Source organism: Helianthus annuus, chromosome 8 (genome assembly GCF_002127325.2).
Source record: "Helianthus annuus cultivar XRQ/B chromosome 8, HanXRQr2.0-SUNRISE, whole genome shotgun sequence".
In the NCBI taxonomy this organism is placed as follows: domain Eukaryota; kingdom Viridiplantae; phylum Streptophyta; class Magnoliopsida; order Asterales; family Asteraceae; genus Helianthus; species Helianthus annuus.
The window spans coordinates 29433291-29505379 of record NC_035440.2 but is presented as its reverse complement, the minus strand read 5'-3'; the positions used below and the strand labels follow the sequence as shown (position 1 = coordinate 29505379).

Sequence of the window (72089 nt, the reverse complement as noted above, 5' to 3'; positions counted from 1 at the left end):
ACTTTCAAGCGAAATTACTTCCTACACACGAAATTGGAATTTCGAACTAAATCACAAACAATATGGACTTTCACAACAATCAGATTTCTCACACGAAATCAGTTTTTCACACGAAATCAGACTTCTCACACGAAATTAAGTTTCAAACGAAAATAGCTTTTCACACGAAATAACACTTTCAAGCGAAATTAAGTGTCATTTCATACGAAATACTTAATTTCGTGCGAAATTAGCCAAACGGAATTACCTTTCAAACGAAATCAGATGTAATTCAAACGAAATCAGTAATTTCGTGTGAAATTACGTCAATTTTTCAAACGAAATAAGATGCTCGTTCAAATGAAATTACCCTTTTGGCCCATTTTTGTCACTTTTAGTCTGAATTTAGGTGTAATTCTTTCAAGGGTTTGTTAAAACTGTATTTTACACACAATATCAAAAGATCAGTCCATTTTTTCCATGAATTTGTCCAGAAGTCCAAAAATGAGAATTCTAAGCACTGATTCAAGTGTATTGACTCATCCTGAGCTCTGATACCACTTGTAGGATCGTTTTGCGACCTAATGAGTCGTTCAGAGTCAACACATAACTGTTTGAGAGGCGGAAACAAACAAACAGCCTAGAATCAGTGTAAAAAATGTGTAGAAACAGAGTATGATACTTAAAACAAGCTTCTCATTGATAATTGACTTGAATACACGGTGAAAATCCGACAGCACTTCGTTACACCACAGCTAATTTCGTACCAAATGAGAAGCATGACCTGCCTATTTATAGGCAGCTAATTTCGCATGGAATTACCCCTTGACAGTTCATGCGAAATTATACTTAGTAATTTCGTGCGAAATAGCAGCAAGCTATTTCGTGCGAAATTACCAAAAACAAACATAAACTTTACATAATTGACACTTTTGACCCCTATACAAGCTACCGACATGACCTAGACTTTAGACGTAGGCTATAGACATTATGCACTAACACTAAGCATAACCACGAACCCTTTTCTATATCCAGAGGGTCATCCATCCCCAATGAGGCTGACTCCAGTGGAAGAGAGGACATTGGAGCAACTGACGTATCTCAACATGAAACCACGCGACATTCTTACTATCATTAAAGAACAGAACCCCGAAAATGTCTCAATAAGAAATACAATATACAATGCACGGGCCAAATTGGGTCGAATAGAGCAAGTCGCGAGACTCCAATGCGGATACTTTTCCAGCGGTTGAAGATAGCTGGGTTTGTTTTCTTCCACATAACATCTGAAAATGACGAAAGGGTACAAGATGTTTTCTTTATCCACTCGTAGTCGAACAGGTTGTGGCGCACCTTCCCGCATGTGTTGCTTATAGACTCCACCTACAAGACGAACCGGTACAAAATGCCGCTAGTTCAGATTATTGGTGTCACATCCACATACTTATCGTTTTGCACTGCACATGCGTTCATAACCAATGAGAAAGAGGGAAACTTCACGTGGGTGCTACAGAGGTCGAAAGACTCATTGGACAGTGTCATAGAGCCCCGTGTAATAGTAACGGATAAAGATCTCTCCCTCATGAATGCATGTACAAGCGTGTTTCCGAACGATAGACATTCACTGTGTAGGTGGCACGTACAACAAAATATCGCCAAATATTGCAAGCCAACCTTTAAAACGGAAGAAGACTGGGAAAAGTTTGTATAAAAGTGGGGCAGACTGATTAACTCAATGACCGATGTTGACTACACCTACTGGTACGAGCGAATACGAGCAAGACTGCCAAGCAAAAAACACAACGGTAAGTTTCCTAATAATTTTCTTGTTAATCGTACTTATTTGACTTGTCTTGTCTTGACTGCACTTCATTTTGTTTTCAGAGATTATAGATTACTTGTGTTCAAACTGGTTAGAACCATTTAGAGACTGGTTTGTTTCTTTCTAGACCGACCAACATTTGAACTTCAGACAGCGTACAACCACAGGTTTTTGGGTAGATTACACGAGAGGGAACTGGATGCACCCGGACCATTAATATTGGTTTTTTGATTGAGATTGGATCGATCGGTCGAGTTCGGGAGTTCATGCCAGCTACCTCCACGTGGGCCCATTTATTTGAGGCCGCCCGTGAGCGGGCCCACAAGGTGACTTTTTATGTACGTTTGCATTTACGGACACCCGGGGTAAGGGTTTACAACATTTATTAGAGACCACTGCGGTTTCGTTTACTCTTTGTGGGGAGGCTCGCCGGTTGACGCTCCCCCAGTTTGTTGTTGTCTCGGGTTTGTACTCACAGGAGGAGTCGGTATCCCAGACATTTTTGGATGCGCCGACCACCACGTCCTCCGACGTGTTGTAGCCCTTGTGGTGCACTATTGGGACCGGTGAGTTCGCAACACCGTGTTCACGATCCCCGAGAGCACGGTATCACACATTTATGAACCGTTGCACCGATACCTACATCGGTGTATCGCCGTGACGATTGTGGGTCGACACGATAGCATGGAGTGGGTCACCCAAAATGACTTGTTCTTCTTGCACGACTTACTTACCGGCGCGAGGGGGGACTTGGCATACAAGTTGGCCACATAATTCGCCGAGTACGCTTTTAAGCGTACCTCTAGCCACATTAGTTGTGGCAGCTTCTTCACCCGTCTGGCGAAGCACTGGCCGCGCTGCTTGTCCCCGCAGGTGGATCCGGAACGTCACACACCAGGTTGATCCGGTAGGTAGGGCCACAGCAGTCTCGATGAAGATTGCTCACAAGGTGTTACCGGACAAGGTCCGGGTGATTTGGTCGCTTGAGGAGGGCCGTACCGAGTGGTACCCCGGGCAGCCACTGTCAGGTGAGGCGGGCCAGGAGGCGAGGGTGATGGTGAGGGTGACAGGGGAGAGGGAGGCGGGGTACATGGGGCAGTTCGTGCTACGGTCGATAGATCGTAGATGGGTGTGGAGGACGTACAGCTTGATTGCTCGTACAAGCGATGGAGCGTGAGACCACGTGTGATACCTCCATTCGGGGGTGGAGGAGAGACTGGCTCAGTTCGAGTCGGATGTAGCTGTTGTACAGGTGCACGTATCCCGTATACAGAGCGACGTACATGTAACACCCCGAAAACGGGTTTGGGTAATCAAACTCCGTTAATACTAAAAGACGGGTAAAGTACCGTTAGTGGTAAAATTTACCCGGTAAATATTATGATTTAAATAATTAATCCTAATATTAAACAAAAAGTCAATAAAAGCTTTTAAAGAAATAAGATGGATAAAAGGCCTGATTTAACGGGACTTAAAGTAAACGGGTTACGACTTCCCCAACCTACTAAACTAACTAGGAATGACACTAACTAAGTTAGTTAGTCACTTATGAGTAGTTAGGAGTTCAAAAGAATTAAGAGTGAAAAATGAGGGACCATATGTGTCTAAATGAAAACTATTGTATAGAAATAACAAAATAAAACACAAAACACAATTGTCTGTGTTTTTGTGGAAATCGATCACCATCAGGGGCGACCCCCAGGCTCCATCTAAACCTTAAACATTCACAAAACAACCAGATTGAAGGTCAATTCTTGTCCCAAATCAAAATCTGAACATAGATTCGTGATCCTCATCACAAGGGGGTTACAAGGTATGTAAAATTTGGTGTTAATTCTCTGTTTGAATTTCTCATGAAATTGGGAAATCTGAAAAATTATGTTGCATGTTAGCTATTTGGGTAGAATAGGGTTGATATGGTGTCTAGGAGTAAAACCTAGACAAAAACATGTGAAATCATGGCTAAATTCTGAAAAATTTCATGAACACATTGAAGGCGATTCATGGGTTTTATGAGAAAATGATAAACACTAGGATGTAGGATGCTAATCTAGTGTAAATTGGTGCCTAGAAACTGATTTCTGAAAATACGATGTGTAGTTCATGAACACTAAACCTAGAGGTTTGAATTGTGGTGTAAATCTTGGTAAATATAACTAGTTATGAATTAGTTAGTAAATAAGTAATATTATGCACATTAGGTGTTTGTTAAAATGCCCGAATGAATGTTGACATAATGAAATTATGAAAGAAACGTGTAATTGGCTAACTCGACTAACTACGTGTAATACGAAATAATATGGGTTCTAAACGTGATGTTGATTGAACTTATTGTGCGTGTAATATGATTGAAGTTAGTTGACTATCGAAAGTCAAATAAACCAATATTGAAGTCGGATAGTAGTTCCGACATAGAGTTTGTAAGGTGGAATAGTCGTATGTGATAATGACTAAACTAACTGTCTTACGAATTATGATGATAGTTTGACGCTTGACAAGCTAGGTGGAGGCTTGGAAAGGAAGCGGGTCAAACGAAGCAAATAAGAAGTAAAAGCATGTTTCGGACGCAAGGTAAGTAAAACTTACGCCTACTTGTAGTATACGTGTTTATTTTATAGGCGATAAATACAACAAAGGATTTGGTTCGAATTATGGGTTCCAACACGAAACGAATTGGGTTGGAACGAATAGAAACGTTTTAAACCATGATTAATGGTGAAAGAGGCAAAATGGTAAACTAGTCATGAATTGGTTAATAGTTTAAGAGTTTTCTTAAAGTTACCTTATAGCGTAACTAGTAATGGAAAATGGGTAAAAATGGAAATTTAGTCAAGTATTGACTAAAGTAAAATAAGTTTCAAAGGACACCCATAGCATAAGCCGAATGGGTTAAAAATATAGGAAATTGACTTTAGAAAGAAAGGGATCTAGTGAGAAAACCCGAAATGGTTCGGATGTGTGATTGGTAATTAAAAACCATGTTTTTGTTACATATGAAAATGTTGGGTTATATAGACCGAACGGGTCAAATGGTGGGAATAACGTCATTTGACAAAATCAACTAATGTGGTGGTCAAGTCATGTGTTACAGGAGCGAATAGTAATTGGGATAATTGCGTCGCCATAGAATATCGGTAATAAAAGCAAGGTGTTGAAACGGGTCACTAGGTTGACTCGAGCCAGGTACGTATAAATACGATTGTGGTTAAACATACATTTTTGGGGTCAATTAAGTAGCAAATGCCCTTTGTCGTAAATGAGGGGCTAAAGTTGACTAAAATGCCCTTGTTGGTAAACCGGGCAAACGACCTTTAAAGGTTGTTGGAAATAAGTGATTTGGTAGATTAAATCCTTAAGATAAGTATAAAAGGGATGTTATGAGACCTTAGTGCATAAATACCCTTAACGGGTCAAAATAAGCATACAAACGAAAACGGGTTTAATTTGTGTAATAAACCGGGGATTATAATCTAGTATGGTAGATAACATTAAGTTGAAGAAGTATATGAAATATAAAGGTCAAATACACAAGTTTGATGATGAAATCACGAACGGGTCAAAAGTTGGCAAAAAGGGTAGTAAGCCAAAGACTTAAAAGTCTGAAATTTTGTTAAACCGGATGTTAGATTTTAACTCCATATGATGGAGAATCAAATTACAAACACGTAGGAAGAAACGGTAGGTTAAACGGACGAGCAGATTGAAAGATACGAAGTTTTCGTGTCAAAAACGGCAAAATAGAAAGATGGAATGCAGGGGCCACCGTAACTTACGGTGCCACCGTAAGTTACGGTGGACATAATTTGGTTACGGTAAATGCCTACTGTTGTACGGTTGAATAATTGAAACACAGAGGCCACCGTAACTTACGGTGCCACCGTAAGCTACGGTGGAGGTCAGAAATGAGTTTTTGTTTTGGGTTTAAGATATCCATGTTGGATTTTCCTAATTTCCCCGTTGTATTAGTTAATTAATTATCAAAACTGACCTTTAAGTTGGTTTTGATCACAGGTGAATGTCGAGAGTCACGGATGAAGATCGAGCATCGAGCAAGAACCGAACACACATTAAACAAAGCTTCCGCAACGTTGTTTTGTCGTTATTCTAAACGGCGAATTAAATCACATTATGTTTATCACTTAAATTGTAAAAGTTTTTAACAAACCCGTATTTCCGATGTATATGTAATCTTAAATTACATGATTATTTTCGCAAAATATACGTTAAACCTTGATTTATAAGAACGGGTGTTACAAGTTGGTATCAGAGCCTTGGTTTAAGAGATTCGAGTATGGTGGGGAGGAACCATGCTTGGACTTAAACCTTATGCTCTTGACAAAGAATAGTGTTCGGTTCGAGGCTTGATCGCAAATCCGGTAAGTACATGTACGTTAATAGTTTAGATGCTAAAGTGTTGTAAACAACACATAGGGCTATCGTGTGATACACGTTACCCCAATTGAAATGATTGATATAGTTGACGAAAATACGCGCGTTGACGCGTATAGTAGAAAAAGCCTTGTATTATAATACGAGCTATTATTGAAGTTAATGTTACTAACTTTTGTGAATGTTTTAATTGAAGGACACTCGCGTTTGAAGACGACGAGAGTCAAACCAATTGTGGATATGATGATGGAACGGTCCGAGATATGACAAGAAGAGCATGCTTATCAAGGACCTAAATCGCGTAATGGTCGCGAACAAGACTAATGGCAAGAAAAGCCCGTTAGGGCAAGCATTTACCAGGTGCACGTTTAAATTATTGCATGAATATAAACATGCAACCAATAAGTAGAAACTGATAGTTTCAGATGTAGATTGAAAACTTGGACAAACCTGAATAGAATACCTATCCAGGATATTGTTTCCAAGATTAATAATCAGAGGTATTACTTACATAGGGCGTGATGTGAAAACTATAAAAAGGTCATGCGTGTCATGTGTTAATCGCTTACTCTGGCCAAGTAAGTAGTGGCATATGATACCATGAACTTCTTATAGCGGACACATTCACACCCGGTGTAGTAAGGACGGGGTGAGTGGGACAAATTAAAAAGTACCCAAATGAATCAGATAAGCAAAATATTTGATCATAATATAAACGCACAGTCGAGTGACGGAAGCGTATTATATTAGTATAATGAGCCGAGAGAAGGGACAAAGAAACATGTAAAATGATGTAGACATGTATTGGGAGGGGGTGTACTTACACTCGAACCCGAGGAATATATACATGTAGGACGTGGAAACATGTCAAATGATGTAGATATGCATTGGGAGGGGGTGTACTTACACTCGAACCCGGAAAATGCGAATATGTCTCTAAATGGGTCATTTTAGTAAAACGCCAAACTCGAGGACAAAGTCGGAATGTAAATATGAAGCGAGATCTTAGTGCATACCGGGAGGGTTGCAATTATAACGACTTCGGTAAAACCACCCAGTTGATGGGTAGGAATTAAACACATGCGTAGACCGAGAAACGGGAACTCGGACGGAAAGTTAAAAGACTCGGGTTAAAACATAACTAAAAGATGACAAGATAATGTAAATAGAGTTGTGAATAAATTATGTTCAACTATTTTAAAGTTGAACGGGTTGAATATAATATCATGCCGGACGACATGAGTAAACACAAACGGGACAATAGTAACGCTAAAAGCAAAAGAATAATGAGCCCGGCAAAGGGACATAATTAAACACGAATGTATGTAAACTGGATAATGGTGAGCATAAGATAAACCGACGCATAAATGACGTGAGAGGTCATAAAGTCGGAAAATGTGTCCGAAAAGAAACGAATGTAGCCTTAGACTACGGTCAAGGTCAAAGATAATATCAAGACGAAAACAAATGATGTTAAACAAAAACATGGTTCCTTAACGCCATATGCATATATAAATGTATACACATTGAATGAAGACTCGAATAAAAGATGATCTACGGGATCATCATAACCTACGGGATATTAATTAGAGCAAAAGGTTTACGGGGCCAAAATGACCCACGGGTCATGAATTGAAGCAAAAGGATCATAAGGGCCTCGCCTCAAAGAGGTGAAAGCCTAAGGAAATAGCCTACGAGGCTAAGTAAAGGGACCTACGGGTCAATAGTGTGATGTAAGGGAACTTGTTACGATTCCCCGTATAAAACTAAGATTTTAAAAAGAATAAATTATGGACTGACAATATCAATGTATGGATAATTGACAAAAGTTAAAGAAAGGATCCTAAAACTAAAACTTCGATTTTAGTAAGAAATAACGTTGTCACCAATATGAATTCTGATAGGAAATTGAATATTAAGCATGAAAGGTTCAAGTCTTGACACTGATAGGCGCAAGACGTTACATTTGAAAAGCGATATTTTCAAAAATGAAATTTTGATATAAATTAAACATGACGTGACGTGACGCGATCACGGTCAGGAAAGTTATGTGAAATAAAATCACATAGTAGCCCGAAAGATGGGTATAAAGTAACTAGACTAATAAGTCTAGTCAGTGAGGCCGGTTAATGTCAATATTTAAATTAAGAAAGTGTTCAACACGCTATCTATATTAAGATTAGCGTGAAATAATCATAGTTGATAAGCGTGTATGACCAAGTGGCCAAATAGCTACTCAGTCAAGCCAAACAATAAAGGTAAGTGAGTAGAAGACGACAGTGATGGTCCATGAGGTCATAATGACGAAAAGTATTGATCGCCTATATTGAGCGATCACAAGACAACACAAGCAAAGTGTTGGGAAGTCAGTTCGAGTAAAGGCACGATAAAAAGGATAAAGCCGAAAGGTATGTGGTAATATGCCTTGTAGAATTCCGTTAATAGCACACCTAGATAGTGCTAAATAAAAAAAGATAAAATCAGGAAATTCATTTTAGCGGCGAATTCTGTATGAATGAACCAAATGAATAAGTTCGTAAAGGAAAGGGTCTGTTTGTAAAAAAAATAAATAAATAAAAAACAGTGAAAGATCTCACTAGAAACATCCAAATGGGTGAAAATAACGGATTCACAAAGAATCCGAAAGTATAAAGGCGATGGATTTCGCTAAGTTAATCAAACATGTCGAAATAACGAGATGGTGTTATTCTGAGTTGCGTAAATTCGCATGAAAGAATACATAAGTTGTGTAATTAAAAGATGTTACCATATTTGTCTAATGACACTAACAAATGGTCAAAGTGTGAGTAATTCTTAGAAGGTTACTCAGTTTATGTACATTGGGTTGAAACTCAATAAATTATGTAAGAAAAGGTTTCGAGGACGAAACCTCTTTAAGGGGGGTAGACTTGTAACACCCCGAAAACGGGTTTGGGTAATCAAACTTCGTTAATACTAAAAGATGAGTAAAGTACCGTTAGTGGTAAAATTTACCCGGTAAATATTATGATTTAAATAATTAATCCTAATATTAAACAAAAAGTCAATAAAAGCTTTTAAAGAAATAAGATGGATAAAAGGCCTGATTTAACGGGACTTAAAGTAAACGGGTTACGACTTCCCGAACCTACTAAACTAACTAGGAATGACACTAACTAAGTTAGTTAGTCACTTATGAGTAGTTAGGAGTTCAAAAGAATTAAGAGTGAAAAATGAGGGACCATATGTGTCTAAATGAAAACTATTGTATAGAAATAACAAAATAAAACACAAAACACAATTGTCTGTGTTTTTGTGGAAATCGACCAACATCAGGGGCGACCCACAGGCTCCATCTAAACCTTAAACATTCACAAAACAACCAGATTGAAGGTCAATTCTTGTCCCAAATCAAAATCTGAACATAGATTCGTGATCCTCATCACAAGGGGGTTACAAGGTATGTAAAATTTGGTGTTAATTCTCTGTTTGAATTTCTCATGAAATTGGGAAATCTGAAAAATTATGTTGCATGTTAGCTATTTGGGTAGAATAGGGTTGATATGGTGTCTAGGAGTAAAACCTAGACAAAAACATGTGAAATCATGGCTAAATTCTGAAAAATTTCATGAACACATTGAAGGTGATTCATGGGTTTTATGAGAAAATGATAAACACTAGGATGTAGGATGCTAATCTAGTGTAAATTGGTGCCTAGAAACTGATTTCTGAAAATACGATGTGTAGTTCATGAACACTAAACCTAGAGGTTTGAATTGTGGTGTAAATCTTGGTAAATATAACTAGTTATGAATTAGTTAGTAAATAAGTAATATTATGCACATTAGGTGTTTGTTAAAATGCCCGAATGAATGTTGACATAATGAAATTATGAAAGAAACGTGTAATTGGCTAACTCGACTAACTACGTGTAATACGAAATAATATGGGTTCTAAACGTGATGTTGATTGAACTTATTGTGCGTGTAATATGATTGAAGTTAGTTGACTATCGAAAGTCAAATAAACCAATATTGAAGTCGGATAGTAGTTCCGACATAGAGTTTGTAAGGTGGAATAGTCGTATGTGATAATGACTAAACTAACTGTCTTAAGAATTATGATGATAGTTTGACGCTTGACAAGCTAGGTGGAGGCTTGGAAAGGAAGCGGGTCAAACGAAGCAAATAAGAAGTAAAAGCATGTTTCGGACGCAAGGTAAGTAAAACTTACGCCTACTTGTAGTATACGTGTTTATTTTATAGGCGATAAATACAACAAAGGATTTGGTTCGAATTATGGGTTCCAACACGAAACGAATTGGGTTGGAACGAATAGAAACGTTTTAAACCATGATTAATGGTGAAAGAGGGAAAATGGTAAACTAGTCATGAATTGGTTAATAGTTTAAGAGTTTTCTTAAAGTTACCTTATAGCGTAACTAGTAATGGAAAATGGGTAAAAATGGAAATTTAGTCAAGTATTGACTAAAGTAAAATAAGTTTCAAAGGACACCCATAGCATAAGCCGAATGGGTTAAAAATATAGGAAATTGACTTTAGAAAGAAAGGGATCTAGTGAGAAAACCCGAAATGGTTCGGATGTGTGATTGGTAATTAAAAACCATGTTTTTGTTACATATGAAAATGTTGGGTTATATAGACCGAACGGGTCAAATGGTGGGAATAACGTCATTTGACAAAATCAACTAATGTGGTGGTCAAGTCATGTGTTACATGAGCGAATAGTAATTGGGATAATTGCGTCGCCATAGAATATCGGTAATAAAAGCAAGGTGTTGAAACGGGTCACTAGGTTGACTCGAGCCAGGTACGTATAAATACGATTGTGGTTAAACATACATTTTTGGGGTCAATTAAGTAGCAAATGCCCTTCGTCGTAAATGAGGGGCTAAAGTTGACTAAAATGCCCTTGTTGGGTAAACCGGGCAAACGACCTTTTAAGGTTGTTGGAAATAAGTGATTTGGTAGATTAAATCCTTAAGATAAGTATAAAAGGGATGTTATGGGACCTTAGTGCATAAATACCCTTAACGGGTCAAAATAAGCATACAAACGAAAACAGGTTTAATTTGTGTAATAAACCGGGGATTATAATCTAGTATGGTAGATAACATTAAGTTGAAGAAGTATATGAAATATAAAGGTCAAATACACAAGTTTGATGATGAAATCACGAACGGGTCAAAAGTTGGCAAAAAGGGTACTGAGTCAAAGACTTAAAAGTCTGAAATTTTGTTAAACCGGATGTTAGATTTTAACTCCATATGATGGAGAATCAAATTACAAACACGTAGGAAGAAACGGTAGGTTAAACGGACGAGCAGATTGAAAGATACGAAGTTTTCGTGTCAAAAACGACAAAATAGAAAGATGTTATGCAGGGGCCACCGTAACTTACGGTGCCACCGTAACTTACGGTGCCACCGTAAGTTACGGTGCCACCGTAAGTTACGGTGGACATAATTTGGTTACGGTAAATGCCTACTGTTGTACGGTTGAATAATTGAAACACAGAGGCCACCGTAACTTACGGTGCCACCGTAAGCTACGGTGGAGGTCAGAAATGAGTTTTTGTTTTGGGTTTAAGATATCCATGTTGGATTTTCCTAATTTCCCCGTTGTATTAGTTAATTAATTATCAAAACTGACCTTTAAGTTGGTTTTGATCACAGGTGAATGTCGAGAGTCCCGGATGAAGATCGAGCATCGAGCAAGAACCGAACACATATTAAACAAAGCTTCCGCAATGTTGTTTTGTCGTTATTCTAAACGGCGAGTTAAATCACATTATGTTTATCACTTAAGTTGTAAAAGTTTTTAACAAACCCGTATTTCCGATGTATATGTAATCTTAAATTACATGATTATTTTCGCAAAATATACGTTAAACCTTGATTTATAAGAACGGGTGTTACAGTACAGTGGCATGGTCGATGTGATTATTGCTATGCATTCTGGCGCGCCCCTACCTCTACGAGCTGACGCTGCACTACCACCATCGTCGTAGCTACTTATTGTATTTTGTTTTTGTTGTTTTACATTTGAAACATTGTAAATATTTCTCTTTTGTTATTTTAGATATAAACATTGTAAATATTGATCATTTTATCGTGTTTGTTTAATAATTGTTTTAGTATTGTTTATCAGATGCACATATTTTTCTTATCCGATGTATATAAAAAATACGGCAAATACTATTGTAACGTAGAGGTTTCACATAATAAAGTGGAAAATTATTCAACGTTATTAGTGCGTTTAATTACAAACTCATAACATAATCTGATATATCTAAATAATACGACAAACGCTATTTAAACAATTACTAAAATTTATTAAACGGTTGTTCGGTTTCAAAAAAAAAAAATTATATACGGGTCGTATAACATTATACGGCCCGTATACATTTGTTAAAAACCCAAAAAAACAAGATAAAACCTCAAAAAAATAAACACATTAAGTCGTATAACATTCTATTGCTCGTATACAATTGTATATGACTCGTATAATGTTATACGGCCCATATATATGTAAAACAAAAAAAAAACATTTCACGGCATTTTTTTATGTGCAACAACATTCTATACGGGTCGTATAATCCTATTTTTATATTAAATATAAACTATTTCTAGTCCAACTCAAACTCTAATTTAAATAAACCTATCTAATAAACAAATAATTCAAACTAATTTTATATCTAACTTGAATTATCTTTTACCTATCATATAATGTTATACAGCTCGTATACATGTAAGATGTTAAAAATAAGAAAATATGGGTGTGTGAATATTACATGCCTTACTTTATACATGAACGTTCCCAGAAATGTATCGGCTGACTTCAAAAAGAGGTCACAATTTCCGTAAAAAGAGAGCGGTTACAATTGCTTAGGATATGTTCCTTTTTTGTTTGCAAGAAAAAAGTTTTGGCTCATAAAAAAAGTGATAAAGTGATGAAGTCTCCGCCACATAAAAAACCACCTTAAAAAGCATAAGATGCACATAAGAATCAATTAAAATATTATAAATAGCTTTATTATGACTTATAATAATAATAATAATAATAATAATAATAATAATAATAATAATAAAAAATAAATAATTTAATAAGTCAATTAGGATATTAGAAGCATCAGAATATGCTTTGGTGTAGTTTTAAAATGTACGATCTAATTTTTTTTTAATGTGTTTAATATATTTAGCAAAAGGTATGATCTAATTTTTTTCAAATGTGTTTAATATGTTTAGCAAAAGGTAAATGTTTGGAGTTGGTGTGTAAGCTTTCATGACTTTGTTGTTTAAAAAATTGCAAATAGTTTCGTTGAAGATATATTCACACGTCTTTCATTTTTCTCCATAATAAAAGATATTATATTATACCTTCAAAAAGGATATGATTTTTATATTTTCCAAAAACAATTATCCAAACTATATAGCTAGTTATATATATAGGATTAGGATCAAGAGTGAACAACTTTTTGAGAGTAAACTGAGTGAACTAATCTTGGCCCTTGATCGTTTTTTAGATTAAAAGGGTAAGATTGACATTACACAAGTATGTTTAATTAAAATCTCTTAATTTTCTCATCTCCTAACTCTCTTTCTCTCTCTCTCTCTCTCTCTCTCTCTCTCTCTCTCTCTCTCTCTCTCTCATTTTAATTATTTCTCCATTATTTCTTTATGCATAGATTTTGTTTTAATTTTAACTTGAATATTGTTTTTCTTTTATTTTCCAACATAGAGTAGGAGTTGAGTGGAAAGTCTATTTTTCTTAGAAAGTCTAGGAAGCAATGAGAATTGGACATGTGACATTGAGTTATTTTAACTAAAAAGGAAACTATGTAATTTCACATTTTAATTTTATTTTTGGAATTTATTTTTCATTAACTAACATTCCATGATTTTCGGAACTTTTGTTGTTTTCGAATTCAAATCTGGAGGTCAATGTGTTTATCTGGAAAACTATCAGCTCGTCTTGGTGATGTGTTTTACCAGTCAGAGAGGTTGAAGTCAGTGTGTTTTCACTACTACAGAAATAGGCATTTGCTACGGCCAAATCCGTAGCAAATCCGTAGCAAACACCCTTTTTGCTACGAATTTGCTACGGATTTGGTTCGTAGCTACAAGTCCCGTCGCAAATTAGTTTGCTACGAATTTTAGCTACGGGAATCATGTTTGCGACGAACTTAGCTACAAAAAGGAACGTAGCTGTTTTAGTTACGATTTTTGCTACGAAAATGTTAGCTACGGCTTTTGCTACTAATTTTTAGCCACGGAATATTAGCTACAAAATTTTGCTATGGATTTTTTGCTACGAAAATGTTAGCTACAGAATTTGCTACTAATTTTTAGCTATAGAATATTTAGCTACAAAATTTTGCTATGGACTTTAGCTACGAAGTTTGCTATAGATTTTAGCTTAAAAAACTACCAATTCCACTATGAAATATGGCTACAAACTTTTCTACCAATTTTGTTTGATTTTTGCTATAATTTTTTTTCTTTTTTGCTACGATATAGCTATGGGTTTAGGAAGCTTTTTGCTATTGATTTTGTTTAGAATTTACATATTATTTTATTTTCTGTGAGCATTATATTCAAATCAAATAAATATAAATATTTCCAACTTATTCATACCAAATGTAGCCAAATAAAAGAAAATTTCCTAACTTATCCAAATGTAGCACAATGAAGATTCAAATTATCCAAAAACAATACAATAGAGTTTCAACATATAATCTTGCATTTATATTTTCTTCATTTTCTCCGTTGTAGAATGTTTCTTTCTTCTTCTCCAACTCCGTTGCATCATAAAGTTTCAGCGTATAATCTTGCATTTATATTTTCTTCATTTTCTCCGTTATAGAATGTTTCTTTCTTCTTCCAACTCTGTTGCGTCTTCCTCAACCGTTGCTCCTATAATTAATAAAATACCAAAATTACGTTAGTAAAACATTATTACTTTTTACAAGTTATAAGAAATTACAAGAAAATATAACTCCATGTAAGTTAATACATCAAAAATATAAGTTTAACATTACTTGGCACCTGACACATTCTCCGTTTCAAACGCGTGAGGCGCTCTTAAGCGCTTAAGACCAAAAGCCAAGACGTGAGATGTGAATACACATATGAGCCCCAATATGTGAATGAAAAAATGTCTAAAAAACATGCTCGTTCCATTATTTCTAAAACAAATTACTCATAACCATTATGAAGATGAAAAAAATATAGATGAATAAATTCCAATCTCAAGATGTTGTGCAGCATATAAAATCAACCCAACACTAACTAATCCAATTCACATACCTCACATAGAAATATACCTGAAATTCTTAATTTCATCATACCAAATTAGGATAAAAACTATCGTTTCAATTTCCTAATTTATTGTGCAAATCATTAATACTAACAACAATGAACCATACCTTTCCAATCCCTCGAGATGTTATCAATTTTAACTTCCAAAGCCCTCACAAAATCTTCCTCCTCAAACACAAATCTTGCAACTACGATTTCAACTGTTAGGGAACACAAAGTTAAATGACTGAGAATATATGGCATCAAGTAAATAGAGACGCATGTGTATGTCATCTATCTAATAAATTCCAAATTAAAAAAATAAGAAAACAAGGTACGTGTGTCTTAATAAACCATATCTTCAGGTCAAATCAACCATCCAACATAACTTTAAATATGTTTTATGTAACTGTTACCATTACCTTATGCTATAATCAATTAGCAAATAAATGTTGTATATCTTTTTATCACATGTGATGCCTGTTTACTTTTCATAATATGTTAATATACAACCAAGAACATGGAAACATAAATACATATATGCTAATAACCTATATTGAGAGCTCAAGTCAAACATGACCAATGAATGACAAATACCATTAGATTTTTTTTTACGAAAGTACCACTTACATGGATTTGGAAACAGAGTAAACCAGTCGATACAATTGATACGACAAATAGAAAAAAAAGTATAACAATATTATACAAATACATAAATTAAAAAAAAACTTACATTGGATGAGTTACTAAAGAGCTCACGTAAAAAAGATCCACTTATTAACGTAAACGGTTTTGGTTATGAGAATCGATTGCTGTTTGATCTCCACTTGAAATGCAAACGTCTCTGTGTCTGCCATTGATAATTCGCTCAACAAAATCGAAAACTTAGAGAAGATCAAAGTAAGAGATGACTACCAAGTGAGAAGGGAGCAACATGGTATAAAACTAACCATGATATACTAATTCCCGCCTGCGATGTGATGTGAGATTGAGAAGTTTTCTAAATGCTGATTCAAGGTCTCCTTGTTATTGCAAAAGCACACAGCAAAACAGAGATCAAGACTCAACATATAGTTAACTTCCATCACCGGTTTCCACTCCCGTTCTTTTCGACGCTTCCCGCATTTGCAGCTTTCCACGTTGGGAAATGAGAGAATTTTGGAGGGAAGACCAAAATTTTGAATGGAAACTACAGAGGGAAAAGATGAAATTAGAGGGAAATTAAAAGTTTTGGTGGAAAGAAATGAAAATTAATAACTATTTTGTATTTTAATAAAATTAAAATAACAAATTTTTAGGTATAAAATAAAACTACAAATTGTATAATAATATAATATTATTATAACTTTTTTTACAAAAATATAAAAAAAACTTATATGAATTATAAGAAAATCACTAGCAATGGGGAGCGAGGGCTTGGATGCCATCGAAACAAACGTTGTATAAATAATTAATAGAGTAAACTGTCAAAATAGTCCTTAAGGTTTGGTCATTTTTGGCACTTTAATCCAAAACTCAAATCTTTTGAATCTGGGTCCCATTGGTTTCAATTTTGTTGTTATTTTCATTCAAAAGCAAAATCTGGTCAGATTTTTCAGTTAACATATAGTTCTTTTTTTTTTCTTTTTTCTCCCTTTTTAATAAAGGAAAAAATGGTCAGATTTTTATAATTTGTTATAAACTTATAATAAAACGTTAAAAGACCATTTTCCCTTCATTAAAAGGGAGGAAAAGTACAAAAAAAAAGTTGTATGTTAACTGAAAAATCTGACAAAATTTTGATTTTGGATGAAAATGGCAACAAAATTGAAACCACAAGGACCCAAATTCAAAAGGTTTAAGTTTTGTACTAAAGTGACAAAAGTGATCAAATCTCAAGGACCATTTTGGCAGTTTACTCTAATTAATATAACCATATAAGAGCATTCACATCCAACCCGTCATATAATGTGAGGGTGTTTTCATTTTTTGAAAAGTGGTTGTAGGTGATTGTGAGTAGTTGTGAGTAGATGAGAGAAAAAATATTAATATTCATCTCTAAATTTTGGAAACATTGTTCACCCTCTATAATTTTTTAATTTATTTTGAATGTGGTTATGAGTGAAAGAGAGAGAAAATTTAATGATAAATATATTAAAAAATATTATTTAATTGAAAAGGAGAGAGGAAATATGGTGACTTTTAGTGTAATATAGGCTAAAAAATGGGGGGTTCGATGTGAATGCTCTAAGCATACATTCGAAAGATGAATTAAATATTAAACATAGTTAGATACTAGGATATTATTACTTTACTTGGTAGAGGTTCTTTCCTCTTAGTGGTAGTTCTTTGGTTTAGTTCCAACAAGTAGTAGATTAAGATTGATTTTGTATTACTTAGGAGGGGTATGTAAATGTTGTCATTCATACTGATTTACAACCATATTATTTGTGGTAGTGTCTAGAGTTGTAAACGAACCAAATGTTCAGCGAACAATTTGTACGTTCGTTTGTTTAGTAAATGAGCGAATATGAACAAGGAATTTCATTCGATTAGCTAAGTAAACAAACACGAACAGAGATCTTGTTCGTTCAATTGTGTTCGTGAACGTTTGTTCATGTTCGTTTATTTGTGTTGTTCACTAAATATTTATGTACATTTACTTATTTTATCTAAACTTTTCATATTTTTAATTCTTATTTATATTTATTGGCCTATCAAGGAGAATAAGAAACTCCATTCCCACTTTGTTTATGCACCGTTCCCGTCTTCCTCTCATTATTCACATCAATGAATACTGCCGACATCCGTTCCACGATTAGGGCTTCAAGTTCTAGCTCTTCTACCTCTGTCATCCACCTCTACCCTTCATCAATTTAATTTGTGTTTGTTTGTGTTCATGAAGACGTTCATTTTCTTAACGAACGAACACGAACATGATGTCTCGTTCGGTAAGTGTTCATGAACAGTTCACGAACACATTATTTCCTTAACGACGTGTTCTTTCAGTTCATTTACAACACGAACATGATCTACCAGGTATGACTCAACAATAGAGCCTTCGACCCTTGCTTTGTTTCGAATCATATTTTTCAATCGACCCAACTTCCTAAAAGTTGAAGTGAAAAAAATGTTAGCAATTATAAAACAGTTTACATGTCAAAAAAATAATACATTAAGTTAAAATGGCTACCTCTCATACGGATACATCCAAACTGCACTGGACCACCAAGAATAGCTTCATTGGTCAAATGTATGACAAGGTGTTCCATTGAGTCAAAGTAGCTAGGAGGGAAGACTTTTTCTAACTTACAAATGGTTACAACGATACTTTTTTCCAATTTTTGTAAGTCTTCAATGTGTAAAACCTTTGAACATATTACACGAAAAAATGTGCACAACTATGTTATTGGTTCCAATATTTGTTTCGGTAGCATACCTCTTAATACAATAGGCAACAACCATTGGATAAACACATGACAATCATAATTTGTTCGGGTCAATAGAGAAGTGTCAGGCAGCTGCCTGGCACTATTCCCCTCCATGGATTTTGTATATTTATAAAATGAGTGCAAATAGTATGAAAACGTTATAGAAATCAATTACTAGAATGATCTAATATGTTTAACTATGGATGAGTTTGGTGTCAACTGGTGCTGAAAATCCCAAGAATGTGCACCGGTACCGAAATACCTGGTACGATACTAGTATTTGAGTGGTAAAACCGATAAATACCGGTACCGTACCAAACTGGTACCAAAAACGTCAAAAGTCGGTACCAAATATATTCGGTACCGGTACCCAGCACCATTTGCTCATCCCTATGCTTAATTTAGTACGTATTATTTGTATGATATAGCTATATTAAATGTATTTATGTTTACATCAGTCCGTGTAAAATTGACTTTTTTTTAACTATTTTTAAGTAATTAATATTTTTGCTTTTGATTTTTCTATTGTATATATTATTGTATATATTATTAATTATTTTTTAATATTTCTTTTGTTCATTTTTGTTATGGATTTCGCGTCTTTTTTATTGTTTTTTGAATATTTATTTTGTTAGTTTTGCTATGGATTTTGCTATCACTATTATTAATTAATTTTATTTTTTTTCGCAACGTATTTTGCTATGGATTTTGCGATGGATATTAGTAAATGATTTTTTGAATAGTTTCTTTTTCTTATTTTGCATTGAATTTTTCTATGGATTTGCTACAGATTTTGCTAAGTTAGTTTTTAAGAATTTTTCTAGATTTTGCTAACAATTTCTCTACGGACTCTATTTACTTACCGATTTTGCTACCGTTTTTTTATACCTCAGCTAGTTAGTTTTTAAATATTTATTTATATGATTTAGCTAAGGACTTTGCTACCAATTTTACTAAGTTTTTTTATTTGTATTTATTTTCACAGTTTTGCTGTCGATTTTGCTACAGATTTTATTTTACTTTTTTTAGTTTATTTCTAAATACTTATTTTCATGGGTTTGCTACGGATTTTGCTACCGGTTTTGCTACACTATATGTTTTATATTAATTTCGTCAACTTTGCTACGGATTTGCTATGAGTTTTGCTACGAAATTCATTTGCGACGGAAGTTTGTAGCTAAACCGTAGCTAATTCGTAGCAAAATGTGTTCGTAGCTAATCTGTAGCTAACTCGTAGCAAAATTTGCCACCATTTTTTCCCGTATCAAAATTTTATAGCAAATGCCTCTTTTTGTAGTAGTGTTTAACACTCTGAAGTCAATATATAATCAGGTTGTGTTTTAACAGTTCTTTTGCATTTTTAACACTCTGAATGTGTTTTATGTTGTTGTCTATGTCATATTACATCACATTGTGTTTTTTGATGATTAAATTACATCATAATGTGTTTTACAACAGGTTGTTTTATACTGAAGTTTAACAAATTTGATTGTGTTTTAAGTCAACAGATTTGCTGGAGGATTCTTGATATTGTGTTTTAAAAGCAAGCAGATTTCTTGACATTGTGTTTTAACATCAAGCAGATTTCTTGACGTTGTGTTTTAACAGCAAGCAGATTTCTTGACGCTGTGTTTTAACAGCAAGCAAATTTCTTGACGCTGTATTTTAACAGCAAGCAGATTAGTGGAGGATTCTTGACATTGTGTTTTAACAGCAAGCAGATTTCTTGACATTGTGTTTTAACAGCAAGTAGATTTCCTTGACGTTGTGTTTTAACAACAAGCAGATTGCTGGACATTGTGTTTTAACAGCAAGCAGATTTCTTGACGCTGTGTTTTAACAGCAAGCAGATTTCTTGACGCCGTGTTTTACCATCCATGCTGGTAATCCTTCCATTTATCAAGAACGACTCAGAAACCACGGTACAAGCCTCTCTACAATCATCAATTAAAACAGCAAAAACGCAGCCAAGTTACAAGCAGATTATGACCAAAAACGTATATGCACTTCAAGAACTTTAATCACAACACAAGATACGAATACCTAGTGAAGAAAAGGGGTATGAACAAGCTTTGGAACCGAAATCTGAATGCTTTTTGGGGTCCTGTTTTGCGTCGCCAGCAGCAAGGGGAAAGAGATCGGTTTAGAGAGGGAGAGAGAGAGAGAAAGAAGGGGAAATCGCATGATTTTAGGGATTTGGTTATTGATATGGCAGTTTCTTGACTTATTTAAAACACTTCCAATTACCAAAATACCCTCACTATATTAAAAGTCTATAATTATATAACTCAGATATTACGAAAATGCCATCCATTTGATCTAAGCCATTAAACACACCAATCGGATGACCCAGATCGCTTCCTAGACTTTCTAGGAAAAACACACTTTCCGCAGGAACCCTACTCTAGATATCATAATACATTGTTTTTAACTTCTTATAATTTTCAACAAACATTAAAAATTTCTTTGAGGTTGAAATTGTAGTTATTTTTGGGCATTAATTTTTTTAATATGTGATGAAGTTATTTATTTTTGCATACATGTGATATGTTTCATTTTCATTAATTTCATAATTTTTATATGAATCTACTTGTGTGCATGCCTAAAAAAATGATAGTTAGCGAGACTGTACACATGTGTATAAACTAACAGCTGTGTATCTTGTATGAACTGATAGTTAGCGAGACTATACACATGTGTATAAACTAACAGCTGTGTATATTGTATAAACTGATACGGCGAGACTGTACACATGTGTATACACTAACAACTATGTATCTTGTATATACGGAAACTAGCGAGATTTTAGGGATTTTGATTATATTGTTTAATAAATGCAATTTACAAAAGACACAAATACCCTTCTGTCATTTATTTTAAAGGGGAGTTACAACATTATAATTACAATCTTGCCATTGTTTAAAAATCTCTATATGATGTAATCCAACGGCCCAGATTAGTTCACACACTCAACCTAGTGTTCACTCTAGAACCCTACCCTATATAAATATATATATATACACATATATATATAGGTGTATATGTCTGTCGACTTCGTCTTGTATCGAGTCTTGTATCTAGATAGGATAAACCGAAGTTTAGCTATCAAGAAAATAGGGTTTTAGAGTAAACATTCCAGTTCATACGAACTGGCAGAGCTAGTTCGTATGAAGTGACCACTTCGCACGAAGTGGATTGTGCTGGTTCGTGAGGACTGGATCTCCTATAAATAGCTAAGTTGTGATTTCATTTGTAACTTCTGATTCCGGTAGCGAAGCTCTGCCGAACTGTCTCCAGCCCGTGTATCTTTGTCAAATCAATACAGGAGACATTATAAGTGTATATCAAGCTGAATGAAGATCAAATCAATGAATTCCGCCTCTGATTTGGTCAAGAACTCTTCTGATCGACTCGTTTAGATCGATTCAGCGATCCTACAAGTGGTATCAGAGCTCAGGAGGAAGAGTTCTTACCGATTCAGCTTGTTTTCATCCGAAAATCTCATTTCTACTTACTTTCTACACAGTTTTTCAAAATCAACCAAGATTTCACGGTTACAATGGCCTGATTTTCACATATAACACGCGAAACACTGTTTTAATCAATCCTTGAAAGAATCAGAACTAAAATCGACCTAAAACGTGATCAATTTTGACAAAAATCAACCGAAAACATGTCAGTTCGTTCAAAGATCACATCAGTTCGCACAAGTTGATCAGCCAGCTCGCACGAACTACATCAGGTCGTGTGAAAGATACACCAGGTCGTGCGAAGTGATTGATAGTGTTCCAGGTCGTTTGACATCTTTTCAGTTCGCACGGTTTGGTTTTATTACCAATTCGTACGGTGTGATAAATTCTCCAAACAATTGTCAGTCAACAAGTATTGGAGTCATTAATAAATTACAACAGGAGGTCACGTGATTTGATCATTGTTTGTATTAAAGATTCCCGGCCCAATAATCTTTTTACATTTAAATCTGTGGTCCAATTGAAATCAATTGATATATACCGCTCGTGATTTGATTCAAGGTTTGCATGTGAAGTATTAAATTTGTCGGCCATTAATTTTGTATGCATGTGAATGTTGACTAAATGAAGTGCCATAGTTTTGATATAATCACAACAATTCAAATGGTCAAACAAGCATTTAGAATTCAAAGTTGATTGTCGGCCACTTTAATTGAATATATTAGATTTTCACGTGAATCAAAGGATAATTGTCTGTTTGCATGTGATATCATATTGAAACTTACAATTTATCCTTTGAGGTGGTCAGGTCGTGTGGAAATTCACTCAGTTCGCACGGTTTGGTGTATTTCAGCTCGCACGAGGTGGTGTGATCCAATTCGCACCAAAGTTTCAACTCGTTTGAAAGCAGGTTCAGTTCGTTTGGGGTTGTGTGAAACATCACAAGGTTATTTGAAACTCATTCCAGGTCGTGCGAGGTCATTTGGTTGTGACTCAGTTCGCACGAAGTGTCCAGGCCATCTGAAAGTTTACCAAATCGTTTGGAGTTTGTCAGCTCGTTTGAAAAACAAAGTCAGATCGTTTCAAAATCAGTTCGTTTGAACAATCAGGCTTAGTGAATCTCTCAAAACCGAAATGTGGATTATGAAGAAGAAATGGCATATGTTTATTATTACGAATCTCAGCAATTCATTCCTAAAAAGGAAGAAGAAGAACTAGTTAAAACAGAAGTTGCTTCAGAAAAAGCACCAATCTTTGATCACTCATCAGATGAAGAGAGTGATGATGACAGTGAAGAAATTCAAAAACTTGAATATTATAAAAGAGAATTTTCACCTGATTTGTATAATTTGTTTTTTGCAGATAAAATGGAAAAGATCAAAAAAAGACAAGCTGCGAAAAAGAAGAATCATAAAGCAGCAACTGTTGAACAAAAAGTCAAACCTGAGGAAAATGTTCGAGTGTTAAAAAAACAGGTTAAAGAAATTCCAGCTATCAATGTTGAGAAGAAAGCTGATGCTAAAGAAATGTCTGAGAAGTGCTCAAAATGTGATAAATCTAGATCAGACAATGTCAAACTTCTGAAAAATGTGGAGAGTTTGACATTTTTAAACAAAATTTTAAAAGAAAATGAAAAAGAATTTCAAAATAAAATAACAATTTTAGAAAATAAAAATTAAAAATTGAAAAAGATTTTGAAAATCAAATAAACATTTTAGAAAATGAAAAATCTGTTTTGAACAAAAATAAAATTGAAAATCAAAAGGCAATAAATTCTCATCTTGAGAAAATCACTCAACTTGAAAATGAAGTTGAGAGTGCTAAAAATAAGATTGATGATTTAGAAAAGAAATTGAAAGGTTTTGTGACCTCGTCATTAATACTAGATCATATATGTCCAAAACCGATCAATGAAATTCCAATAAGTGACAATGTCACAAATTATGATGAAGTCGTAATTGAAGATTGTGATGATAAATCTGATGATGAAAATGATAAAAAGAAAATAGTTTTGAAATTAAAAGAAAATTTTCAAGAAACTGTTTTACAATCTATTGAAAAAGGTGAATGCTCAACGCAAAAACCTTTTAAAAAGAATGTAGAACAAAAATAAAATGTTAAAAATTCTAAAAATTTTCAAAGTAACAATAAAAGATCATCAGTTCAATCATCCAATTTTTATAAAAAATCACAAAAATTTGAAAATCTAAACTCACAAAAAAATTGATAATAAGTGGTGCAGGTTTGACCACGGTGCTCAAAAGTCAAATCAAGCTTACAGGAGAAGATGGAATGAAGATTCTTCGAAGACAAATCATTACAATGATAGAAAACTGAGAAATGATGAGTACTACAAATCAAATCAGTGTTATGATTTAAGTGTTTGGTTTGAAAGAGGAGAATGGTATGATAACAGGGTGTGTTACAAATGTGGTTTTGAAGGACACATTGCTGTTAAATGCCAGAGTCAGAGATTTGAGACAAGAAGATGCTATGAATGTCAAATCAGAGGTCATATTGCCAGAGATTGCCCAATGAGATCAAAAAGGAAATCGAGGGCTGAATCTCATAGAATGGTGAAGAAAACAGTCAAAATTGAAGAAAAGCCCAAAGAACAGAAAGTGAAATTATCACAAGGGCAGAAAGATAGATTGAGAAAGAAAAGAAAGAAAACGAGAGAGTATCTTGAAAAGATTTTGTCCTCGGATACAACCGATGAGACAGATAACAATTCTGGTGAATCGTTTTGCTCTCCAAAGAATGATCAGTCAAGTAAAACGAATTCATCAGATATAAATCTGAGGACAAAAGAAAGAATAAAGAAGGAAAAATTGGTTAATCAAACAGTTAAAAATCAAAGAAAGTTAAATTTTTAGATAAATTTTATAAAATGCTTGAATATAAAAGAAATTATGAAAGGTCGTTCATGACAAATGTTGATGAATTTGGTAAACCTAAATCCAGTATGGATTGGGTTCCACTTTCTGGCGATGAATTTGTTTCTTCGGAAGCAAAGGAGCCACTTTCGGGCGACGAATCTGACTCGTCAAAGTCAAAGGAGCCACAAGTTGAGCTAAAAAGAGAAAAGTCAGTATCGCCAATGGATGATGTCAACTTTCCACCATTGCGGGCTGCAAATTTAGAATAAAAAAGGAATGTTCAAACACCGAGTGAAAATAACTCGGATGGATCCAAGGCTGGTCAGGCTTGGATGTCAGCATTGTTTGCTTGAAAATCCTGACTTGCCGGAGCTCCCAAGTTGGTAATCGTGGAGCATGAATCGGCATCTTTCTTGAGAAATTCACGACAGTGATATTTCGCCTTACAAGTGGTATTATTCTTGAAAAATGTCAAATGATAATTTTTACAAGTTGCTTAAAGAAAAGGAAAAGTGAACTTACAAGTGGTTAATCAAGGTCATTAGTTTGAACTTGATTTAACTTTCATATAAGTGGTTGAAAAAACAATGTGATGAATTAAACCCCATGTTTGTGAAATTAACAAAACTAACTTTCCGAAAAAACCATTTTGATTAAAACAAACTTAAGTGTTTTGAAATCATAATGGAAAAATAGTTTGTTGTCAGGGGGAGTTCTGATTGTTTAAGCCAAGTGGATGGAGAATTGAAGCAATTCACATCAGTTTGTCAGTTTATTTGTACAGTTTGTTTTCAAAATTTCCTTGAAAATAAAAAATTGAAACATATTTTTGATTTTAGGGGGAGTAAAAAATTTGAAAAATCCAAAAACATGATAAAATCTGAAAAGCCAAAAACATTGAAAAATTTAAAATGAGTTTTGTTATGAAAAAGAGGAAATGATAGTACATCAGTGGACTTTCACAACATGCTAAAGATTTGGAAAGTCAATGTGATAAACGGTCTATCCGATGATATGTCAGTAGGTTTTTATACATTCAGTAGATTGTTTTAGAGATATAAACCTAAATATTAATAGCTTACTTATCTCGTGGGGAACATCTCTCGGATATATGGGTAACCCCCGAAATCTTGTTTGGAAGATTTTCTATTTCTGACGTACTAGGTCTTTGTACGTGGTGATATCTGGGATATTATACCGGGACTTCTGATTTTGCGGAAGCAATAGCCTAGTCCTCTTATAATATTCTGCACTGCTTTAATCGTAAAGCTCACCCGCAGCATAAAAAATGATGAAATATTGAAAAATGCTAATCATGTGCTGTTGAAGAAAAGATCCCCAAACGGGACACACCTAAAGTCGAGCCATCATCTCTTTGTCTGAACGGAAGTTCTAACCTGAGCTCTTATGGCCTCGTATTACCCGTTTACAGATATCATTAGTGTACATTCACCTGTAAGACTGAATATAGAAATCTGGATAGGGGAGTATATTCTGAGGCGGGACACGCTAATAAGTTAATTGCTTAAAACACTAATCTCGTATCTCGAAACAATTGAAATTTGTGTGAAAATTTTAACGGATCAGTATACTGACAATCTACGTGAATCGTTTAAAACTTAAAGTCTAAAAAGGTCAACGGTGTTAGTGATAAGTCTCAAAAACTGATATGATCCTCTTACACAAACTCACAAAATATTGTCTGTAAATATTTCTTTATTGCTTTCCATTAAAGAAAAAACCCAAAAAGAATGTGTTTTAGCATAAAATTTTGAAAAATCAAAAAGATTTTATTTCAACTTATTTTCGGCATGTTGAAAAGCTGATTTTCAAAATTCCGAGTGCTAAACATGATGGACAACAGTGGTTTGGGAGAGTTTGTTTGAAAAAAGAAATGATTTTGAAATGTTTAAATGGTTCATTAATTTGAATTAAAATTTGTGTATTACGAATACAAGTGGTTTATTTGATAATTGATAAACGATATCTACAAGTAGTTTCTACCCAAAAGCTAGATTTCGACTTTAATTTTCAGGTAGAGTTTTGTGCAGATCCCCGTGTCTAAGCCTGAGCAGAGTTTGAGCCAGGTTATGATCCTAGAACGAGAGCTATTCCAGACTGCGATCCCAGCTTATCGAAAGAGGGTGTCTGAAGACATAAGAGCCAGATACATATTTTGGATCAACATCCGAGGAGGAGTAAAGCTGCAGAACTTAAAGAATCAAGAGATCTGATCAAGAGAATTTGAAGAGTCAGATTGCGATTCTGGGAAAGTAAGAGAGAGATAGAAGAGAAGATAGAAAGAGTAAGATTGGGGATACTTACAGAGAAAGACATTTTGGAGAGAGCGTGAAGACTGATCAAGACTGAAGACTCGTCATACTGAAGACTCGTCAACATCCAAGGGGGAGTTTGTTGGTGCATATGTTTGTCGACTTCGTCTTGTATCGAGTCTTGTATCTAGATAGGATAAACCGAAGTTTAGCTGTCAAGAAAATAGGGTTTTAGAGTAAACAGTCCAGTTCATACGAACTGGCAGAGCCAGTTCGTACGAAGTGACCACTTCGCACGAAGTGGATTGTGTTGGTTCATGAGGACTGGATCTCCTATAAATAGTTGAGTTGTGATTTCATTTGTGTTGGTTCATAAACGTAGATGCGTGTATTATAAACACATTTGTAAAAAATTCAAAAAAAAATGTCGTGTGTGTAGTTTTGAGCACCACAAGGTTGTGTTTACGGGTATCGTAAATTTTAAATACGGTACCCGTAAACACAAACTTGTGGTGCTCAAAACTACACACACGAAATTTTTTTGAATTTTTTTTACAAATGTGTTTATTATACACGCATCTACGTTTATGAAAAAACATTTTGGTCCAACTCGCCCGTACGGTGTAATTCTCATGGTTCTTACAACTGGAGGTGATTTTCATTTTAGCAGTCCTCTATATATATATATATATATATATATATATATATATATATATATATATATATATTGGATGGGGTAAAATAGGAACCACCTTTAGATGCGAGAACTGTAGGAACAATAATATACCTTAGATCTCTCATGTATCAGTGGTTGATATTGAATTGTTTAAGTTTGATTTGTATTGTAGTGATTTTATTGATTAAAAAGAATAAATAGTACAAAAAGTGTATTTTGGAAATTATGTTTATCTATTTAAAAAAGGAATTAATTATAACACATTATTTTTATACAAAAAAATTATACTGCATGTATAAAATGAAAATGTCTTCAATCACTGATCTTGATTTTCATTTTCTGTTTGTTATCCTCGTCATTTGAAAGTAAAAGCCCCAACACCTACGGAAATCAAAGAAAAAAAACAGAGCGTTTACATTCTACAAACGTTTAGAGGAGCTTAGGCCGGCGAGCATGGGCATAAAAAACCATTTTTTTATCGTGTGTAATAAAAAAACATTTTTTATCGTGTGTAATAAAAAAACATTTTTTTCACATTCGACACCGTGTGCGATTTTTTTTACATTTGACAACGTACGAGAAACAATTTTTCAAACATATTTAAAAACTAAACATTTACGCGTACATTTGAAAAATAGATTTACGCGTGACGTTTAGAAGAGCTCGGATCGACGATCAGGGGCGTAAAAAACATTTTTTTCATTCGACACCGTGCCAACTTTTTTTTACATTCGACAACTTACGTAAAAACATTTTTCAAACGTACGTAAAACTATTTTATGCCTTCTGTTTTTACATACGTTTGAAAATTAGATTTACGCATGGCGTTTAGAGGACCTCGTGTTGGCGATCAGGGGCGTAAAAAACTTCTTTTATGTGCGTTGTCAAAACATTTTGTATTTATTTTTTTACATAGTGGTGTTCTCATCCTCAGTTCGTGTACATGTTTATGCCCGTTGTCAAACTTTTTTTACGCACGTTGTCAAAACTTTTTTTACGTACGTTGTCGAATGTTTTTTTTATAAACTTGTAGCGAAAAGTTATTAAACGTTAAAGAATGAAATAGAAATTCTCAATAAATATATAAGACAAATATAGCTTGCATTTTATAAAGAACATTGTATCAGAATTAGGGAAAACAGAGCAAAAATAAATAGATATAATTTTTGATAATTTTGTAATTTCTAATAAACATTTAATACAAATATAGTTTGCACTTTATGAAGAACAATATGTCATAATTAGGGAAAATATAGCAAAAAGAAATATATATCATTTTTGATATTTTTATATTTTCTAAATTACGTAACACTTTTGGTGTTTGAATTTAAAACCTAAGATATTTTTTCCCAATTTTAAATATAAAAAATATAAAAGATATGAAATGAGAGAGGTATTGTCATGTCAGACATATAAATGATGACGTGATGTGTTTTAGAGACAAGAGAGTGGGATGTGATATTGAGAAAAAAAAGGCTAAAATACCCTTTTAATTAAATTGATTATAGGTGATGTATAAAATTCTATTGGATAGGATGAGTTCTCATGATTCTCGCAACTATTAGTGGTTTCTCATTGAACCAAATCCTATATGTGTGTGTGTGTGTGTGTGTAGGGACCGGTTAAAATGAAAACCATCCTCAGTTGCGAGAACCTCAAGAACCACTCTCCACCAATAAGATCATGCCACCTATACACTATTATTTTAAATCCTAAAGGGTATTTTGGTCATTTCCTCCAAATGTCCAATCTCTCTCTCTTCATTTAAAGTCACCAGACTTTCAATCTCTCATATCTCTCTCTTAAATTTTAAATCCCTCATCTCTCTAAAAACCCTTCACCCCCTAATCTTTCTCTCTTCATTTACTCCGGCGATATCCCTATGATGTATTCTGTGATTTTTCTGTGTTAGAGAGCTAGACTCCGGCGACTAAGCCAGCCCGTTCTTGCTCTGACGAGAGAGGTCGAGAAGAGAGAAAGTTGCAGAAAAAGATAGAGAAAGACGCCGCCCCCGGTGACAGTTCCGGTGTTGTTCTGACTCTGGCCGTTCTCTGATGATGACGAAGATGATGTTCTCTCTCTCTCTCTCTCTCATCTCTGATGTCTCCGGCCATCCACAGCAGCCGGTAGTGATGCCCTGATGCCACCGTCATCGTCAACCACCATCAGAACCGCCGGTAGTGATGCCGCCACCGTGGGTGTGCTCCAGTGACCCACGGGTGTGCTCTGGTGACCAAGTTCGCCGCCGGTTGCTCCTCCCCGTCTACCTCTGTCTCCGGTGGCGGTGGCCGTGGTGTTGGGTCGGGGGGTCTAGGCTCCAGTAACTATATGTGTTTCTTTTGATTTATGTAAAAAGCTTCATTTTTCTTGATTTTTGGATGGGTGTTTTCTAAAATTACAGTTTGATTTTTTGGATACGGCGTCGGGGTTTGGTGGCGGTGGCCCCGGTGGTGACGGGGTTTGGTGGCGGTGGTGCTGGTGGCCCCGGTGGCGCAGGTGGTCTTCGGGTCATCCTCTTTATTTTTTGGTGTTTTGTAGGTTTGGTGGGTGACGTGTTGGTGGCGGCGGCGGTGGGTTTGGTGGCGGGTGGGGGTTTTTTGGTGGTGTGGCGGCAGAGGTGGGTGACGGTGGAGGGTAGGTCCGAAGGATATGTGGGAGATGAGATGGTTGTTCATCTGTTTTCAGATCATGTGAGTTTTATACTATCCGGGGGGTTGCTTTGAGATTGTTGTGTAATCTGGGACTCTGTTGGTTTTTGTGTTTGGTTGTGTTGCATTTTGAAGGTTTTTTGAGTTTGGGGGATGGGTTTCTACACCTTCTTTATAAATGTTGATCTCCTTTTTTTGTATATTTGATATTTTTGGGTTGAAATAAAAATTATGGGGATTGAGTTGGCAGTGATAGGGCGAATATTTTTTTCCGACAATTTAATGACGATGGCGCGGCAAGGACGGTGGAGGGTAGGTTTTTGACCCGCAACCCCACTTTGCAGCCATGATTTCTTGAAACTTTTGAGCCAAACCCCGTTTTTTTCAAGATCCACACATGGTTTTGATTTTTTGTTGTTGGTTTTTTTTTTCAGCCGATGATGATAAGTTCATCTTATCTGAGACACCTACTAAGTCGCGATTTTTAGATGAGTTCGTTTGTTACGATTCTCAAATTTCGTAAACCCGAAATAAGGGTCGGGGGCGTAAAAAAAATTGGTAAATTTTTTTTAAACCCGTAAAAGAAGTTTTTTCCTTAAACACATAAAAAGTTTTTTGTTTTGGCGTAAAAAGATGTTTCTCGTAAAAAGCTTTTTTTTAAAACCCGTAAAAAAATTGCCGTAAAAATTTTATTGCTTAAAAAGGTTTTTGTTTGGCGTAAAAAGTTTTTTTGTTTAAACCCGTAAAAAAAATTTTGTAAAATTTTTTTTTGTTTAAACCCGTAAAAAAAGTTTTTTCTTCGGCGTAAAAAAAGTTTTATGTTTAAAAAGTTTTAACCCGTAAAAGAATTTGTCGTAAAAAACAGTTTAAAACTATAAAAAGTTTTCGTAAAAAAAAGTTTTTCGTAATAAAAAGTTTTTTTGTACAAAATTTGTTTCGTAAAAAAAAGTTTTTTCGTAAAAAAACATTTTTCGTAAAAAAATGTTTTTCGTAAAAAAAAGTCTTTCGTAAAAAAAGTTTTTCTTAAAAAAGATCTTTCGTAAGAAAAATTCTTTCGTAAAAAAAAGTTGTCCGTAAAAAAAATTCGTCAAAAACGGGGCGTAAAAAAGGGCTCATAAAAACGTTTTTTTGTAAAAAAAAATCACTGATGGTACCTCTTAAGGATATAGAGGTAAATGAACAACTCAAATTTGTAGACAAGCCTCTACAGATTGAAGACAGGAAGGTTAAGAATCTCAAACACAATAGATTAATTCTGGTCAAAGTAAAATGGGACTCCAAAAGAGGACCAGAATACACATGTGAACTCGAATCAGAAATGCAAAGGAAATATCCACACCTGTTCCAGTAGACCTCGAGGACGAGCTCTAAAACAAGGCGGGGAGAATATAACAACCCTAAACCGACACTCTCGAAATATTTTCGATACCCTAAAAATATATTGAAATGTCCCAATATGTCTTAGAATATAACCCGTACGCGAAAACCGAGCCCAAAATGCGTTAAAACATTAAAAATAAAATAAAAACAAAAATAATTGGGTCGTCGCGGGGCGCGACGCCCCTTGCCTTTAGTCGACGCGGGCCGCGACGAGCTTGGACACCCGCCCTCCTCCGAAAGCCGCCACGTGGCGACACGTGGCGAAGCTATACCGGTGACACATCACAGCTAGGGCCTACGACCCCTAGTCGCGGGGCGCGACGGCCCCTCCTGATGTCCGTCGCGGGGCGCGGCGGTTTGGCCGACCAGCCCTATAAAGTTGGAGCTCTGCAATTCATTTTCGTCGCTCAATTTCTTTTCTTTCTTACGAATTTCCACATAGTAGAAGCTATACTCGGGTATAATACCCCCTAAATAACGAGGTTCTGCTCCGTTGTAAGTATCATAACCCCCTGGATACGTATTAGATACTCTACCCGATTGATCTAGGGTTCCGTAACGGCTGTCGTGGTTCTGCCCGACGTAGTCGTTGGAATGTCGTCTCAGGGAGGGTATTACTAATGTTAAAATGGGTTATTATACAAACACGTGTGCATTTGTGTAAATTATAGATAATTCCCAGGAAACCCTTACAGAAAATCTAAGACAGCAATGTGAGTAATCTCCTTTTTGCAAACTGTTTTTACAAAACCTCACACGATTAATTATACATTAAGCAGTCATTGAGTATTTGTAAGGATATAATTACAGTCGGTAAATTTGGGGTTTTGTATACAAAATTTGTTACTGCCTTGCAAGGAGTAACATGACCATAAGTCGGAACGACAGTACCGTGGGTGGTAATTGATATGACTTGGAAACAAATGTAGTTGCGAGATGGCCCTCAGTACTGTACAATGGTATTATTTAAAACTTGATTGAACTGGGATTCACTCACCAGTATTTCCCACTGACAAAATATTTTTAAACGCGTTTCAGGTAACAAAATGTGAAAGCCAACTAGAAGCCAGCTGGACAGCACTGAAGGCTTGGAAAAGTGGCAATAAAGTTACCTAAAAGAAATAGATGTTTTTACTAAATAAAAAAATAGGATTTATTCCTATGAAAATGTGTGTACTGAAAACTTGGGTTTTATCCCATGCGTTTAATATTATGAAAGTGTGGTATTTTACTCTGATAAAATATTTCCTAACTACGGTCCTGATGAAATTTCCGCTGCCAAATTAGACAATAACAGGATACCACCTAAACTGGCCGCGGCCGCCCGTTCCCGGGTAGCAAGGGGAAGGGGGTTGCGACAGAAGGTGGTATCAGAGCTAAGCCACTGATTCATCCACAGAAGTGTTCTGCTGACACCAAATTGTTAGGAAATAAATTACGGGAATACGTGCATAACTGTATTTTCCTGTTATGTGTTATTTGAATATTTGTTAGTTCACAGTATGAGCGACCAAGGACCATCTGACGCGTTCCGTCAATTGTCTGGTTCGCCTAGAAGCGAAGGTGCCTCTTCTCAGCATGCCCTCTCGGGGTACTCTGCTGATACGGAAGAAGGAATATTTGTATTTAAGGCTCAATCTGAAGGGCCATTTCCTCAGGAAAAGAGGGGATGGTTCAGTAGGGGAGCACACGAGCGTAGAAAGCGTATGAAAAAGTTACAAGACCAGAGAGCACCAGCCGCAGCTAAAAGAGAAACCGATGCTTATGCCCAGGATATGCTTAATAGGGGTATAGCCAATATCCACATCTTAGTAACCACTGCAGCTGACCCGAACCTGGAGCAAATGTTAGCACCTCAACCACAACCACCAATTCCTGACCAACTAACGGAGATAGAAAACCCTGAAAATCAAGTATAAATGCATGATTTCAACCCGGAGGAAATACCTAGGGTACCCGCATCAAATCCCTTAGACCCAAATTACGACCCATGGTGGGACGACAATAGGGACTATGTGCAACGTTACCCGATACATGAAGACTTACCCATGCCGAACCTAGGAGCCTACCCAGGGTTAGACCCTCTAGATCCCTATTACGATAATGATGTATTCATTAGGGAGATTCTAGAAAATCCTTACCCATACCAGGCCCCTATACCCCCATACCAGGAACCCACACCCCAGATTCCGAACCCAGTCCTAGAACCTGCACCCCCAATGAGTGCAGAAAACGTATAAGAACTTAGGACATTTGGTGAGGAAATTTTAGAAAATAGTGAAAGGATGAGACAGGTGGGAGAGCAACTCGTCTGGAAGTACGACGAGCGCAATATGGATTTCTGGATGAATCCATATCCGTAGAAGTGATGAGGGAAAAGGTTATAATAATAATATAATATAATAATAAAATATGTGTGTATGTGTATGAAAAAAAAACTACGGATGCCTATTACTAGTAGTGTAACATTAAATTCCAGTCGGTATTGTAATTTTAATTTCAGTACTGGTGTGTAATAGATGCATATTATATGAATAGAGTAAAGTCGCAATGATTGACGCTTTTGACCAAAGTGCATGACATGTGATTGGCTATATTCAAATATTATTTGTGATATTAATGTGTGGTAAATGTTTAAAATTCAGATGGACCACGAAGTGAACCAGGAAAACCAGAGTGATAACCACCCAAATAACGATAATCTGAATAATGAGAATCCGAACAACAATAACAATGGAAATCAAGTGGATAATAGTGCCATCCAACACATAGTGGCACAAGGAATAATAGATGCAATGCCATTTATTATCCAAACTGTTAAGGAATCCGATAATAAAAGTAAACATAGCAGTAAGCGACCAACTGAACCAGAGCACAACGTAAACAATGGACCGTACTTCAAGTGCCCATTCCCAAAAGAAAAAGAACCATGCCTTATGGTTGTTCTTACAAAGAATTCTGGTCCTGCAAACCAATAGAATTCTCGGGCAATGAAGGACCCATTGCAGCTCTACGCTGGATAGAAAAGACTGAGGCTGTTTTAAAAATAAGCAAGTGTGCTGAAGAAGATAAGATAATGTTTGCCTCAAATCTGTTTAAAAACTCACCTTTAGAATGGTGGAACACTATCCTCCAGTCAAGAGGAAGTGATAGGGTATACAACATGGAATGGGAGGAGTTTAAAAATATGGTAGAAAGGAAATTCTGCCCTCCCAATGAAAAGGAACAGATAGCAAATAAGTTTCTGAACCTAAGGATGACAGGGGTAGATAGTAAGGGATATACTACCATATTCTTTGAATATGTTAGAATAGTACCAACCCTTGCATCACCTGAGCCAGTATTAATATCCCGATACATCTGGGGATTAATTGGAGAGATTAGACATGTAGTCAAGGCAGCTAGGCCCCAAACCATAGAAGAAGCGGTAGAACTCGCAAACACCTTGACAGATGAATTAATCCATACTAGAGAAGAAGACCAGAGGAGAAACCTAACCCAAAGGCTTACTCAAGAATTCCGTTCTAGGAATTCCAACCGTAGGAACTTAGGTTCTACATCTGCACCAAACTGCAAAGCCTGCAGAAAGAAGCATTCAGGAAGATGCTCCACTTACTGCAATTTCTGCAAAGTACCAGGGCACAAGGAAGAAAATTGCAGAAGGAAACCTACTAATGGACTGTGCTTCAATTGTGGAGAAAAAGGCCACATCAAGCCAAATTATTCGAAATTGGCTCCAGCTGCGAATAACAAGAACACTAAAAATGCTAGAGCATTTGTTCTGACTGCAGATGAAGCCAGGATGATTCCGGACGTGATAGCCGGTACGTTTTTAGTTAATGATGTTTTTGCTAAAGTATTATTTGACTATGGTGCAAACCAAAGTTTTATTAATACTTCGTTTTGCAAACTTCTAAATCAATCATTAACTAAACTCCCACAAGAATGTCTAGTAGAGACAACCAATGGGGAAACGGTTAGGATTTCTGAAATCTTGCAGGGAGCAAGAATAGAATTTTTAAATCAAAAGTTTATTTCAAACCTTTACCCAATGCATCTGGCAGGATTTGATATTGTATTAGGAATGTGTTACGGCCCCCGACCCGGTTTGACCCGTTTCAGGAGCCGCGGGACAGAAATCCCGTGATATTTATTTAATTGAGTTTAACAGCGGAAGTTTATCATCAGGATCGTTGTAAAGCTAAAAACTTTTCCCGATTATTTTATTTCACAATTCGGGATAAAATCCCGGTAATTTACAATAACATAATTTTACTGATAAATCTTTATTTTTAGAAAACATATTTCTCTATTTTATAATGAGCCACTTTCTTAAGCTTGAAATGCACCCCAGCACTTTTCCTGAATTACAATAGATCACCTGAAACATGTTTGAAAAAGGTTTTGTCAGCGGGAAATACTGAGTGAATCATTCAGTTTACTAAAATGACTCGTTTATTATAATTTACAGTATTAAGAGTTTTTACACATGTTTCTGATATCTACCAACTACCCACAGTATTTGTCACTTGACCGGATCTGTGACTGTGGTCATATCATCATTGGCTGCCCCAATGAATGACGCTGCCCCAATGAATGACGTATATCACTTTTTTTAGGTTCGCCCACCTAATGTGATTTAAAACAGTAGTAATGTGCACAATACCCCACATACTGGCTGTAATTTGGTGATTACATAAACTTAATCACTGTAATTTATAATTCTGAAAATGATTTGGAGTATTGTAAAACAGTTGATAAAAAGAGAATGACTCACATTGCAGATTTAACACGGACAGAATATGGTTTAGCCTTATTAACCTAATTTAAATAATAATGCACTCAAAACCGGGTTAGTGATCAATACAGCATTTACGATAACTCACGAGATCAAATTCTCACAACGAACGACAAAGTGCAATACTTAAACATCCATCGATTTAACGACGAACGACAAAGTATAACCCTATGTGGGCGGCACTTAAACATCCATTGGATATATTGATCAGTCGGAAAATGAATTATAATAGCGATCGAGTGATTACCCTGTTTTGCGGCAGCAATTCGATATTAGTGTGTGTTTTGGGACTGTTTCTGCTTATAACGTACTCTACACAACGAATTTCTTCGTCGAATTAACAACAGAAAGCAAGTCCCAATGTCTGCTATTTATACTGATTTTTGGACAGGCTTACGGACCGTATGCCATTTCCCCTTACGGTCCATAAGGGATGCAGTCTAATTATATAGGCTAGCTGGGTTCGGGACTAGCTTGCATGACTCAACATGAAAACAAATTTCAAATTGGACAACGTATTTTAGAGATAATTATCACTAGGGTTTAACCCCCCCCCCCCCTGAGTTTTAGGGGCCCTGATCCTAATTCCGATTGTTCTGAAAATTTTAGGGTTAGTGCAGAATTACTTGGGTGTCTCAATTAGGGTTTTCTTATTGACTAATTATCATCCTAATTATGGATTTTAATAAGAGTTATTACATCCTCCCCACCTTAAGAAAAATCTCGTCCTCGAGATTCACTAAAATAGATGAGGGTATTTCTGCTTCATTTTTTACTCCAGTTCCCAAGTATATTCTGGTCCCCTCTTTGAATTCCATTTGACTTTTACCAGTACTAGTCGCTTGTGTTTGAGAACTTCTATTTGTAAGGGTTTCTCTATGAATTTTAACTTTTCATTTACCTCCACATCTTGAAGAGGTACTACCAGGGATTCGTCTGATAGACATTTCTTGAGATTGGATACATGAAATACATCATGTACTCCAGCTACTTCTTCTGGTAGTTGTAAGCGATAAGCTACTGGTCCTATTCGTTGGATCACTGGGAATGGTCCAACATATCTTGGACTCAGTTTTCCTTTCTTACCGAATCGTACTACTCCTTTCCAAGGAGATACTTTCAAAAGTACTTTGTCTCCTATCTGGAATTCTAGTGGCTTGCGGCGATTATCTGCATAGCTTTTCTGACGATCTCTGGCTGTTTTCAATCTTTCCTTGATTTGAGTTATCTTGTCTGTGGTTTCTTGTACGATCTCTGGACCTGATAATTGACTTTCTCCTATTTCCGCCCAACATACGGGAGTTCTGCACTTGCGTCCATACAGTGCTTCGAATGGAGCGGCCTCGATGCTTGAGTGATAACTATTGTTATAGGAGAATTCGATTAATGGCAAATGGTTATCCCAATTACCACCAAAGTCAATTACACAAGCTCGGAGCATGTCTTCTAGAGTTTGGATCGTCCTTTCACTTTGTCCGTCTGTTTGTGGATGATATGCAGTGCTTAAATTGAGTCGGGTTCCCATTGCTTCTTGGAAGCTTGTCCAGAAACGGGAAGTGAAACGACTATCTCTATCTGATACAATGGAGAGTGGGACTCCATGTAAGGATACTACTTCATCCACATACAACTTGGCTAACCTTTCCATGCTAAGAGTTTCTTTCATAGGTAGAAAATGAGCAGATTTGGTTAATCGGTCCACAATTACCCAAATCGCATCATTACCTTTTCTGGTTTTGGGTAACTTAGTAACAAAGTCCATTGTTATGAGTTCCCATTTCCATACAGGCATTTCTAACTGTTGTAGTAGACCTAAAGGTTTCTGATGTTCGGCGTTAACTTGTGAACAGGTTAGACACTTAGATACGTATTCGGCTATATCCTTTTTCATTCCTATCCACCAGAAATTCTTTCTTAAATCTTGGTACATTTTATTGTTTCCTGGATGTACAGTATACCTAGATTTATGAGCTTCCTCTAAAATCTTCGATCGTAAATTTCCCTGTTTAGGTACCCAAATTCTGCTTTTGTGGAATTTCCAAATTCCATCATTTCCTTGTTCCAATTCTTTTAGGTAACCTTTCATTCCTTCGGCATCGTCCTTGATTGCCGTTTCCTGAATTTCCTTTAATTGTTCCATTAAATCTACTTGTAGATTTATTCTAAGAGCACGGACTCGCCTTTGCTTCTCGTGATACTTACGACTTAAGGCATCTGCGACTACGTTTGCCTTTCCTTCGTGATATTGAATATCACAGTCGTAATCACTTAGGATTTCCATCCATCTTCTTTGTCTCATATTTAACTCTTTTTGCCCAAATATATACCTTAAACTTTTATGATCTGTATAAACAGTAAACTTACTTCCATACAGATAATGTCTCCATATCTTAAGGGCAAAAACTATAGCTCCTAATTCTAAGTCATGAGTTGTATAGTTTTCCTCATGCTTTTTCAATTGTCTGGAAGCATACGCAATTACCTTCTTGAGTTGCATTAACACACATCCGAATCCTAATTTTGAAGCATCACAATATACTTCAAAATCTTCTGTTCCTTCTGGTAAGGCTAAGATTGGTGCATTGGTTAATTTCTGCTTTAAAATTCTGAAAGCTTCTTCTTGTTTAGGTCCCCATTCAAACTTAATGGCTTTACAGGTTAGCATAGTTAATGGTATGGCTATCTTGGAAAAATCCTTAATAAACCGTCTATAATACCCGGCTAAACCTATAAAACTTCTAATTTCCATTGCGGTTTGCGGAACCTTCCAATTGGTAATTGCTTCTATCTTAGCAGGATCTACGTGAATACCTTCATGATTCACCATGTGTCCTAAGAATTGCACTTCTTGTAGCCAAAATTCACACTTCGAAAATTTGGCATACAATTTTTCTTTTCTTAACAAAGTTAAGAGTGCATGCAAGTGCTGACAATGTTCGTCCTGACTTTTTGAATAAATAAGTATATCGTCTATGAAAACAATTACAAATTTATCCAAATATGGTTTACAGATTCTGTTTATCATGTCCATGAATGCTGCAGGTGCATTAGTTAACCCAAAGGGCATAACTGTAGACTCATAATGTCCATACCTAGTTCTAAAAGCAGTTTTAGGTATGTCTTCTTCTTGAACCTTTAATTGATGATATCCGGAGCGCAAGTCTATTTTAGAAAAGTACCTAGCGCCTTGTAATTGATCGAAAAGATCATCAATCCTAGGTAATGGGTATCGATTCTTAATTGTAACCTTATTTAGCTCTCTATAATCGATACACATTCTCATTGATCCATCTTTCTTTTTCACAAACAACACTGGTGCACCCCAAGGGGATGAACTAGGTTGTATAAATCCTTTCCTTAGTAATTCTTCTAATTGCTTCTTCAATTCTAGCATTTTGGTAGGAGCTAATCGATAGGGTGCCTTGGCTATCGGTGTAGTTCCTAGAATTAGATGAATCCTGAATTCTACCTCCCTATCTGGTGGTAACCCAGGTAAATCTTCTGGAAATATATCTGGGTATTCTGAGACTACAGGAATTTCCTTAAGTTCTTTACCTTTAGTACTAATGATTACTGAAATCATATATACTATTCCTTGTTTTCGTTCATAATTAGCAACTTTCATTACTGATATGAACTTCAGTGGCTTTCGAGGTTTATCTCCTGTAATCATGATTACTTCTCCAGTAGGTGCTTGAATTTCTATGGAGTTTTTATCACAAATGATTTGAGCATGGTTGGCTATTAACCAATCCATTCCTAATACAACATCAAATTCAGCTAATTTCATAGGTAATAGGTTTGCATCAAATTTATGACCTGAATGTTCTATTTCTACTTTTTGCAAAACCTGATTGATTTTTACTGAATTCCCATCTGCGGTTTCGACTGTAAAAATCTGCCTAATGGTAGTTAAGGGTAACTTAAGAGCTTGGCAGAATGAAGTATTTATTAAACTTTGGTTTGCACCAGAGTCAAACAATACTTTTGCATAAACGTCGTGAACTAAAAACGTACCGGCTATCACATCCGGGATGAGTTCTGCTTCTTGAGTGGTTAGCTGGAATGCTCTGGCATTCTTCTTAGTAGCTCCTTCGGTCGCCTTGGTTTTGTTGTCCACTGGTTTGACTAACTTAGGACATTCTGTTTTGAAATGTCCGGCTTCTCCACAATTGTAACAAATTATGGATTTCTTTCTGCAGTTTTCTTCACGATGTCCTATCGTTTTGCAAAAATTGCAAATTTTATTACATTTTCCAAAATGTTTCTTTTTGCAAATTTTGCAGAATGGCAAAGTCGAAAATTGCCCTGCTCCTCTTTTCTTGAAACTACTATTACCCATCCTAAATCCTTGGGTAATTTTCTGAGCTAGTTCCTTCTTCCTGTCTTCATCTCTTGTGCGTATCAATTCATCAGTCAGAGTGTTAGCTAATTCTACAGCATCGTCAATAGTGCGAGGTCTCGCAGCCTTAACGATATTGCGAATTTCGCTAATTAATCCCCAAATATAGCGAGAAATGAGTACCGGTTCTGGCGAAGCCAGTGCTGGTACCACTCTAGCATATTCAAAGAATGTCGAAGTATAACCACGACAATCTACACCTATCATCCGATGATTTAGGAACTTATTTGCCATTTGTTCCTTTTCATACTCAGGACAGAATTTTCTTTCTACAAGATTCTTAAATTCTTCCCAAGTCATAGCATAAGCCCTATTTCTTCCTTTAGCTTGTAACACAGTGTTCCACCATTCGAGTGCTCCTTCTTTAAACAGATTTGATGCGTACATGACATTATCATCTTTGGCGCACTTACTGATTGCAATTACTGCTTCGGTTTTCTCTAACCAACGCAGTGATGCAGTTGCCCCTTCATTGCCTGCAAATTCAGTGGGTTTACAAGCAAGGAATTCTTTGAAAGTGCAACCAGGTGTTGCAGCTTTCAGTTTCTTAGGGAGCGGCATGTGTTGAGATTCATTATCATGATTAACATGATTATTGCCCCCGTTTATACTATTACTGAAGTTATCTTCAGAAGTACGTTTACTAGGAATGATATGTTGCAGTTCGACTGGACTTTTTACAGCAGCAACGAATGCTGGAATAGCATTGGCTGTCCCTTGAGCAACAATATTTTCAATATCTTGTCTAGTCATATATTGATCCCCTGGATGTTGCTCCGACTGATTAACCTCATTTACCGGTTCATTACCAATATTTGCCATCCGATAATATATATATATATTTTTTATTAGTATTTGATAAATAGCAATTACACACAAACAATCAAACAATAATACATGTATAGTCAAAACTATCGATTTCTCGATTCCATTTTATATTTGTTATAGTATGCATCAATACACGCCAATATTTTACAAAGTTTTTTTCGTAGTTATGTTACAGACTGATTTCACTATTTCTTTTATTGTTACACCACTATAGTTTTACCACCCTCCTATCTCTCGCAACTTGTCGTCCTAAAAACGAAGTTCCCTTTCATCATACTTCCAGGCAATTTGTCCCCCTATCTCCCTGATTATATTTCCTGCATCCATCAATTCCTCACCATAATGGCGAAGTTCAGCCATATTTTCGTTACTCATTGGTGGATTAGGTAGGGGTTCTGGATCGAATTGTGGAAAAAAAGAATAAGGGTCGTTTGACAATATTTTGAAATTGCCAATCATTTGTCCATCATTCGTCCATTTCTACAGGTTGAGAGTGGACTATTGGTTCTTGGATTGCTGGTTCAAAATTCATAGGGAGTGGATTTTTCACTAGGATAGGTAAAAACATTAGTATTGACAGGTTGAATAGTCTCACAGTTTGCCAATAGAAAATCTATTTCCTCCTGAAAAGTTATTCCCTGGTTTTGGTTGGAGCTCTCTCCAATTTCTATCTGAGTTGGTCTAGAACCTTGTCCTACTTCCATTTCTATTTCTTTAGAATATTCCTCAAACTGTATTTCCATTTGCCTAGAATCTTTCTTGACTTTAGTTTCCATCTCTTGCTGTTTAGAATTTTCTTTGATTACAATTTCTTTTCCTTTTACTAAAGGGTTGTTTATTTTAGGAAGTTTTGTGGCTGGCTTTTTCCTACGGATACGACTACCCCATACATAATTCTTTCTTTTCTTTCGTTTTGGCTTTGTCAAAGGTGGAGCATTGAATTCTACAGGTTGTTCCACATCAGCAAAGTATCCAGTGAAATCTTTGGAAACTTCTACATTCACCGGGTAAAGATCGAGGTTCTGAAAGGCTTCAGATATCTCATTCATGCTGTGTAGCATATATGCAAAATGCACAAAATACTAAGTTAAAACTTTGGAACAAAGTTTAACAAATAAACATTGAAGTTTTATTGCACACTATTTGTACAAAATAACAGGAAAGAACACACTCGGATTTATTTATTTATTTACTGGGAAGTGCTATTACTAGACTTAGGGTTTTTAAAGATCTGCATGTTCTGCTACTGTAGCTAGCATATACAAATTTGCCCATTTCTCATCTAGCTTGTCTTCCCAAGGTGATTTATTGATTAATTCCTGGGTTTCCCTTTTAATCCTCTTTTCTCGGATTTGCTCTTTACTTTTCTTAATAATCATACTCCTTTTTCTAGGAGAAAGCGGTTTCTCATATTGTGCTTTTCGCACAAATATTCCTTCTTCAGGAATTGTAGGGAGTTTTGAAGATTTGTTTTGGGATGAACTTCCCTCTTCGTAGATTGACCTATCTAATTTAAGATAGATATTTTGCAGCTTTTGCTTACCCATATTGTAACTAACACATAGTCAGTTTAATATAACACATAATCACATAAATAGTAATCAGGAAAAATTAAGTATCTCTAAATACTTAATTAGCTTAACTCAGTGGCTCAAATTCCACCTCATTTCTGTCACGGCCCCCGACCCGGTTTGACCCGTTTCAGGAGCCGCGGGACAGAAATCCTGTGATATTTATTTAATTGAGTTTAACAGCGGAAGTTTATCATCAGGATCGTTGTAAAGCTAAAAACTTTTCCCGATTATTTTATTTCACAATTCGGGATAAAATCCCGGTAATTTACAATAACATAATTTTACTGATAAATCTTTATTTTTAGAAAACATATTTCTCTATTTTATAATGAGCCACTTTCTTAAGTTTGAAATGCTCCCCAGCACTTTTCCTGAATTACAATAGATCACCTGAAACATGTTTGAAAAAGGTTTTGTCAGCGGGAAATACTGAGTGAATCATTCAGTTTACTAAAATGACTCGTTTATTATAATTTACAGTATTAAGAGTTTTTACATATGTTTCTGATATCTACCAACTACCCACAGTATTTGTCACTCGACCGGATCTGTGACTGTGGTCATATCACCATTGGCTGCCCCAATGAATGACGTATATCACTTATTTTTAGGTTCGCCCACCTAATGTGATTTAAAACAGTAGTAATGTGCACAATACCCCACATACTGGCTGTAATTTGGTGATTACATAAACTTAATCACTGTAATTTATAATTCTGAAAATGATTTGGAGTATTGTAAAACAGTTGATAAAAAGAGAATGACTCACATTGCAGATTTAACACGGACAGAATATGGTTTAGCCTTGTTAACCTAATTTAAATAATAATGCACACAAAACCGGGTTAGTGATCAATACAGCATTTACGATAACTCACGAGATCAAATTCTCACAACGAACGACAAAGTGCAATACTTAAACATCCATCGATTTAACGACGAACGACAAAGTATAACCCTATGTGGGCGGCACTTAAACATCCATTGGATATATTGATCAGTCGGAAAATGAATCGTAATAGCGATCGAGTGATTACCCTGTTTTGCGGCAGCAATTCGATATTAGTGTGTGTTTTGGGACTATTTCTGCTTATAACGTACTCTACACAACGAATTTCTTCGTCGAATTAACAACAGAAAGCAAGTCCCAATGTCTGCTATTTATACTGATTTTTGGACAGGCTTACGGACCGTATGCCATTTCCCCTTACGGTCCGTAAGGGATGCAGTCTAATTATATAGGCTAGCTGGGTTCGGGACTAGCTTGCATGACTCAACATGAAAACGAATTTCAAATTGGACAACGTATTTTAGAGATAATTATCACTAGGGTTTAACCCCCCCCCCTGAGTTTTAGGGGCCCTGATCCTAATTCCGATTGTTTTGAAAATTTTAGGGTTAGTGCAGAATTACTTGGGTATCTCAATTAGGGTTTTCTTATTGACTAATTATCATCCTAATTATGGATTTTAATGAGAGTTATTACAGAATGGATTGGTTAATAGCCAATAAAGCCAGTATTTTATGTGATCAAAAGTCAATTCAAGTGAATTCACCAAGAGGTGAACAGATTACAATTAAAGGAGATAAGCCGTCTAGGTCCACAAAATTCATCTCTATGATGAAAACTGTAAGTTATATAAGAAAAGGATCTATAGTGTATTTGATTTCTATAATCACTAACGCTAAAGGAAAAGAACTGAAAGATATTCCAGTGGTATCTCAGTTTTCAGATGTCTTTCCAGAAGAGTTGCCAGGACTACCACCAGACAGAGAAGTTGAATTCAGAATCCATCTGCTACCCGAAACAGCACCAATTGCCAAAGCACCTTATCGTTTGGCACCCGCAGAAATGCAGGAACTGAAGAAACAATTAGACGAATTGTTGGAGAAAGGATTCATACAGCCCAGCTCATCACCATGGGGAGCGCCGATATTATTCGTCAAAAAGAAAGACGGATCGATGCGTATGTGCATTGACTACCTTGAATTGAACAAGGTCACGATTAAGAATCGGTACCCATTACCAAGAATCGATGCTCTGTTCGATCAAATTCAAGGAGCTTGATTTTTCTCTAAAATCGATTTAAGGTCAGGATATCATCAATTAAAGGTACAGGAAGAGGACATTCCTAAAACCGCAGTCAGAACAAGGTATGGCCATTATGAATTTACTGTCATGCCATTTGGTTTAACCAATGCCCCAGCTGCATTTATGGACATGATGAACCGAATATGTAAGCCATATTTGGATAAATTCATAATTGTTTTTATTGATGATATTCTCATCTATTCTAAAAGTAAAGAGGATCATGCAAAGCATTTGCACGCACTTCTAAGCCTATTCAGAAAGGAAAAGCTTTACGCTAAGTTTTCAAAGTGCGAGTTTTGGTTAGAACAGGTACAGTTTCTTGGACACTTAGTCAACCATGAAGGAATTCATGTGGATCCCACAAAAATCTAGGCAATTACCAAATGGAAAACCCCTGAATCACCAACTGAGGTTAGAAGTTTCTTAGGATTGGCCGGTTATTATAGAAGATTTATTCAAGATTTTTCTAGAATAGCCATTCCCTTAACTAAGTTAACCTGTAAATCCATTAAGTTTGAATGGGGACCAAAACAGGAAGAAGCCTTTAGAATCCTTAAGCAAAGATTAACCAACGCACCTGTATTAGCGTTACCAGAAGGAACCGAGGACTTTGTAGTCTATTGTGACGCTTCTAAGTTAGGCTATGGATGTGTGTTGATGCAACGTCAAAAGGTTATAGCTTACGCCTCTAGACAACTTAAGAATCATGAAGAAAATTATTCAACCCATGATTTGGAATTAGGAGCCATAATTTTTGCCCTTAAGATTTGGAGACATTACCTTTATGGTAGCAAGTTTACCATATTCACAGATCATAAGAGTTTAAGGTATATTTTCAGGCAAAAAGAGCTAAATATGAGACAAAGACGCTGGATGGAGATTCTTAGTGATTATGATTGTAATATCCAGTATCATGCAGGGAAAGCCAACGTAGTGGCTGATGCTTTAAGCCGAAAGTATCACGAAAAGCCAAAAAGGGTACGTTCTCTTCAAATAAATCTACAAGTAGATTTAAATGATCAGATTAGAAAAGCACAAGAATCAGTAATCAAGGAGGATACTGAAAAATTAAAAGGAATGATTAAGGAATTAGAACAAGGAACAGATGGAATTTGGAAATTCCATAAAAAGAAAATGTGGATACCTAAATTAGGAAACCTACGTCATCGTATATTAGAAGTGTTAACCGAGAATTATGCAATATATTTTCAGTTATGTATTTGTATATAGTATGTATATATTGTCCCATTTCCTTTCCTAAAATTAGGCCTTAATAGTCTCCTATTTTGTATTATATATTGCAATCACTTTTATGGAATGAAGCATCGAAGTTTACACAGTCAACATGGTATCACTAGCCTAAGGAAGACCTAGGTCTTCCTCCTCTCCCACTGAAAATATATTGCATAACACAGAAAACACAGCTCTGCCATGACTCATAACACAGAAAACACAGACACGCTTGTTGGTAACACAGACAAGCCTGTTGCAACTGAAGCATCCCCTTCCTCCCTCAAGCCTTTGCATCCCGTTTACACCGTCACTAACATACAACATAAGGTACGTGTTCTTGATGATTCTAAAGTATCATATTCCTCTTGGGTGAGACTCTTTCTGCTTCACGCGAAAGGGTTTGAAGTGCTCTAACACATTGACAGTACGCCGCCACCCAAAAAGGATTCTCCCGATTTTCCCTCTTGGGAGAAAATCGACTCCATTGTACTTCAATGGATTTACGGGACGCTCTCGGATGATCTTTTGGTCCGAGCTTTAGTTGATGAATCCACCGCTCGTGAGGCTTGGCTGCGTGTCCAACGTATGTTTGTCAACAACAAAGGACCACGCTCCCAAGCACTCCAACATGAACTTGCCAACCTCACCCTTGCATCCATGCCCAACCTGAAACCTATTGCCAGAAAATTCGCGATCTCACTGACCAACTCACTGCCCTTGATTGCCCCATGAACGACCAACAACGAGTTCTTCATCTCCTCAAAGGCATTCCCAAAGAATATGACATGATTGCTTCAATCTTGAACCAATCCTTGCCCTCTTGGGAAGACGCCATTGATCAACTCATGTCGGAAGCCGGTCGTATCAAAACCCGCGACTCTGTTACTCAAAATCCCTCCCTTGCTGCTGCCATAACTACACCACCACCAACTAAATCTCAACCCGAAACCACCCCACCGAACCTACCGACCAACAACCCCAATCGGTCGTATTCACGCCGTAACCACAACACCAACCGTCACCCCAACCACACCCCAAACCACTACCGTCACACCTCCTCTCAAAACTAAAACCCAAACCAACATCCCTCTCATCACCGTAACACGCCTCCATCACCCTCCTACCCACAGCCGCCAGCCCAAACTCCCTACTACCCACCTTATTGGGCTCCTCCATATTGGACCCCTCCACCATGCCCATACCCAACGCAAAGTTGGGCTCAACCGTGGCAGCCCCACTCTTCACAAAGTTCGAGTAACAACCGCGGCAATCAGCGTCAGGCACAAGCCCATTTGGCTGAAGTCGACCCACTTCAACCAACCCAGTTAGCGGATGCAGTCCAAGCTCTTTCTGTGGACTCAGGTGATGAGCAATGGAATTTTGATACAGGTGCGTCTAAACATGTCTCTTTAAATAAAAATTTACTTGGCACGTTTTCCACTATTGCGCCAATAGCGTCAATAGTTGTAGGTAATGGCAACAAACTTCCAGTTTTGGGTTCGGGTGATTCCACTTTAAACATTGCCTCTGGACCTTTACATTTAAAATCTGTCCTCTATAACCCAAACATCGTCAAAAACCTTATTTCTGTGCGTCAGTTCAATATTGTTAATTATACTTCTATTGAGTTTGACCCGTTTGGTTTTTCTGTGAAGGATTTCAAGGATGGTACAATCCTGAGTCGTCACAACAGTACCAGTGACTTGTACCCGCTTACTCCGAATACTTCCGCCACCGCCTGCCTTGTTTCTGGTCAAGACTCTCCTCTTTGGCACCACCGGCTTGGTCATCCCGGTCAACCGGTCATGGAGACTCTTCGTTCTGGTCGTTTTATTTCCTGTAATAAAACTAAGTTGAATTCTCTTTGTCATGCTTGTCAATTATCTAAGCACAAACGATTACCTTTTTCTGATTCTATTTCGAATACTTTATCTCCTTTTGCTTTGTTACACTTTGATTTGTGGACTTCTCCTCTTTTGAGTCATGCAGGATATAAATACTATATGGTTATCATTGATGATTTTACTAACTATACATGGGTATATCCTTTAAAATTTAAGTCCGAAACCTTCACAAAATTTCAACATTTCCATCAATTTGTTCTCACCCAATTTCACTTACCGATTCAATCTTTTCAGTGTGACGTGGGAGGTGAATTTAACAACACAAATTTTAAAAACTTTGCCTCCCAACACGGCATTCAATTCCGCTTCTCTTGCCCTCACACGTCTCAACAAAATGGTAAAGCAGAACGCATGATTCGTAGACTCAATGAGATCATGTTCACTCTACTCACTCATGCTCTCACCCCCTCCTCCTATTGGGTTGAAGCACTTCACACAGCGTCTTACCTTCACAACCTTTTGCCTATCAAACTACATCATAACCGATCACCCATGTCACTCCTCTACCTTCGTGAACCATCATACGATCACCTCCGTGTGTTCGGGTGCCTATGCTACCCTAACACCTCCGCCACTCGTCCAAACAAACTCACCGACCGATCCATTGCCTGTGTCTTCCTCAGGTATCCCGCCAACTATCGTGGTTACCGGTGCTTAGACCTATCCACCGGTAAAACCATCTTCTCTCGACACGTTACATTCGACGAAGATGTGTTTCCTTTCGCCAAACCTCCTACACCACCGCCCGACCATTCTTTTCTTGATCCATCCCCACTTCTCTTCCACCCACATAATTTCTACACACCACACCCCTCATCTACCAGCCCACCTCCCGGTCTACCTCACCATGACCCGTACCCTCACCTTCCGGTCCTCCCTCCCACGGGTCGTCCTCTCCTCCTTCTGGATCTCACCCACCATCTGGCTACTCCACCAATCACCCACCACCCGGCTTTCCTCCTATCTCACCACATCGCTCTCCAACCCCACAGTAACACCCCGAAAACGGGTTTGGTAATCATACTCCGTTAATACTAAAGGACGGGTAAAGTGCCGTTAGTAGTAAAATAACCCGGTAAATAATTGGATTTAAATAAGAAATCCTAATATTAAATACAAACGAATCAAAGTTTTAAGGAAATTGAGTCTATAAGAGCCCGAGTTAACGGGACTTAAAATAAAAACGGGTTATAACTCCCGGGACCCACCAAGTAACTAGGAATATTAACCTAGTTAGTTGGCATCTTGACATAATAGAACAAATATGGCTAAAATAACCAAACTATATGATTAACAAAAGTGGAGGGGCCTATGTTGTTAAAATTGAAACTTATATTATTAGTTTTAATTAAAAACAAAACCAAACACCCGCGGTTGGATGTCTGGTCGATCAAGAACAGGAGAGGGCGACCTCCCTCATCCTCAAAACCCTAAAATTCACTAAACCCACAAATTGAAGGCTCAATCCAAGTTGAAATCAAAATCTGAACATGGAATCGTGATCACCTCGTCAAAAGGAGTCATAAGGTATGTGAATTTCATGAGAAATCTCTAGTTGAATTTCTGGGTGATCTTAGAAAATTCGAAATTGATGGTTGCATGTTTGTTATATGGATAGAATAGGAACATAGTAGTGTCTAGGAGTAAACCCTAGACAAGTATATGTTGAAATCATGCTTAGCTCAAGTTTTTGTTGATACCAAATTCATGTATGAGATGTTTTTAGGGTTTTGATTGCAAAAGAATAGTGTTATGATGTCAAGAACAAGCTTAAACTGAAAGCTGAATTCAAACGATTCTTGATCAGAATTTACAGCCGATTTGTATTGGCTGTAACCTGGACAAAACCTGATAAAATTATGTGTTTCTTGAGTCTAAAATGTAATTCCAGGAAATATCTTTAAAACCCCACTGGAATCGCATTTTTTCGACGAAAATTGAGCGTTTTATGAATTTTTCCGTATCAAAGGTTCAAGCTGCGTTTTCTGGCAGAATTTGCAGCCCATTATGAATGTCATAACTCAATTTAGGAATTGAGTTATGATCTCAAATTTGTACTGTAGAAAGTGCTAAGTGATTAGAAAAATCTCCAATTGGAATTTCGTCAATCAGATAAACGAGGAATTTTAAATGAATTTTTCCGTAAGCTGCAGTCAGAAGTGACGAATCTGATTGCAGCTTAGTTAATGAATTTTTACGAATTTTTGGTAAAGAGTTAGATCTCGAAATTTTAACACAAGGTCTAACCCTCCGAGTGGTACACCACATAAAAAACTCATAATTTTTGAAGACTTGCAAACAGGTTAAACAGGTCAACAAAAACAGCCTATTTTCAGTGATACAAAACTTGATTATTGATGTTATAAATTATGCCCACAATGTTCATATGTTGAAACTATGAATAAAACGCGTAATTTCCTAATTGATTCAATTAGGGGTGATACGTGATAATACGAAATCTAATCATAATGTAGATTTTAGTTAATTTCACGTATCATATGATTAGAGTTAGTTAACTAGTAGAAAGTTAAAATTAACCAATGACGAAGTCGAATAATGATTTCGACATAGAAAATACGTAAGGTGGAATAGTCGTATTAGTTAATGACTAATCTAACCACCTTGTGAATGATGATGTTAGTTTGACGCTAAACGAGCTAGGTGGAAGCTTGAGGACGAAGCGGGTCAAACAAATCAATAAGGAAAAGTAAGGCATAGTTTGGATGCGAGGTAAGAAAAGCTTACACCTTTATCGTAGGATATGTATTTATTTATAGATTATAAATACGACCAGGTTATATTCAAAATATGATTTTGACACGAAAAGATACGGGTCGGAACGTATCAAAAGACGAAAAACCATGTTTAATGGTAAAAATGGGTGAAATGGTAATTTGGTCATGGGATGACATAAATAAAAATGAGTTTTTGAATGGCTACTTTCTAAGTAAGCTTAAACGAATAAAAAGGGTAAAATGGTGATCTAGTCAAATATAAGCGCGAAATGTTTGGTCGTTTAGACCAAACGGGTCAAATGGTAATGTTGATACCATTTAACAATTAACGACTAATAAGTGTTTGTGGAGTTTTATGCACACAGGATAAATCGGCCTATGAATTAGCGATGCTATGAATTAGCGATTATTGAGACAAGGTATTAAAACGGGTCAATATGTTGATCCGAACCAGGTACGCATATTGTGGGTTATAGATGAGTATACAGTAGATTGTGCATAACCAAGGGGAAAGATTTAAACTTAAAAATTTTAAATCTTCGAAATAGGTCAAAAGAATTATGCGCATAGATTGGGTACTAGCCGCGTAATTCATAAAATTTACAAACCCGAATTAAAGAGTTTGAGATAAACATGTTGATGTATGCTTAATGGTTAATTAGAAACAAGCTTGTGGTTTAAAAACTCGAACAGGTCAAAAGTCTTTAAAAATGAATTTTAAAGCCAAGGGCTCGAAGCCTATTAATTTGTGAATTCATATGTTAAGTTTGAAAGCTACCGTAAGTTAAGGTAGCCACCGTAACTTACGGTAGCGAATAAATTGTTACGGCAGTTTTCTACTGCCTTACGGCAGACCAGTTTTGCCCAGTGGCTACCGTAACTTACGGTGGCTACCGTAAGTTACGGTAGAGCCCAGTCACTTTTGCTGAATTTTGCATATCATAGTTAATCGAATCCGTTTTTGAGCATAGTTTCGATTACGGCACGCGACGGGTGTAAAACCTGCAAATCCTTGTTATTTTAATTGTTTGATACATGGGACTTGTATTAACTTGTAAATAAACTATCAAAACTAACTTTTTGTTGGTTTTGATTCTAGGTGAATGTTATATGCTTCCGCATGAAGATCAAGCCACGAGCAAGAACCGAACACACCTCTCAATGAAGCTTCCGCATTCGATCTAGTTTTCTTTTAATAAAAGTGGATTATGTAAACATTTTTAACGATGTTTTGGATGTTGTAATCATGTTTAAATACTTATGATGTAAAAGTTTTTGTTAAGTGGCATTTTTAATATAAAATGCTTACTTTAATGTTATGTAAATGTTAAAAATTATTATGGATGTTACACCCACCACCCCCTGCGACATCCACGGGTACTCACCCACCTCCTCCTCCTATAGCCGAACCCCCCCCAACAAACCACCTCAAACCACCCGATGCAAACCCGGTCTCGATCGGGTATCCACAAACCCCGGGTTCCCTTTTCTCTCTACACTGAGACATCACCCACCATCTCTCCACTTCCCAAATCCCACTTGTCCGCCCTTAATGACCCAAACTGGAAAGTTGCCATGACTAGTGAATATGAAGCTCTATTGGCAAACAATACGTGGGAACTTGTCCCGAGACCTCCGGACGCACCAGTTATCCGTTGCATGTGGCTTTTCATGCACAAGTTCCACGCAGACGGCACCTTAGAGCACCATAAAGCACGTTTGGTTGTGAATGGTAAAAGCCAAACGGTTGGTATTGACTGTGACGAAACTTTCAGTCCCGTGGTTAAACCCACTACCATACGCACAGTTCTTACACTTGCAGTTTCTAGAGGATGGTCCACACATCAAATGGACGTTAAAAATGCCTTCCTAAATGGACACCTTAAAGAAACGGTTTACATGTTCCAACCACCGGGATTTACTTCTTCATCACAACCCAAACACGTGTGCAAACTCAACCGCTCTCTTTATGGATTGAAACAAGCACCACGAGCGTGGTATCAACGTTTTGCAGGGTACCTATCCAAATGTGGATTCAAAAGCAGCATTTATGATACTTCCCTTTTTATATATCAACAGGGAAAACATACGGCTTATTTACTTTTATATGTTGATGATATTATCCTTACTGCTTCCAGTGACAGCTTACTACAGCGTATCATTCAGTCACTTATTGCAGAATTTCAGATGACAGATTTAGGGACATTACATCATTTCCTAGGTATTGCTGTCTCCAGGCAATCAAATGGACTTTTCCTGTCACAGTCTACCTATGCTGCTGACATTCTTACCCGTGCAAATATGTCTAACTGCAAGCCGGTTAGCACTCCGGTTGAAGTTGGTTCCAAACTTAGTGCTGACACCGGTGATATTCTATCCGATGGAACATTATACAGAAGCCTAGCTGGAGCTCTACAGTATCTTACCATCACTAGGCCTGACATCTCCTATGCGGTTCAGCAAGTCTGTCTTTTCATGCATGCTCCCCGGGAACCGCATCTCCAGTTTCTCAAGCGTATTCTGCGCTACATTAAAGGAACACTGAACCAGGGTCTGCTTATTTCGCCATCTTCGTCCACTAAACTGACAGCTTACTCTGATGCGGATTGGGGCGGGTGTCCCGACTCACGTCGATCCACCTCTGGTTATTGTGTATATTTCGGTCCCAACTTAATTTCTTGGTCTTCGAAATGCCAGCCCACTATATCGAGATCAAGTGCTGAAGCCGAATACCGCGGCGTCGCAAACACGGTAGCCGAACTCAGTTGGGTTCGTAACTTGTTACTAGAGTTATGCGTTCCTATTCGTCATGCTACTATCGTCTACTGCGACAACATCTCCGCTGTGTACCTTGCTGAGAACCCTGTTAATCATCAACGTACTAAACACATTGAAATGGATATACATTTTGTCCGCGAAAAGGTTCGTCTTGGCGAGATCAAAGTCCTACATGTCCCTGCTGATTACCAGTATGCTGATATTTTCACAAAAGGCCTCCCTAAACATCTCTTTCAACGGTTTCGATCCAGTTTATGCCTTCGGTCACCTACGGCTCAAACTGTGGGGGCGTGTTAACCGAGAATTATGCAATATATTTTCAGTTATGTATTTGTATATAGTATGTATATATTGTCCCATTTCCTTTCCTAAAATTAGGCCTTAATAGTCTCCTATTTTGTATTATATATTGCAATCACTTTTATGGAATGAAGCATCGAAGTTTACACAGTCAACAAGAAGAAGCCCATAAGTCCAAATATACGATGCATCCAGGAAGTGATAAGATGTATCAGGATTTAAGAAAGAATTTCTGGTGGATAGGGATGAAAAAGTATATAGCAGCTTACGTTTCTAAGTGTTTAACCTGTTCACAAGTTAAAGGTGAACACCAGAAACCCTCAGGATTGCTGCAACAGCTAGAAATGCCTGTTTGGAAATGGGAATTGATAACAATGGATTTTGTTACCAAATTACCCAAAACAAGAAAAGGTAATGATACAATCTGGGTGATTGTAGACAGGCTAACTAAATCAACTCATTTCCTACCAATGAAGGAAACTTTCAGTATGGAACAATTAGCTAAATTTATGTAAATGAAATCGTTTCATTACATGGAATTCCTTTATCAATTGTTTCTGATAGGGATAGTCGTTTTACCTCTCATTTTTGGGCAAGTTTCCAAAAAGCAATAGGAAACAAGCTAAATCTAAGCACCGCTTATCATCCTCAAATGGACGGACAAAGCGAAAGGACGATTCAGACAATGGAAGACATGCTTAGAGCTTGTGTAATTGATTTCGGAGGTAATTGGGACGATCACTTACCGTTAATAGAATTTTGTTATAATAACAGTTATCACACTAGTATCAATGCTGCACCATTCGAAACACTTTATAGACGAAAGTGCAGAACCCCAGTCTGTTGGGCAGAAGTTGGGGAAAAGCAACTATCTGGACCTGAGATAGTGCAGGAAACAACCGACAAAATCATTCAAGTCAAGGGACGACTGAAAGCAGCACGTGATCGACAAATAGACGAAAGTGCAGAACCCCAGTCTGTTGGGCAGAAATTGGGGAAAAGCAACTATCTGGACCTGAGATAGTGCAGGAAACAACCGACAAGATCATTCAAGTCAAGGGACGACTGAAAGCAGCACGTGACCGACAAAAGAGCTACGCTGATAACAGACGTAAGCCGTTAGAATTTCAGGTAGGTGACAAGGTATTGTTAAAAGTCTCTCCTTGGAAAGGAGTAGTAAGATTCATCAAGAGGGGAAAGCTAAGTCCCAGGTATGTTGGACCTTTTGAGATTATTAGAAAAATAGAACATGTAGCCTATCAGCTACAACTGCCAGAGGAAATGGCAGGAATACATGATGTATTTCATGTATCTAATCTCAAGAAATGCTTAGCTGATGAATCACTGATGGTACCTCTTAAGGATATAGAGGTAAATGAACAACTAAAATTTGTAGAAAAGCCTCTACAGATTGAAGACAGGAAGGTTAAGAATCTCAAACGCAAGAGATTAATTCTGGTCAAAGTAAAATGGGACTCCAAAAGAGGACCAGAATACACATGGGAACTCGAATCAGAAATGCAAAGGAAATATCCACACCTGTTCCAGTAGACCTCGAGGACGAGCTCTAAAACAAGGTGGGGAGAATATAACAACCCTAAACCGACACTCTCAAAATATTTTCGATACCCTAAAAATATATTAAAATGTCCCAATATGTCTTAGAATATAACCCATACGCGAAAACCGAGCCCAAAATGCGTTAAAACATTAAAAATAAAATAAAAACAAAAAATAATTGGGTCGTCGCGGGGCGCGACGCCCCTTGCCTTTAGTCGACGCGGGCCGCAACGAGCTTGGACACCCGCCCTCCTCCGGAAGCCGCCACGTGGCGACACGTGGCGAAGCTATGCCGGTGACACATCACAGCTAGGGCCTACGACCCCTAGTCGCGGGGCGCGACGGCGCCTCCTGATGTCCGTCGCGGGGCGCGACGGTTTGGCCGACCAGCCCTATAAAGTTGGAGCTCTGCAGTTCATTTTCGTTGCTCAATTTCTTTTCCTTCTTACGAATTTCCATATAGTAGAAGCTATACTTGGGTATAATACCCCCTAAATAACGAGGTTCTGCTCCGTTGTAAGTATCATAACCCCCTGGATACGTATTAGATACTCTGCCCGATTGATCTAGGGTTCCGTAACGACTGTCGTGGTTCTGCCCGACATAGTCGTCGGAATGCCGTCTCGGGGAGGGTATTACTAATGTTAAAATGGGTTATTATACTAACACGTGTGCATTTGTGTAAATTATAGATAATTCCCAGGAAACCCTTACAGAAAATCTAAGACAGCAATGTGAGTAATCTCCTTTTTGCAAACTGTTTTTACAAAACCTCACATGATTAATTATACATTAAGCAGTCTTTGAGTATTTGTAAGGATACAATTACAGTCGGTAAATTTGGGGTTTTGTATACAAAATTTGTTACTGCCTTGCGAGGAGTAACATGACCATAAGTCGGAACGACAGTACCATGGGTGGTAATTGATATGACTTGGAAACAAATGTAGTTGCGAGATCGCCCTCAATACTGTACAATGGTTTTATTTAAAACTTGATTGAACTGGGATTCACTCACCAGTATTTCCCACTGACAAAATATTTTTAAACGCGTTTCAGGTAACAAAATGTGAAAGCCAACTAGAAGCCAACTGGACAGCACTGAAGGCTTGGAAAAGTGGCAATAAAGTTACCTAAAAGAAATAGATGTTTTTACTAAATAAAAAATAGGATTTATTCCTATGAAAATGTGTGTACTGAAAACTTGGGCTTTATCCCATGCGTTTAATATTATGAAAGTGTGGTATTTTACTCTGATAAAATATTTCCTAACTACGGTCCTGATGAAATTTTCTGCTGCCAAATTAAACAATAACAGGATACCACCGAAACTGGCCACGGCCGCCCGTTCCCGGGTAGCAAGGGGACGGGGGTTGCGACACGAAACGTACTCTGGCACCTCAAACCTCCATGCAATAACATGTACCATTTTTTTTAAATTATATGGCGTTTTAGACAAGATGTGGCGCTTTTAGTGAATGTGTGGAGTGTGAAGCTTTTGTTTGGCTGTTTTCTTATATAATGAGTTTTTTTTTTCTTTTTGGGTAGGTAGATATTTGTTTTTGGCGGTTAAAAACATCAGTGATTTTATTGATGTGTATTTTTTGTTATCAATTGTTGTGCCATGTAGGATGCAGGCCTATAATGTGACAGGCAATTATGGCGTTTTGAAAAGATAAATAAATTCAATTTCCCATGTAGTGGCTTTTAATATAATAAATGTTTAGCAATAATGTTACTGTCTCTTCATTTACTCTTTTGCAGTTACTGTTTCGTTCAGTTTCATCTGTCAATTAGTGTTGTTTTCCAATAATACATTGTTGGGCATTTTTTGGCGTTTTATATAGCAACAACGTGCTTTGCTATCATCCGTTCTCACAGTTTTCATACTATCAGGCGTTTTGGTGTTTGTAGTTTTTGGCGTTTTATACTCAATTTTTTTGTTAGTAGAGAATTATATAATAAACAACAGAGAATTAGATAACAACCAATAGAAAATGAAAAAAAAATTAAAAATTCTAATCTAATTTCTCATCCAAATCTTCATTGTCATCAACCTCTTCTTCTTGACTTTTTGGCGTTTTGAACCCTTTTGAATACCTTACCTATATGCTAATTTTACTACATAATGCTCGTCTTTAGAAGAAGATTATTTTTAGTGGCATCCTGTATTTTGGTTTGATATATACTTGTTTGGTGACATGTTGAAGACTAACGCTGGCTCGAATGTATTGATCCCTCCATGCCATCAATATATCCATCAAGAACAAAGTGACATGATGACATATCAGTGTCATCCGTCTCTTTTTCTTGAATATTTGTCCATCTCATTAAGCAAAAGCTTATAGAGATACCCACCTCAGAGAAGAATCCATTCAGTGAAACTTCATTCAGAACAATACTCAATATAGAAGAAACGAGGTTTCCCATCTGTGGTTTTTTTAAATATTTTTTTGGCGTTTTTAAAGTGAGCGGTTTCTAGGAAACATGGCGTTGTTTTTTAGTGTGATCAATTGATTGTGCAGAGACGTCTCTCTTATAGGATGTTTTTGGCGCGTAGTTTAGGCGGGATTTTATTATAATAAATGATATTAATAAAGTAACCGTCTTTTCAGTTACTGTGTGTATTTTTACTGTTTTTGTTAAGCTTTTTATGAGTTTAGGGTGATAGACGTGTCATCTTCCAAGTTTGGCGTTTTTTTAATGGCGTTACGTAGTTTTTGGCGTTTTTTTTAGTTTTTAATAATACTTGTCCAAATTAATTTTATTAAAGTTTGGGAGTTTTGGTGTTTTATAGCATGATGGCGTTTCACAAGCATTTTGTATGTGTGGCGTTTTTATTAAAATAATGTATTTTGTTCTTAGCTGAAAAATACATAACAAACAACAGAAAAAGAAAATTAAAAAAAATATAAATAGAAACAATTCATCTTCCAAATCTTCACTGTCATCAGTCTCTTTCTTCTTTGAAACATGTTCACTGGCGGTTTGACTTTGGTATGCTTCATTTGTTTTTTTTTTTTTTTGTTGAAGTAGCTTTTTTGTGACTGTTTGGAAGCACAAATGAGGTGAGTTTTTTGTTTGAAGTTTATCTTTGTCTTCATTTTTAGAGTTAATTGCTCGGATGGTCCCTTTGGTTTCATGTTTTTTCACGTTTAGTCTCCACCTTTTGGAAATAGCAGATATGCTCCCTATGGTTTGTCATTTTGTTACTCGGATAGTCCTCTGATATTTACTCCGGGGACTATCCGAGTAATAAAATGACAAACCATAGGGAGCAAACCTGCTATTTCCAAACTAACTGACATCTACTCAGGGGACTATCCGAGTAACAAAATAACAAACCACAGGGAGCATACCTGCTATTTTAAAAAGGTGGGGACTAAACGTGAAAAAACATGAAACCACAGGGACCATCCAGGCAATTAACTCATCTTCAACTCACTCACCAGTTTCATCCGTCTCTTTATGCCATTCAAATATTCATCAAGAACAAAGCACAGAAAATGACATAAGTCTGACATCAACATCTTTTTCTTGAAGATTTGTCCATCTCATTCAGCAAAATGTTATTGTGTTACACCCCCTCAGCTAAGAATGCATTCTGCGAAACTTCGCGTAGAACAATATTAATAAACGATGTTTGCCATTTTTGGCGTTTTACTGAGAAAATAGTGTATCTAAAAGAAACGTCGATTGAAATCTTTGATGTTTGAGTTTTTTGGCGTTTTCTATATGGCGTTTTGAGTTTGGTGTGTTTGATGTTTTGGGTTTTTTGGCATTTCTAAGATGAATGGTATTTAGTAGTAAATATGGCGTTTGCGGTTCGGGGGTGTGTTTAATGAATGTCTGAGATGTTTGTTTATATAGGATGTGTTTTGGCCCATAATGGCGTTTTATTCATGAGTTTGGTGTCTTGGGTAGAGAAGTCTAAAGTCCCTTTCACCTTTAATGAAGCGCGTCCACTTAATAGAATTGGTGTTATTTACGGAAACGCCACCACGCCAGTCTAGTCCATAGATTGTTTTGATCGGACAATCCATAACCGTTCTCACTGTTCTCACACTTTTCACCGTTTTCTCTAAATCCTGACCCTATATATATAGGGTGAGAGTTGACTACAAAGTCTATTTTTCCTACAAAGTGTAAAAAAGTCATAAAACACCATAATGTCAACCATAAAACACACTCAAAACTCACAAATAACAAAGTGAAGATTACTAAAACGCCATATTTGTAGGTTTTGTGTTGTGTTTTGGATGATAAGGCTTTGATTACCGAATCACTAACATTAGTGTGTTTTCTGTTGATTATCATGTTATGTTTTATATTCGTAGTTCTACAATGGGTTTGAAGTTTTTATGTACCGTTAGGGTTTGGATATTGTGTTTTAGTAATCTCCACTCTGTTATTTGTGGGTTTGAGTGTGTTTTATGGTTGAAATTGTGGTGTTTTATGACTTTGTACACTTCGTAGGAAAAATGGACTTTATAGCCGAACCCCACCCTATATATATATAGGTTACGGTTCATTTGACAACTACTCTTATTGCGAGAACCATGAGAACCAATGTGAACACAAATAAATACCTAAAAAACACACAATGTTTTTAATATTTTTTTTTAAAAATCGATATATTTCGTTCCTAAAAAAAATTCGAGTAACAATTATCGATGCACATGTGCATATGTATCATTTCTTTGACAAATTCCGTAATACATTACCAGTATTAAACAATTGCACTTTCATTTATACTACCATCTGTAATACACTACTTTTTACATTAGCAATATATAATATGCACATGTGCATCTATATGTATGAACATGATATAACGTGTTTTGGTACAAAATGTTTTTGATTTTGAATGATGAAGTAGGCCCATATACATGTTTTTGGTTAGTTATATCTAGTGGTTGATGGTTTGGTTATATTTGTCATTATATGATGTAATATGTTGTTTGGTATGGTATGAAGGGTGTTGATGTACATGTGCATAGAGTGAAAATATTATACATATTGGTAATGTTAGTGTATTATGGATAATATGAGGTAATGGTAGTGTATTTTGGATGGTATGATAAATGAAAAGGAAAGTGTATTCAAAGTAGTGTACCAAAACTCGTTATATCATGTTCATACATATAGATGCACATGTGCATTTCTAATATTGGTAATGTAAAAAGTAGTGTATTACGGATTGTGGTGTAAATGAAAGTGCAATTGTCTAATAATGGTAATATATTACGGAATTTGTCAAAGAAATGATATATATGCACATTTGCATCGATAATTGTTACTCGAATTTTTTTAGGGACGAAATGTAGAGATTTTTTTCAAAAAAAATATTAAAAAAATGTGTGTTTTTTAAGTATTATTGGTTGTGTGTGTGTGTATATATATATATATATAGATGCCGGTTATTGTACAATATGGCTTAAGGTACAAAGCGTACGAGATTCAATATCAACATGCGAAAATTGGTTTATAACATGCGATTTTGGTATTTTTTAACATCATGAGAATTTTTTTTACTAACATGCGAAGTTTGGTTTTTTTGTAAACATGCGATTTTCATTTTGTTTGAACATGCAATTTTCAGTTTGTTTAACATAACGTGCGAGTTTGATATTGTGTACGCTTCGTACGTTAAGCCATATTGTATGATACACTTTATATATATATGGTGGGGTTCGGCTACAAAGTCCATTTTTCCTACAAAGTGTATAAAGTCATAAAACACCACAATTTCAGCCATAAAACACACTCAAAACCCACAAATAACATAGTGGAGATCACTAAAACACAATATCCAAACCTTAACAGTCCATAAAAAACTTCAAACACACCATCACAGAACTATGAATATAAAACACAACATGATAATCAACATAAAACACATTAATATTGGTCATTCGATAATCAAAGCCTTATCATCCAGAACACAACAAGAAACCCACAAATATGGTGTTTTAGTAATTTCTACTTTGTTATTTGTGGGTTTTGAGTGTGTTTTATGGCTGAAATTGTGGTATTTTATGTCTTTTTAAACTTTGTAAGAAAAATGGACTTTGTAGCCAACTTCCACCCTATATATATATATATATATATATATATATATATATATATATATATATATATATATATATATATATATATATATATATATATATAGTGGAGGGTTCAAATGAGAAGAAATTCTTTGTAAGAAGAAAAAAGAAGAAATTTCAACCAATAGAAATGCTTCATTAGACTTTATTTAATATTTGTACTTAATATAACTATAAGGGTATATTAGTAAACTTACATACATCATTAATTGGTAGTTTCATCTTTAATAATTAACTATATTAAATTTGTAACTTATTTTTAAGATATATATTTTTCACAAAAAATAAAAATAAAATTTCATTTATAGTGTAAGATAAATACGAGGCGTGTAGGATAAATTACGAGTTGTGTAGCATAAATTTCAATATGTGTAGGATAAATTTCGAAATGTGTAGGATAACTTTTGATGTGTGTAGGCAAAAATATTTAGTGTGGAGGATTATAGTCTTAATGACTAATTAATTAGTCAAACATAATAATAAATGAGATGAGAAAAAAAACTATTTAATGTTTTACAATTATACCCTTTTATTCTTTTTCTTCTCAATAAAATTTTCTTCTCAAATGAACCTTCCCCTATATATATATATATATATATATGGTAAGATTCATGTGAGAACCACTCTTATTGCGAGAACCACGAGAATCAATATGGACACAACAAAATAAACCCACCCACCACCACCGAAAACCTAAACACCCACGCCCACGCACACCACAACCCAAAAATCTAAACACCCCCCCCCCCCACATCCCACCCACCAAAAACTTTAAAAAACCCAACACCACACCCCACCCAAGCTAAATTCTAAAATATAAAACTAACCCCCCGACTAAATGCTAAAAAGGTTTTTTTTTTTATTTTTATTAAAAATCGCTAATTTTCGTCATTAAAAAAATTGAACACAAGCATCGATGCACATGTGCATGCTCATGCACATGTACATATGCAACGATACTTTTTATTTAATTTTTTTTTATTAAAAAAACACTAAATCTCGTCACTAAAAAAAGAACATATGCACATGTGCATCGGTACTGTTGTTCAAGTTTATTTTAGTGACGAAATGTAGATTTTTTTATAAAAAAAATTATTTTTGTTTTTTTTTAATTTTTTAGGTATTTTTTTCGTGTTCACATTGGTTTTTGTGATTCTCACAATAAAGGGTGGTTCCTAACACATCGTTATCAAATATATATATTTCCAAAAACAACAAAAACATATATATGTTTCAGAAATGATTAATCTGTAAAAAAATATATCTGAGTATTTGTTTAGGTATATATATGATTTTTTGTTGCGAACAAGTATAAAATCACATTATTACCTATCAGAAATATATAATTATCACAACGCCATATATACTCAGATTTCTTGTTTTAAATGAGAAACAAAATACAATTTTTAACCTTTTTTCATTACATTTGATTTTCATACATACAAGAATTTAATTACGCTGACTTTTAAGGTGTTTTTTAGTTAAATCGATTCTTTATTGAACTCACCGAACATGTATACATTTGTAGAGGCCGGTTATTGTACAAAATGCCTTAACGTACAAAACGTACGAGATTCAGTATCAACATGCAAAAATTGGTTTATAACATACGATTTTGGTATTGTTTAACGTCAACCGAATTTGTTTTCTTAATAACATGCGAAATATGTTTTTTTTATAAACATGTGATTTTCATTATTTTCTGAACATGTAATCTTCTGTTTTTATAACATGCGACTTTTTGTTATAACGTGCGAATTTTACATTGCGTACGCTTCGTACGTTAAAACATGTTGTACGATACACTTATTCTACATTTGTATATATCTTTTCTTAATCATCAAAACAACTTAAAGACAATATATGTTTGCATAAGTGTATATCTTTTTTCATGTTTTCTTTATGCCTTCTTTAAAATATACATTAACTTAATTGATTTTATTTGTAAAATTTTCTTACACGGCTACAAAATGTATATGTGTAAGTAAAATTTTATTATAACATTGGTTTAGAAGAACATGCATGTAAATTTACAAATATATTTTAGATATTTCGAAATATAAAAAATATAAAACATTAATTTTTTATTTACTAAAATATAAAAAAAATTCTAACTCGATGAAAAATAAACAAAAAACATAGATTTTTTATTTACTAATTATATATAAAAAATTAACTTGAAAATTATTGTGACTTCTATTCAATATTCGTTATGAAAAGTAATGTGACTTCTATTCAATATTCGTTATGAAAAGGTGTTAGAATGATCGAGATTATACAATGATTTTTGATTATCTTTTTTTTTTAACAGCAAATTTTTTTTTTATTTCTGTCGTCTGTGGGACTTGAACCCAAAACCTCCTCCTCCTAAGGTGTTTAAATATTTTGTCTTTTTCAATGAACCACCACTCCATTGGTGACTTTTGATTATCTAGACGAGTTAGTCTCTGACACACAGGAAATGATTGGAAACCAGTTGTGGTTCCTATGTTTCATCAATTCTAGCAAATGATCTCTTGGCCACACAAACGATGTTCGAATCTTTTGTTTGTGACACCAAAATGTTAGTGATCAAACTCCACGTGAATTTATTCCTTTGAAATGTAAATTATATGCCTTATGTTATCCACAAAAACTTAACATGCTTTGATTTATGAGCTCAAAATAATTAATCACGTTTTATTAGCATAACTAGATTATGCATGTGTTTTAAATGAAGATAAGTTATTCATTTATGTCACAAGATTTGTGTGGTGGGCTTTATAGAAACATGTTAATCTTAGTCACATGTTGGTTACATTTGAAGGAAGATGAAAGATTGATCTAACTGAGTCGGACAACCCAGTTTTTCTTTTGCAGTTTTAAGAGGCTGGGTGGTAAGTTAATTAACGAATGTACACCATATATCTTAGATAACTAATATCTAATATTGTGAGTTTTATTGGGGAACACTAAAAAAGTGGGGAATAATAGGAAACCGACCCAAACGAACTCCAATTGGACTCATTTCAGCGGCGTTGGAACCGGGTCGTCGAACCCTAACTAGGATCTCTTGACCCTAAACCCTAAATCCTCACCCTAAACCCTAAATATATTAGGGTTTGGCTTTTAGGGTCTTATTTAAGGTTTTGCGTTAATCATTAGTATTTAGGGTTTATAGTTTAGATTTTACGGTTTAGCTTAGGTTTTAGCCTTATTGTTTAGCTTTAGGGTTAAGGATTTAGGGTTTAGATTTTACCGTTACTAACGATTTTTTATTGTTAAAAACCAAAACTGAACCAGACCAAACTGTTACTAACGGTTTGATTCTGGTTTAGTTTTGCGGTTTGAGGTAAAAATGAACTAAAATTAAGAACACCATCATGAACACTTTTGAGTCTGTTTGGCACTTTAATCCAAGGGTTTAAACTCTATTGAACAACTAGTTCTACACTACAAGATGAGAAAGAATGTAAACTTGATAAAATGTCCCATGAAGAAAGGATTAGTACAAGGCATCAAATTTGCCAAGTGGGATCAATTTTACAAGCATACCAATAAATCGACAAATAAACATCAATTTGTGGTGTGCAGCGACAATAGAATCTAGATGGACAAAATACATATCAAGACTTCGGTATAAACCTTATAATGCCTTATAATGTATAAAGCCCAGTTATGTAAATAACCAAATATATCAATATAAAAATAAAGCCCAATATAAATTTCCTACACATACAAAACCAAGTGAGGGGAATAGTGCCACGCATAATATAAAACCAAGTGAGGGGAATAGTGCCACGCAGCTGCGTGGCACTTTCCTATTGGACCAACCATTTTACTATTTTATATTCGTTTTAAAATTACGGTTCGTCCTAAATTTAAAATAAAATTATGTTTTTGCCCCACTTCAAAATAAAATTTTGTTTTTGTCTCTCGCTCAAAATTACGATTTTGCCCTCGGTTCAAAAGTATGATTTTATCCCCCAGATTACAATTACAATTACAATTTTGGTCCCAGTTCAAAATAATTTTTTTCTTTTGCCCCCCGTTTCAAAAATTATGATCGCCTTCAGTTTAAAATTATGCTTTTTGGCCGGCTCAAAATAAAAGTATGCTTTTGCCCCCAATTCAAAATTACGATTTTCCCTCAGTTCAAAATTTTGATTTTGCCCTAGTTGAAATTAAAAATATAGCTTTGTTCCCAGCTTAAAATTACGATTTTTTCCTTAGTGCAAAGTTATATTACGATTTTGTCTCTGGTTCAAATTTATAGTATTACTATCACTTTAACTTTTGGCAAATTACGATTTTACCCAAGTCAACAAATACAACTTTGCCCTCAGTTCAAATTACAGTATCGCGATTATTTTAGTTTTTTTAGCAAAACTGTAAAAGTGTTTTTTTTAATTGGTTGACTGGATTTAATTTTTTTCCTTGTCAAGGAGCTGCCTAACACTCGCTCATTAATCCTGACGAACTATAGTTTTGCCTTGAGCTTAGAACTACGGTCTTATCATCGTTTTAGTTTTTTTTCCTAACAAAACTATAATAGTGTTTTTCTGATTGATTGAGAGTTATTCGGCCATCGCCCCGCAACGCGGGCGGGGCATCAACTAGTATACATATAAATAACATATCAAAAAATTTGAAATATATCATCAATCTTATTGTCTGGACCGGTTTTATATGACCGCTTTTTAGCATAACCGTAAACCAAACCATTCACTACGGTTTTAAATTTTTTTAACCAATCGATAGAAAGTTAAGAAAAAAAACCGACCATGAAACCAAATCGATCTGGTTTGGACGGTTTCAAGATTTTAAACCGAACTGTGAACATCCAGAGTTTTACATGTAAAAAACTCATTAAAAATCATTTATACGTTGAAAAAGATCATTTTTACTACATATAAACACATGTAGAAGTTATTCAAATAAAAAAAATATATTTTTTTGAAATTTTTTAAATTTTTTTTATTAAAATGGCTTCTGCATGTGTTTACACGCAAAAGTTTTAAAAAAGATATTTGGTGAAATATAATTTTCTACAAGTTAAAAACATTTTAGTTAGTTTTTTATATGTTTTACCTATTGTTTCTCTATTTCCCACCTTTTTTTATGATTTCCCAATGAACTCAAATCTTCCCCTTAACCCCTGGAGATTCCATTGATGTTGAAGCTTTTTTTAACCATATTTTCTTTTTTGCTTTTTAGTAAACCCAAAATTCTTTTATATTTATAAAATATTTAAATTCTTTAAGATTTCGTTTTGGACAGGGGCAGACATAGCCTTTAAATAGGGGTAGCCGTGTAAATTTTGGAAAAAAAATGACGTTTTTTTTTATTTCGTTACATTTTTTTTTGAAACGTTACCCCTTAATATTTTTTCTAGATCCGCCACTGGTTTTTAAACTAGATTTTGAAATAATAAATTCTTTTATATTTATAAAATATTTAAATTCTTTAAGGTTTCGTTTTGGAACTAGATTTTGAAATAATAAATTTGTGTAGGTTATGGTTTTATATTGTTGTATCTTTTAGTTATATGATTATTTTTAAATTTTTACAACTACGAATTTGGTATCAACATCAATTTTTATGGTTTTTTGTTTCAATGTTAGTTAGTCGGTTTCTGATGTGGGGCTGATAACTTGAATAACCAGCTCCTATGTGAACCGATGGGAATGTGAAAGGTGGGTAAAAAAATGATCCATAACTAACAAAATAATCATAAAACTTAAGAGTTCTTTTTTTCCAATCTAGTGCAGGGATGAGATCTTTTACTGAAATACCGGTATCGTACTGATTATAAACGGTACCGGTATTAGATTTTTTGAATTTCGGTATCGGTATTTGTATTTTTCGATAAAATCAGTATTAGTACCGAATTTTAGTAAGGAATTTCAAGGTTTTTTTGCCACTATTAAAAAATTTATCCTTCAATTTATATTTTAAATAATGGTAGATGAGTTAATTTAGGTGATATATTTTTTCTTATAAACCAGTTGGTACGTGGTGCGAGTGTGCATAATTTTTATTATATTTTTAAGCACTTTTTACTCTTTTATCAAGCTTTAAATTTATAAAACACGATATAACACTATCACTCTCTACAACACGCTATAGCAAGTGCACCCATCATTGGCATAGTATAGTGATGGTAAGATAACGAGTTCGTCCAAGAACACAAGAGTTTTTAATACCAGAATATTGTCGACGTCTAATCTAATCAAATTTTGAAGAAATATTTTTAATAAGTAAAGTAAAGAAACAAAATAAATAAAGAAACAAATAGACAAGATAGAATCACTTGGCTCCGACTCATCTTTTATGTATCCTTTGATGATTTCCGCACCTTGGGTTTTTTTAAGAGATTATCTTAGTTATAGTGGCATGTCCCACTTTTGGAGGCAACGCTACCCTCAGCCATATAGGTCCGAGTCAGCAGGGATACAGTCCCGCAAGACTGGAATATTGAAAGATAATTAAGTAAGTTATTAATGCAAAATGTGGCATATCCCCCTTTTGGAGGCAACGCTACCCTCAGCCATATTGGTTTGACTCAGCAGGGATACACTCCCGCAAGGCCGGTTTAAAGTTTAATAGTAGTTTATTTATAAGGGATTCAAGTCGTTCTTACTTCCCTCGATTTGATGATATATGTCTCAAAGGAAGTCCTAATAAGCTTGAATCAAGTCCTCGTAGGATCTATACACTGAACGAGGCAAGAACTTTACCCATACAACCCTTCTAACCCCTTCAAGGAAGTTAACGCGCTTTATATAGACCGTAAAGACACGAATGAGTGGATCAACGAAACATGAAGAGATGATAGAATAAAGTTCACTTTCAATATAAAAAAAAGGTATTAAAGTCATTAATACATACCCAATTAAAAAGTTTACCAAAGCTTAGAAATCAAAAGTAATGCATAAATGACTTGTCATCACCAAGTGATGTAAGAGATTAGCCAAGCATGGCCTTTGTTTAGGGGTGTTCAGAATTCGTTCTGAATTCGAAAAATTCAAAATTCGATTAAATTCGATTCGATTATCAAGAATTCGTTTCGATTATAAGACTTCGAATTTGATTCAATTCGAGTGAAGTAAATCGAATACGAATTGAATACGAATTTATAATATCAAATTCGATTCGAAATTCAAATAAAATTTATACATTTGTATTTATTTTTTATATATAATACATATATAACTTTTATTGGGTGATACTCTAAATTATTTTCAAAATTTATTCCATGTATTAAAATTACCCATTACCAAACACATTACATGGCCCATAACTAAAACCTAAGTAATAAATCGATCAATAGGTTTTTAACCCTAAAAATATTAACTTATAATGTGGAGTGGTTATTTCCGACTTCTCGTTTTGAATTTTAGACTTATGTTACTTTATTTGGAAATTTTTAATATGATCGTGATATATGACTGCTTTAAAATTTATGTTTCATTTTGATAGTTTTTTACATGTTTTAAAAGAATCTGAAGCAAATCGAATTTATTCGAATTCAATTCGAATTCAAATTTTTAATCGAATACAAATTGGGTTTTTTATTCGAATACGAATTCGAATCAAATTGGCTAGGTATTAATCGAATTCGAATCGAATTCGAATTCAAGGGAAAATAAAAATTATTCGAATAATTCGAAAATTCTATTCGATGAACACCCCTACCTTTTGTTGACAAAAACTCTTACAATCAATCTTAGATCCCGAGACTACTACACACATTCTAAAGATGGATGATGGATGAATGTGGTGAATGATGGTGAATGATGGTGGTATTGTGGTGGTGGAGTGGTGGTGGAGTGGTGGCAGGTGTGAGAGAAGTGGTTTGCCAAGGGATAAGTTGCAATTGAACCAAGCACCCCTATTAATAGCTGAAAACAGACCGTTTACACGGCCCCGTGCCCTTCTCCTTCTCTGCCTTTATTAATCAGTCCAGATGCTCACACGGCCTCGTGGCCATTGTACTTGTTGTACGATCCAAGATTTGCATATTTGGGAGTTGATCACGGCCCGTGTCCACGGGACACGGACCCGTGTGTCTTGTCTGCTTCTGTTGGGTGGGACACGGCCCCATGCCCGGCAGGCACGACCCGTGCTTGCCTTCTGATTTGTTATTTTTGGTCTTTGGGTGAAGCTCGGAGGGTTGGTATATTGTATCGACTTCCCTTCTTTTGTATTTATGCTGGTTTTTGCCATTAATTTGTTCTTTTTGTACATTTAAGCTCTTTTAATCCTAAAAATTAAAAGTATACAAAGAAACACACCTTTTCCAACATTAGTACTAAAAAGGTTGTTTTTATACCTTATTTGATATAATTTATATGTTGCATTTGGCGCATATCACCAGTTGAATATTTGTTTACAATTAGTTTAGTTATTTATTGTTTTTGTAAATTAAACATATAAGTGTTTGAATAGTTTGGGAAATAAACAATAGGCGGATACTGGATATTAGTTGTATAATTGAATCGATTTATTAAAACAAGTTATGCTATGTGTCAGATTATATTGTATTCATTTATTATTAATTTTTAATTATATTGTACTTTTCTATTTAGATCTGAATTCGAAACCAATATCCATATCCACGAGTTATGGAGATTAGGTAAAACACTGGAAAACACCAAAGCGGTACCAATACGGTAAAGTACCGAAAAAGCGGTACCGGTACCGTACAGGTACCGAACCGATATATGCGGTATGGTGTTCGGTATCCACTTTTTCTCAATTTCAGTATTGGTATTTTTGGTATCGGTACCAGTATGATACCGGTCTCATCCTTAATCTAGTGTTAGTGAAAAACTATTTACCATTTTGGTGTTCCTTAAATACTATTTATCATGATGATGTTTTTTATTTTATATTTGCCTTTTCTTTTGACCAACATAACATACTTATTTATTTTTTTATTTGTTCAATCAATCTATTGTCTGTGTTTTTATTCTTTTATTATACATTTTTTTGTTATTTCAATCAAACCCAATATGTTATTTTTTATAATTAACCTATTAATGTTTTATTCTTATTAGGCTTGTAAATGAACTGAACGAACACGAACGAGTCATGTTCATGTTCGTTCATTTACCTTTAACCAAACAAACAATCATACACGGACATTTAAATGAACAGATTTTCTTGTTCGTGTTTGTTCGCTAAGAAAATGAACATGTTCATGTTCATTTATATAACAACCCTCCTACAATACTTATAAACACCCCTATACGTCCTAAAATACATCCCGTATACGAAAAGTGGGCCCCAAATACTTTATTTTTATAAAAATTAAATAAAAACAAATTTCCTTACTCGCTTGCGGGCCGCGACAAAGAGAGGATGATTCAGTCGGGGAGCACACGAGCGTAGGAAAAGAATGAGAAAATTACAACAACAGTGGGCCTTAGCAGCAGCAAATAGAGAAATGAATGCCCAAACCCAAGATATACTCAATAAGAGATTAGCTAATTTTCACATATTAGCTACCACTGCCACAAACCCAAACTTAGAACAAATCATTGCACCCCAGGCACTACCATTGTTCC

The 72089-nt window shown here is 35.7% G+C and overlaps 2 long non-coding RNA genes across 2 annotated transcripts; one reads left to right on the top strand and one right to left on the bottom strand.

Annotated features, from left to right (window-relative positions):
• Positions 1-14983: 14983 nt before the first annotated feature.
• Positions 14984-15732, bottom strand: LOC118481217. Its single transcript, XR_004864932.1, has 2 exons — positions 15617-15732; positions 14984-15104 (listed from the first exon to the last, which is right to left on the bottom strand). It is a non-coding gene; the product is annotated as an uncharacterized LOC118481217 (long non-coding RNA).
• Positions 15733-50431: 34699 nt separating this feature from the next.
• Positions 50432-52926, top strand: LOC110910091. Its single transcript, XR_002575865.2, has 4 exons — positions 50432-50582; positions 51697-51785; positions 52156-52244; positions 52890-52926. It is a non-coding gene; the product is annotated as an uncharacterized LOC110910091 (long non-coding RNA).
• Positions 52927-72089: the final 19163 nt, after the last annotated feature.